At 37.3% G+C, this 72,089-nt stretch overlaps 2 protein-coding genes across 3 annotated transcripts in view; both read right to left on the minus strand.

Annotated features, from left to right (window-relative positions):
• Positions 1-1,304: 1,304 nt before the first annotated feature.
• apba1a (amyloid beta (A4) precursor protein-binding, family A, member 1a) lies at positions 1,305-59,269 on the minus strand. Of its 2 annotated transcripts, XM_056237385.1 has the most exons (14): positions 58,876-59,268; positions 40,512-40,690; positions 26,178-27,847; positions 20,032-20,142; positions 15,686-15,725; positions 15,428-15,573; positions 12,523-12,555; positions 11,681-11,767; positions 9,469-9,654; positions 8,537-8,716; positions 8,176-8,388; positions 7,913-8,032; positions 5,935-6,075; positions 1,305-2,114 (listed from the first exon to the last, which is right to left on the minus strand). In XM_056237385.1, the coding sequence occupies exons 3-14, from the start codon at positions 27,777-27,779 to the stop codon at positions 2,043-2,045; spliced, it is 2,931 nt and encodes a 976-aa protein (XP_056093360.1). In that variant the 5' UTR covers positions 27,780-27,847; positions 40,512-40,690; positions 58,876-59,268; the 3' UTR covers positions 1,305-2,042. The 2 variants fall into 2 exon arrangements, with proteins under 2 accessions (XP_056093360.1, XP_056093368.1); XM_056237393.1 differs by lacking the exon at positions 12,523-12,555 and having other exon boundaries at positions 58,876-59,269.
• A 5,601-nt stretch (positions 59,270-64,870) lies between these two features.
• ptar1 (protein prenyltransferase alpha subunit repeat containing 1) overlaps positions 64,871-72,089 on the minus strand; it is an 11,761-nt gene continuing 4,542 nt past the window's right edge. The window contains exons 6-7 of the mRNA XM_056237476.1: positions 69,213-69,502; positions 64,871-66,438 (exon numbers count right to left, since the gene is read on the minus strand). Coding sequence (XP_056093451.1) covers positions 66,093-66,438; positions 69,213-69,502 — 636 coding nt within the window. The 3' untranslated portion in view covers positions 64,871-66,092. The remainder of the gene's footprint in view (positions 66,439-69,212; positions 69,503-72,089) is intronic.

Consider the following 72,089-nt stretch of genomic DNA (forward strand, 5'->3'; position numbering starts at 1 on the left):
TATGGGGAGAGTGGTTAGAGTGGAGAGTGGGGAGAAAGGCTTCTTGTAAGACATTTTCTGCTTGTTTTTTCTTCAGACGCAAAATCAGATATAGTGATATTTGCCAGACTTCAGACAGTCTCTAATAAGAAATAGCATGCTGAGGTTCTTGCACAGATGGTACTATAATGTTTGTCTGAGAGGGCAAATCTCTGGAAACACAGTCAGTTTTCAATCGGTTCGTGTTGAGATGCTCTATACTAAAACAGTATACTGGATACTGAGTCATACACACTTGCAAATCCAGCTCAAATGTACCAGATTTAAGCTTTCTGAGAGCGAATACACTTAAGACACATTCTGTTCTTGAGTGAAAAAACAAACAAACCACTAAGTGGAAAAAGTAGCACACATGAATTAAACATTTAGTTCATAAAAAAAAAGACCGTAATGAAAAAAATCCATCCTGAAAATGTCAACACAAACTTTTTTTTCCAAGTATAAATGTTTAAAAGAAAATGCTACTAATATGGGCATATTTAATTTGCAATATTATTTCATTTACAGATGCTTAAGACAAAAAGGAAGGCTTTCTGTGCATAAAAATAAGGAATGGATTCATTTACAACAACAAAAAATATTGCACATCAATAAAAAAAAAAAAATAAAAAAAAATCCAGTAAAACACAATGGTTAATTTTTAGGACACTTTCCCCTGACTGTAATATATGTGTGTTTATTTAAAGAGGTTGTCCAAAACGTGTCCCATTCATACAACATCAACTATTCTCAAATCTCCAAAATGCACCTCCATGTATTTCCAAAACACTTTCTTTTCTTTTCTTTCTTTCAAAATATGGCATCATCATTCTGTAAGGCATTTCATCCACAATTTCTATGTGCTCTACTATATATATACTCCTAAGTATACTAGACATTCCTATAAAGCAAAAAGCTCATCGTCATTTTGATAGGAACTGTTTAAAAAAACCTTTTCACAGGACTCAATGGTTTGGTCCATTTTTAAGCAAACAGGATGCAGATTTGAATTTAAGCAAGTAAAATGTTAAGTTAAAGAAATGTAAGTGTATTTCGTGTTTCGGTATCAATTACCTATAAATATGATCAAAGATGCAACATATGAGCTGTTTTTAGAAGCATTAAATAATATTAACAATGTTTGAAATGTATATGTAATACACCATATCAAATAAATTAACTTTCATTTTATGAACCATAATTGAAAAACACTTCATTTCCCAGAATGCTCTAGTTTACTTACAATATTATCCAGTCAAAAGATGTCACTTTTAAAAAAAAAACTGTTGTCAAAGTACATTTTGTGGTTAATTCAAATTCAACAAAATTAAAATTTTGGTGGCTGTATTAATTGAAAATGTAATCAGTTAAGAAAAATACATTATACATATGAGGAAATATATAAACATAATTAGGCAAAGTTATTTTATGAGTTAATAACTGCTTAATGTCTTTGAAATTGCAATTCAGTATATGTATTTTCCTGTCGTTCCAATTCAAATTCAAATTCAACATCCTGTAAGTTGTGACCAATTCAATTCAAACTCCATTTCATGAATTAAAGTTACAGTTTGCTATTTCCACCATATTCCTCAGACATTCCTCAAAGTTGAATCTAAAACGCTTGATGACTGCCAAGCCCGAATAAATAACAGCAAAAAAGAATGGTAAGGCAAACTCCTTTTTGTCCACCTAACGCTCACATCACACAAGAGTCGGTATCTGGTTTCAATAGGACACCATTTCCTGTGATGGGGCTCTTTAAATATTTCTCACACTCTCTCTCTGCTTCGTTCCAGTGCACACAGAGAGGAACAACACAGCACAGCAATCTCACTCACAGCAACAGAAAAGAACAGATGAAGAGCTCAGGGGAGGCAGTGAAGTCATGGAGAGCCATGTTGAGCAGAGCTTCAGTGGATTCAATCACACAGTCACCAGTCCACAGGCCTGACACTTTCACATCAAGATTAAGGTTATATCTGGTGACAACGGGGCAGGAGGCTTGAGAAAGCGTTGTAGCTTTAGATGTAAACTGGTTGCTCCTGGGCTGTTAACAAGCGGTACATGGCAGCCGGCATAGTCTTCATGTGAATCTGTTCAGAGTGGGGCGAAACGTGAGAGTCAGGTTCAAGTGACCGCAAAAACCATTAGACACTCAAGACAAACGTAAAAATATATAAGTGTGAACTAGTGGTGGGCGATATGAAAACTTATTAACCTGTTAAGCTCACCCCCCTTTTTTTGAATAAACATGAAAATGCACATTTCGAACTTAAATGGTTGTAATTCAAGAATGTTTTGGAATATAGACGTAAGATTGGTCTCGTTTTAAAGAAGACATTTGGCAGATAAAAGTGAAATAAATTAAGAAAGAGAAACTGAAAGTTTATGAAAAGGTACAATGTAAAATATTTTATTATTCATATTTTATATAAAATATACACTCACCTAAAGGATTATTAGGAACACCATACTAATACTGTGTTTGACCCTCTTTCACCTTCATAACTGCCTTAATTCTACGTGGCATTGATTCAACAAGATGCTGAAAACATTCTTTAGAAATGTTGGCCCATATTGATAGGATAGCATCTTGCAGTTGATAGAGATTTGTGGGATGCACATCCAGGGCACGAAGCTCCCGTTCCACCACATCCCAAAGATGCTCTATTGGGTTGAGATCTGGTGGGTGTGGGGGCCATTTTAGTACAGTGAACGCATTGTCATGTACAAGAAACCAATTTGAAATGATTCGAGCATTGTGACATGGTGCATTATCCTGCTGGAAGTAGCCATCAGAGGATGGGTACATGGTGGCCATAAAGGGATGGACATGGTCAGAGACAATGCTCAGGTAGGCAGTGGCATTTAAACGATGCCCAATTGGCACTAAAGGGCCTAAAGTGTGCCAAGAAAACATCCCCCACACCATTACACCACCATCACCACCAGCCTGCACAGTGGTAACAAGGCATGATGGATCCATGTTCTCATTCTGTTTACGCCAAATTCTGACTCTACCATCTGAATGTCTCAACAGAAATCGAGACTCATCAGACCAGGCAACATTTTTCCAGTCTTCAACTGTCCAATTTTGGTGAGCTCTTGCAAATTGTAGCCTCTTTTTCCTATTTGTAGTGGAGATGAGTGGTACCCAGTGGGGTCTTCTGCTGTTGTAGCCCATCCGCCTCAAGGTTGTGCGTGTTGTGGCTTCACAAATGCTTTGCTGCATACCTCGGTTGTAACGAGTGGTTATTTCAGTCAAAGTTGCTCTTCTATCAGCTTGAATCAGTCGGCCCATTCTCCTCTGACCTCTAGCATCAACAAGGCATTTTCACCCACAGGACTGCCGCATACTGGATGTTTTTCCCTTTTCACACCATTCTTTGTAAACCCTAGAAATGGTTGTGCGTGAAAATCCCAGTAACTGAGCAGATTGTGAAATACTCAGACCGGCCCGTCTGGCACCAACAACCATGCCACGCTCAAAATTGCTTAAATCACCTTTCTTTCCCATTCTGACATTCAGTTTGGAGTTCAGGAGATTGTCTTGACCAGGACCACACCCCTAAATGCATTGAAGCAACTGCCATGTGATTGGTTGATTAGATAATTGCATTAATGAGAAATTGAACAGGTGTTCCTAATAATCCTTTAGGTGAGTGTATATTTTCAAAACCTGAGCGACTCTAAAACTGCAAAAAAAAAAAAATCAAAGCCAAAAATCTGAACAAGTTGTGATTCAAATTTTAGGTTGATATCTCAAAAAATGACCTTTCAGTAAGATTTTGTTTGGGCGCAGTACCAAACTTTTTCACTAGATGACAACCATCTGCCCATATAAGGGTGCCTCCATTTCCATATGTGTTTTGAGTGATATGAACCATTATTTCCACAATTTTCATACAATTTATGAAGTAGACATCCTATTCAGAAGTAATATGAGAAGTTTGGCAGATTTTGATATGAATTCAACCTCTAAGAAACACATAAAAATAACAAGTATGTGCGTTATAGCTTCCTGCCACATCACAAATGGTGAATCTATAATTTTTTTTATTTATATAAAAAAATAAAATTCAGACCTTTTTTTCTAAAATAATTGAATGGATGCTATCTTTTGAACTCTTAGCATGAAAACAAACTGAGGTTTCTACCCTTCTTTCATGATTTTTCATGTTGATCACTATTTCAAAATAAAGGTAGGAGTATGGAAACTAGAGATTGTAAGCTTTCAAATGATATATAGTGTGTCAAGATTAGTTTAGGTTTAGTATAGGATATTACTGTTTTAAAAATGTAATGGATTTGGGCCCACCGGTGGGTCGTGACATGAGAACATTTTTTTCACAATATATATATATATATATATATATATATATATATATATATATATATCACAGTATAGTAATTTTTGCTATTATACTTTTGTTTTTAAATGCCAAACAGTAAACTTTAAGTTTTCCATGTATTTTTGCATTTATTTGAAAGATTTCCAAGCACACTTTTAAAGATGTGCAATAGGGCTGCACGATCCTGGGAAAAAAATGACATTGCGATATTTTGTTTTCCTGCAATACTACAAATTGCGATATGAAAACACTTTCACTGGATGAATAGCTCTATTTGGAAAGAATTAATAATTCTAGAATGATTGGGGTGATTTTGTAGGTGAGTGAATCTGCATAGATTACAAGCATAGATAAATATAATAGAACAAAAATACAAATGAAATAAACAGTGCTTTATTTTTTCAGGCAAGTCCAGCAGTATTCAGGTACAGAAATTGAATAATCAAATGTAAAATAACTGCATAGTCTTTGCTGTATAAATTAAATATAATTAATCTTTGTTAAAGCTACAAAAGCGATTTTGGCTTTATATTTTAATACAAATTTTTTTTTTTTTACAAAATTGTAATTTTCTTGTTTGATTAATATTGATGACAGGTTTTTAGGCTGCTGTCACTTTAAGACCAAAATGCAGTGCACGGATGCAATATAATGGTATGTATATGTTTTCTTTCTCAATTGTTTACATTCATGTAGGCCATAAGGTACTTACACGAAGATACTCGCGAGATGGGCATTTTGAGAATATTGCACACATGCGCTCACTAAGCACAAATAGAAGAGAAAGAAAATGGGATTCAGTGTTTCTGTTGAGCTTAACTTGTACTGAACCTGGAACATTCCTTTAAGGGACTTTTTATTCATTCTGGACGTTCATTTACACGACAACTGCCGTTTGGGGGCCTGAAAACGCAAACTTTTGAACAGAGTTTTTGAAAACCAAATATGCGAATTTGTGAAAATGGTGACGTCATGCACATGAGTATTATGTGTTCAGTCTATTGGCGCGTAGTGTTTCTTTCCAAAGTGACATCGCCAACTACTGGCCTGGCATGAATAATATATCGATTTTGGTCATTTTCGCGGATCCGTGTGAACGGGGATCGTTTTGACCACGTTGTCGTCTGTATGTGAAAAATGCAAAAGAAAAACTTTTCAGTTTTTAGTACGTTGTTGTTGTAGGAGTGTACCCAAAGTATTTTGACCCTTTCTGGTTGTCAAACATTAGTGGATCATGATCATAGTTATCACGATGAACAACACCTGTGGTTACTCTGATAGGACACCTGTGTGAACTTGAGTGAATTGACTTCATACTAAAATCACACTGGCACTGGTTGATTAACAGTCATTGCAAAAATAACTTCTGAGAAAAGTGTCCAAAACCCTTTTTGGGCCGCTGTGATCTACATGAAACAGAGCTAAGCCAGGTGCCAAGTTTCCGTAGTTTCATGATCATAATTGAAATAAATAGGGTTATTACCTCATTGGAGAATTAGTGATGTGAAAAATATTATGTTGTTAGGCAGGTGTGGAGCTCGATCGTGCTCCCCAAACTTACCTCACCAACTGCATTAGACAGAATGTGTACAATCTTCTCATGAGGGGTGGCCACAACACTCTGGGTATTGATTTCAATGATCCTGTGGCCAACACGGACCCCGCCGCGCTCTGCTATCCCTCCTCTCATGAGACTGCAAATCTGGAGGATGCAAAATACATTCAAGTTGTACTTCAGACCAGATTATAGTAGCATTGAGATACTATTATAGTTTTTTTTTTGGTAATCTTTTGAATACATTTATATTTTTGTATTTTTCATTTTTCATTTTAATTTTAGTTAAAGTTTTAGTAAGCGTGCTTTTGTCTTTTTTTTCTTTTCGTTTTTGTGTTTATGATTTATTTTATTATTATTATGTTTATTTATTTTATTTTTACTTGTTTAAGCTAATCAAATTCTGAGAAAAAATGAGAAATGTTACTTTGGCAACTAGCTGAAAAAAAGTTGTTTATATTTTATTTTAGTTAACATTTATTTTATTTAAAGTAACCAAATGTTAGTTTTTTTATGGTTTTAGTTTTAGTTAACTATAATAACCCTGATTCACTATTGAAAAAACATTTGGTAATACTTTAGTTAATAATGAGAATTGGACCCTAAACTAGTTTCTTATTAGCACGCATATTACTAGGATATTGGCTGTTTATTAGTACTTGTATAAAGCACTTATTAATGCCGTATTCTGCATAACCATATTCTACATCCCTAAATCCTACCCAATACCTAAACTTAACAACTACTAACTATTAATAAGCCGTTATTAGGAGTTTATTGAGGCAAAAGTCATAGTTAATACTTAGTTAATAGTGAGATCTGGACCCAAAACTAAAGTGTGACCAAAAATTACAAACTACTACTACAACATTAAAGTATTAATAACAATAAAGGTCAATACAAATATTTTCATCTTAAAGGAACACTCCGACTTTTTGGGACTTTAGCCTATTCACCTTATGCCCCAGAGTTAGAAAAGTCCATACATACCTTTTTCATCTCCGTGCGTGCTATAAGTCTGTTTGACGCACCCACCACTAGCCTAGCTTAGCACAAAGACTGGATGTAAATGGTTGCAGCTAGCATACTAATCCAAATAAGTGACAAAATAACGCAAACATTTTTCTATTTACATGTTGTGATTTGTATAGTCACAGAGTGTACAAAAAACAAAGTCACATGAGACACAGACATATTTTAACCGTATAAATACTGGGAACTATATTCTCTAAAGGCGACTATATTCTCTGAAGGCGAAGCACTGCTACTTGGGCGGAGTGATAACCGCAGCACCTGAGACGAGCCGTGGTGAGGAGCAGAGAGCGCGTCTCAGGTGCTGCGGTTATCACTCCGCCCGAGTAGCAGTGCTTCGCCTTCAGAGAATATAGTTCCCAGTATTTATACGGTTAAAATATGTCTGTGTCTCATGTGACTTTGTTTTTTGTACACTCTGTGACTATACAAATCACAACATGTAAATAGGAAAATGTTTGCGCTATTTTGTCACTTATTTGGATTAGTATGCTAGCTGCAACCATTTACATCCAGTCTTTGTGCTAAGCTAGGCTAGCGGTGGGTGCGTCAGATAGAGTTATAGCACGCACGGAGATGAAAAAGGTATGTATGGACTTATCTAACTCTGGGGGATAAGGTGAATAGGCTAAAGTTTCAAAAAGTCGGAGTGTTCCTTTAAGGCTGATAAATGGCTGATGTTAAAATTCTTTACTCTTTTTTTTCTACATAAATTAAAAAATAAAAATCTAGTGTTTTATTTTTAATTTATGTAGAAAAAAAGAGTAAAGAATTTTAACATCAACTTTATGCATCATAACACTATAATATACAGTATGAAAAATGAATATTCATTTCAGATTTGCTACATATACATATGTATATGACATATAATGCACATACATATACAATATCAGTTTATACCAATAGACACAAAAAAAACTCATTTTTTTCAAAAATCCAAGATACCTACAATGCCATTCTGCACACTAAATCCCAGCTGATATCTCAGGTCTGGTCTTCTGATGAGGACAGTGGTCACAGGTGGGCATCTCACAATGTTAAGCTTTATTCTGGATTGGTTCTTCAATCCCTAGAAGCACAATATGTTTGACACAATACATTGAATGTAGAAGAATTGGCTAAAAGAATCAAATCAGTGAATCAGAAATAGAATTAAATCTTTGAAATTCACAATATTTTTGCACATAAAGTGTACTTAAAGTCCACTTGTACCTTGATAATACTCTGGCAGGTGGAGAGGGGTAATCCCACCAGGCTGGTGCCATTGATGGACATAATCTGGTCCCCAATGTTCAGCCTGCCTGACTTCTCTGCCGGGCCGCCGTGCATCATGTTTGCTATAATAACTGTGGGAAGGATGGAGCCCCAGCCCGACTCTACAATCACCAGCCCAAGAATCTCTCCCTTCTGCTTCTCTATGTAAACCTGTAGTGCACAGACACATACCCACCACTTTTATCACCGCTAAAACACGATTTAGTCAACATTACTGATAATTCTGACATTATCAAGGCAAATTCTCAAAATTTCACAGTAATCTTCTGTTTCCACAAGGCATGTGCTGTCCACTTACATCTTTGCAGTTCTCAGACTTGGAAAAGTGAATGAGGTCATCGTTGTACATGTCCTGCGTGTTAAGGAGGTCGCTATACTCTTTCTGGCTCAGATCCTCTGGGTTGATGCCATTGGCACGCAGGAACTCTTGGTACGCCACACTGAAAGCCTGGCCGATGGATTGAGCTATGAGCTGAGCCTGAGCACAAATAGAAATCAGGTAAAATGAACAACTAATATAATATGAAATAACTAAATTATTACATTGCATAAATACAATTTGATTTATTAAACTTTTTTAAAGGACAGCAGTTTAAAAAAAGATGACAGTTAAACACATGGGTCAAGAGACGACAAGGGCGGGATCCCTCAGGATAGTCGCATACACGCCGTTTGCCCTCATGTCACTGTTGTACACTGTGCTGAGACATACGCTCTGTGACATATACGGGCTCTTTGAATTCGAATAGCGTCTGCAGCCGAACAGAGAAAAGGTCACTTCCCGTCTACTGATTCAACCCACGCAGCAAGATGCCCAGGAACACCATCTGGATTAATGCTATTAGAGGTCACTACCACAATGGCCAAGTGACTGCAATACTGAACATGCTGGGGGAAAAAATGTGAGGAGACTGAGAAAAATTGGGCAATTTTGGATGATTAAATGTGGAAAAAGTGCAAAGGGTGAATATGGAAGGGAGTTGCTGTTGTGTGTTGTGGTTGACCTCCCCCTTAACTGTGGTAAAACCACTGTAATAAACAGCCTAGAGTGGCTTATTGCTTTCATCAACCGCAACAACAGCAGTATTATAAAATGAAGTGTGTAAATCCATTTTATAATATATCGTTTTATAATGCTAAAGCAATAAATTGAAACCGTCGCCCTGACAGCCTCCTTTAGCCGCCGGTTGATAAGGTCACACTGGCACATAGCTGGGATGAAGAACTCACATCTTCAGACTCAAACACGTGACAGATCATCTTGTATTGCCGCTTCTCGTCCTGGGCAGGGTCAGAGGCTTCCATGTTCTCCTGAGAGTCAGAGCGAGCCATTCTCCTTCTGGCCATCAACACCACGATGTTCCCAATATCAGCGATGTAAGAGATGGTCCTTAAAGGGTGGTCCATCATGGTCTCCTGTGAATCAGGAGAAGATTGTAATGGTAGGAACAATTCTCAAAGCTTAATCTATTTCTACACACACAATATATATATATATATTTTTTTTCAATCAATATTTTTATTCTATAAAACATTGAAGATAAAAATACTGGAAAAGAAAAACTGCCAAAAGTTCATTTAGGTTGTTTTAAGATTTTTAAAAAAAATAAGTTTAGTTTCCAAACCCCATTTGCAAATCTTTCTTCTTGTTTAAGCTTAAATCAAACCCACAATTTAGCCAGGTTTCAGCTAGTATACATTTTTTAGTACACTACAATTTAAAAGTTTGCTGTTTGGTAAAAAATATTTTATGTTTTTGAAAGAAGACTCTTTCACGAACCTGCATTTATGTGACCAAAATACAGTAAAACAGTAATTGACATGCTCAGACACAAGGAAGAATTGAGGATCTCAAAGCAGCATTCATTTTATTTAACAAAATAACACAGAATACAAAATTGCAAACTGAATGTACGATCAGGAATATGAAACAGCTTTATTAGCACTGAAAGACAATGACCGACAAGGAATAGAAACAAACTAGCAACAGAAATAAAAAGGAACAGGAACTAAGAATATGGAAAACAAGAACATATAAGTCCATGAAAATGAAAATGAAACTGAAACTCAGGCTGAACGTTACATTAATCCGGATTAAGGAGCCAGGAGGATGACAGACCGAGGTGGCGACGATGGGACGAGGGAACCCAGTGAAGTCACGCTGGAGCCGAGGGACCGAGGAGCCACAGTGGAGCAGATAAATTGATGGGCCGAGGCAGATTCTTAAGCCCGGAAGACCAAGGTGAAGCTGAGGACCAAGTAAGAGCTGGGAGCCGGGAAGCCCAAGGTGAAGCCAGGGAACTGGGTGGAACCAGCAGAGAAAGAGAGAAATCAGCAATGAAGAATGAGCCAGGAAGCTGAACGGAGCCAGTGATGAAGAAGGAGGTCGGCAGAGCCAGAGTAGATGAAGGAGCTGGGAAGCTGGGCACGACCAGCAGAGGAAGCGGATCGAGGAAACTGGGCGGAACAGGCAGGGCCAGGGAGCTGGATGAAACCAATGGACCAGGCAGTAGGGTGAGAAATGGTTCTGGTGACCACAAGTCCATCAAAACTCCCACAGGGATGGACATGCCATCTGGCTTTAGCTCCTGACCAGCCTGGGCGACTAGCTCGCGCTCCGGGAAGACATTGGAGGATCCTCTCCACCAATGGAGGGTTCATGGTTGGCGTGGGCTCTGGCTTTGGGTTTGTGGAGGGTGCAAGCTCTGGCTTTGGGTCTGTGGCGGGATTTAACTCAGGCTCTGGGTGTCAATGTTCTCCTCGACCTCCCCCACAGTTAGGGGGGAACCAACCAGGAACAATGCAAACTCTATGTATTGCTGCAGCGAGCAGCTGGAGTTCCCCATTGGAAGAGACTGTAAGAGATGGTCGTCTAGCCCACTCCAAAAAAAAAAAAACCTTTTAAAGTGTGTTCTTGTCCCAGGGTCAGTCATTCTGTCATGCTCAGACGTAAGGAAGAGTTGAGGCCAGATCTCAAAGCAGCATTAACTTTACTTAATAATATAACAAAGAATACAAATCGCAAAATTAATGTAGGAGCAGGAAACCTCAACAGCTTTTCAAGCACGTAAAGACAATAACCAACAGGTCACAGAATGAAATAAGGAATATATATATATATACACAGGGATAACAAGCTAAATTAACACGATGCAGATGATGATCATGGGTAACCATAGAAACAAACTAGCAATTGGATTAAAGGAAACAGGAACTAAGACAAAGTATTAATTCAATTTAAAATGAAGTCTTACTGACGCCAAACTTTTAAATGGTAATGTATATTTAAATTTTTTTTTAAGATCAAGAAAAATTCAGTTTCTCGTGATGAGACAAATAAGTATTCTGTACTTATACTAACTCATTGTGATGTCTGCTCTAGTATTTTGTTCACTTTTGGTAAAAAGGTGTGGAAACCAAAGTCGTGTAGGTGATGAAGTACCTGTGAGTCTGCATTGAGCACTTTGATTCTCTGAGTGGAGATGAAGAGATCCACCTCCGTCATGGGCTGAGCTTCACCTTCTGGAGCCTGAAGATGGAGAAAATCACACAATATCAGTCACTGAGAGAGACATTGACAGAGAGAAAGAGAGAGAGAGAGAGAGAGCTGACAAGGCCCAGAGATGCCATGAAGGAGCGTACAAACATCTCCCAACATTTGCCATCTTTAAGGCCAGATATTCAAATGATTTTAAACTATCTCCTTCATTGTGTAACTCTGATAACCTGTGCGTTTTTTTAAGCCAGCTAGTATTGCAAGTTGGCATGGGGTTAGTTTGGTTAGTTTTGTTCTTCATTTGAAGAAATTCAGTAAGTTAAGAGAAAGAGAGGGATACAGAGTTTTCAACCAAGTGCTGGACAGCTGAATAAAAAAAGAGAAACCAAGAGAAGTGCAAAACATGCTGTGCCAGATATACACCTTCAAAAACAGTCACAAACACAGCACAGTACCTCAGAAAGAAAAAGATCAGGTACGAAGAAGAAGAAAGTAAAGATCACTTGCATTTTCTGTATCCAGCAAACTAGACATTCCTGGCCTTAACTTATTCCACGGCTTCCCCATGTAAGATCTGGTGATAAAACTGAGGTAATGTTTGGTGTGGAATGAACAATGGCTAACAGACTGTGCGGACGGACACAGGTACATGACTCATTGCTGGATTCAGAAAAAAATGGCAGAGCGACAGAAATTATGAAAACACTGAAGTGCTGAAACCAGGCAAAAGAAGAAGACGAAGAACAAAAATAAAAACAAAACACCAAACCGATGACCAATTACTGCACCTTCTTCCTGTTTTTGGCTAATTTCTGGGCCGTCTGCTTAGCATGGAACAAACAGAGACAGGAACAGTGTTAGATAAAGCAGAGCTCAGCAAGACCAAATCACATTTGAGGTATCTCTCTGCTCAATAAGCTGCATCTGAAAAGTGACTGCATTTTTATCAGCTGTGGAACGGGTTCAGATGACACCAAGCCAAGATTATTAGACACCACCCTGCAACAATATGTTGCCTTTGGTTTCTTTTCATGGCAATTTGCACCATTATCCACCAGGTGGCCTATTTGTTCTTTTAATATCATATGTCTGTCTACTATTGGTGTTATATTACAGAACATCCTGTTCATAAAACATCAACTATACAAAGCAGGGATGAATTCTGCTGAAAATTAGATTAAGAGCAAGTTCAAACTTGCCAGCAGACTGTGATAATGGATCGAACTGGCCATCTAAGGAAGATCTACGTCATGGCAGCTGAGGCAGGGTGTATTGATTCAGATGTCTCTCCAAATGCATGCAATTTACACTTGTTTTATGTACCGCATTGAAACTGTCAATCTACTAAAACCCCCCATATTAACGATCCTCAAGGATGTCACTCATTTTGAGCTCATATTTGTGCATGGGAGAAGGTACGGTGTCTCACACATGCAGGTAATAAAACAAAGAACTCATAATAACCTATGCTCATTTTTCAATTGTCTTTAACAACGATAAATATAACTATATTCTGAAAGTGATTCCAACAATTTTGTTTCCGTGCCGTTATCGTTATAGCTGTGGTGTGAACTCTGCTATTTTTTAATATTGATAATGATTTTTAGAACTATATCTTTATCGTTATCGTCCTTGGTATCCTTAACCCATAAGCATTTACATATTGTCTTTTGAGGGTCAAGTGCATAAATCCGAAGATTTTACATCTATTTGGCCCACATTAAACATTTTCAATTCTAAGGAGCTCCGTTACAAGAGAAGTGGAAACTTTTCTTTAAGGTGATGTAAAATGTGACTCTTGGTCTTTTAAGCAAAACGGTTAAATCAGATAATCTACAAAAGGACAGCATATTGACTTATTCTGTAAATATTAAATTAGTGTCAAGGTTCCCTGTCAATATTTGACCAAAACTCATTTGAGGAACCCTTCAACCTTAACTGCTAAGAAGACCAGATCAGGTAATAGGGATGCATGATAACCATCAGTTTTGGGATGATTTAATTTATTTATTCATTTCAATCAATTTAGCTATTGGATATTTAATTGTGCTGCTCATTTTGAAAAAATGAATTACCATCATGAAACACAATTTAATAACACTGTTAAATGTATTTTTTTTTGTGGAAATCTCAAAATTAATATCGATTTTCTACTCTATAATATTGGGGTGCCTAATTTTACTTGTAGCATTTAATATGATTGATTTAGTTTTAAGTGTCTCCAGCATTGGATGTTGGTGTGCTGGTGTCATTATTATGCTGCTTATATATATATATATATATATATATATATATATATATATATATATATATATATATATATTCCCTAGTAATATCTAGAACTACTTTCCCAGCTAACAGGGAATGTTCTCAGAACTTTCTGGCAAAGTTCTCTAAGAAAGTTATGAACAATATTATAATATTTTACTATATTATTTTACATTTACTAATATTATAAAAACGTTAGCACAAAACATTTTATACATCGTTCATGGAATGTTTTTTTCTCTGAAACATTTCAGTTGGATGTTGATTAAACATTTTTTAAAAGTTACTACTTGTTTCAGAATGTTTATAGAACATTTGAAAGGAACGTTCCCAAAATGTTTGCAACATATATATGTATATATATATATATATATATATATATATATATATAGAGAGAGAGAGAGAGAGAGAGAGAGAGAGAGAGAGAGAGAGAGAGAGAGAGAGAGAGAGAGAGAGAGAGAGAGAGAGAGAGAGAGAGAGAGAGAGAGAGAGAGAGAAAAATGGAATGTTCTCTTAATGTTTGTATAACCAAGAAAAAAACATGGGCGTTTTGATAGTTCAGAGAACATTCAAAAAATAACATCTTCATAACTTAACACGAATGTTACAAAAATATGTTCTAAAAAACATTTTTCTTAGTAGGGTTGGTCAATTTGGTGAAAAGGTAAATGCTGGTCCATCAGCTAGACCAGCACCAATCTAATGCTAACCAGACATGAATTTCTTCACAGTTACCTTTTTAAATGACTTCATAATTATAATCATTAGCAATTATCCATTCCGATATTGTTGCCTGCAATTCCACACAGCAATCTGTAATTGAAAATTTTAACACAAAATGTACATACAAAGGGACATGCTGAAAGAACACTAAATGGCACAGGTGTTGGTCTCACTGCATTTTTTAAGGTGGAGGTAAAAAATGCTGAGTAATGCAGCTGACAGGGCGAATGGCTGATTTATGCTGCAGGAGGATGAACAGGAGGGAGGTGGTAAATGTCTCTGATCCTTAGGAACAAGAATCATGGGATAGGTCCCTGCATTTGACTATGGAATCATTACCGCAAGAGGACCACACACAAACACTCACTCTTAGTTTTACGATCATCTCTCTTCTTCTGCTGTGAACTGACATTTCAATTGGAACAACAAAATATGTCTGCAAAACGCAACTTCATCATGTTGTATCCGAGGAATAAAATGCTCGCGCAATAAATACACTATCCGTATATGACAAGTCAGAGTACAGCTCTGCATTCCTTATGAATTCCCATTCTTTTGTCCTAAAACTGTCACTTTTGGTTTCTTGGGACATTTATGCTGATCCTGAAGCAAGTATTTCTTAGGAAATTTCTTGAGATAGATTCATAGAAGCTCAGGTTTACATCTCTACAGCGGGGTAAAGACAGAACCCTTTCACCTCACCTTAATGCGACTCACAGCCTCCTGAGCCTGCATCATGCGCACATTTTTGGAGGGTGTCTTGTCTGAGAGCAGCTGGGTGGATCCCAGGTAGTTAGCAGCAAAGATAATACCATCAATGAGGTCCTCTGGGTCACATGGGCCTGGTACTAATAGAGAAGAGAGGAACATTTCAGATCTATTTTTCATCTTCAAAACATGCTTATGTGGCGGCTGAGGACCTGAAAATTGTAACAATTAGGAAATGACAGACAATCTTACCTTCCACATATGTCGGGAATGAAGCAAGACTTCTCCTTGACTGCACATACAACAACAAAGACACAAATGGCTCAATACAACATTCTTTAAAGGGATACTCCACTTTTTTGGAAATAGGCTCATTTTACAACTCCCCCAGAGTTAAACTGTTGAGTTTTACCGTTTTTGAATCCATTCAGCCGATCTCCGGTTCTGGCGGTACCACTTTTAGCATAGCTTAGCATACATCATTGAAGTGGACAAGACCATTAGCATTTCTAAAAAAAAAACATTACCAAAGTGTTTCGATATTTTTCCTATTTAAAACTTGACTCTTCTGTAGTTACATCGTGCACTAAGACCGACGGAAAATGTAAAGTTGCGATTTTCTAGGCTGATATGGCTAGGAACTATACTCTCATTCCTGCGTAATAATCAAGAAACTTTACTGCCGTACCATGAGTGCAGCAGGCGTAATGATATGACGCAGCGCCTGAAAATAGTCCCCAGCTCGGTAACTTCCAACGTGACCGGGACTAAGTGCCTGCGCCTGCTGCACTCATGGTACGGCAGTAAAGTTTCTTGATTATTACGCAGGAATGAGAGTATAGTTCCAAGCCATATCAGCCTAGAAAATCGCAACTTTACATTTTCCGTCGGTCTTAGTGCACGATGTAACTACAGAAGAGTCAAGTTTTAAATAGGAAAAATATCGAAACACTTTGGTAATTTTTTTTTTGAGAAATGCTAATGATCTTGTCCACTTCAATGATGTATGCTAAGCTATGCTAAAAGTGGTACCGCCAGAACCGGAGATCGGCTGAATGGATTCAAAAACGGTAAAACTCAACAGTTTAACTCTGGGGGAGTTGTAAAATAAGCCTATTTCCAAAAAAAGTGGAATATCCCTTTAAGCAGTTATTTTTAGGTATGGTGTGTCCCTTTCTATATTGCACAATATAATATAATAAAATATAATTTAATATATTATATTATATAATAGAAAATAATACAGCATACCATGATAATATAATATATAATAATATAATAAAACTGTAAGACTGGACAAAGGACCTTGCTGAAAATTAACATTTGAACTCCCCCTCGTGCACTATTGAGACGAAGGTCTCACCTCCCTCATCCTAATCTACATTCTTCACTCTTGCAGAGATTCCCCAAACTCAAACAAGAATCTAAATGGTTTTAATGTGAACAATTATCATACAGTTTTATACATGTTTGGTATCATTTGAAATGTCTCAGTGCGACTGGTACAAATGTCTCATTTCCAAATAAGTCAAACAAAAGGTAATAAGGTTTTTAAGAGTTTAGAGATAACATACACACAAAGGAGGGTGGATAGTTAAACCCTCCTGCTCTCAGAAGGTGTTAACTCGTTGCAAATTCCCACTGTTAGCAAATGGTTCCATGTAAATCAACTTCTGCCCTCAGTAAGTCTGGGACGGTGATTGAGGTGAATTTCCACTTCGAACTTATGTTTGCATATGAAATGGGGTCTGTCTATATAATGAAATGTAGCAGGGGGCTCGGGGCTCCTTTTCTGTATCTCAGATGAGCCCGTGAGGCCGAGACTCTCCGCTTCACGTATTTCTTAAATGTCGGATTCGCATTTCTTCTCTTTATTCCAGAGCATTTGATGTTTTGTATTGATTATCTTTGAACTGATTATGAAATTGGAATGATAAATTTACCTGACATAATAAATTCTTACATTTGGTTATTCTAACTTACTTTGATATTATTTCATTAGAGTTAAAAGAAATAGTCAAACTTTCGCTTATATTTAATGATGCACAGATATCTTTAAAAACCTTTTCATTTATGGAGTCAGATGATATAATGAGAGAATACATGAGACACGTATTGCATTTAATCAAAAATACTTTGCCACGAGAAAAGACAGTAACACGCAGAGACCTTCACCCGCTGATTGGATGCCTCCATTGGGCCGATCGAGCCGGGCTTTGCAGTAATATACTATAATATTCAATAATATAATATAATGAAAATATAGTATTTTGTATTAAATAATAGTAAGCAATACAGATGGATGGATAATGTATAGTAATATATTATGTTATATTATACATATCTATATATTATACAGTGAATTTCTCTGAGATCATAGATGCCGCTTTTTGGGATAATATTTGAGGGTTTGATGTTTTTTAGAAATGTTTTTTTTGGGTAACACTTAACAATAAGGTTTATTTGTTAACATTAGTTAACTACATTAGTTAACATGGACTAATAATGAACAGCACTTCTACAGCACTTATTAATCTTAGTTAATGTTATTTTCAACATTTACTAATACATTATTAAAATCAAAAGTTGTATTTATTAACATTAGTTAATGCACTGAGAACCAACAAGAACAAACATGTATAAATACTATAACAAACGTATTGCTCATTGTTAATGTTAGTTAATACATAAATGTTAACAAATGAGAACTTATTGTACAGTGTTACCGTTTTTCTTTAAAAATTACATTTTAAAACAATGTATTCTTGCCTATATATACAGTATATATATACACACTCACCTAAAAGGATTATTAGGAACACCTGTTCAATTTCTCATTAATGCAATTATCTAATCAACCAATCACATGGCACTTGCTTCAATGCATTTAGGGGTGTGGTCCTGGTCAAGACAATGTCCTGAACTCCAAACTGAATGTCAGAATGGGAAAGAAAGGTGATTTAAGCAATTTTGAGCGTGGCATGGTTGTTGGTGCCAGACGGGTCGGTCTGAGTATTTCACAATCTGCCCAGTTACTGGGATTTTCACGCACAACCATTTCCAAGGTTTACAAAGAATGGTGTGAAAAGGGAAAAATATCCAGTATGCGGCAGTCCTGTGGGCGAAAATACCTTGTTGATGCTAGAGGTCAGAGGAGAATGGGCCGACTGATTCAAGCTGATAGAAGAGCAACTTTGACTGAAATAACCACTCGTTACAACCGAGTTATGTAGCAAAGCATTTGTGAAGCCACAACACGCACAAGCTTGAGGCGGATGGGCTACAACAGCAGAAGACCCCACCGGGTACCACTCATCTCCACTACAAATAGGAAAAAGAGGCTACAATTTGCAAGAGCTCACCAAAATTGGACAGTTGAAGACTGGAAAAATGTTGCCTGGTCTGATGAGTCTCGATTTCTGTTGAGACATTCAGATGGTAGAGTCAGAATTTGGCGTAAACAGAATGAGAACATGGATCCATCATGCCTTGTTACCACTGTGCAGGCTGGTGGTGATGGTGGTGTAATGGTGTGGGGGATGTTTTGGTAAATGGTAAATGGACTGCATTTATATAGCGCTTTCACAGACCCAATGGCCACCAAAGCGCTTTACAATTTGCCTCACATTCACCCATTCACTCTCTCATTCATACACCGACGGGCGACGGCAGCCATGCAAGGCGCCATCCAGCTCGTCGGGAGCAGCTGGGGTTAGGTGTCTTGCTCATGGACACCTCGACACTTGGTCAGGTGGAACCGGGGATTGAACCACCAACCTTCCGGTTTGTAGACAACCTACATGAACCACTGAGCCACTGCCGCCATGTTTTCTTGGCACACTTTAGGCCCCTTAGTGCCAATTGGGCATCGTTTAAATGCCACGGCCTACCTGAGCATTGTTTCTGACCATGTCCATCCCTTTATGGCCACCATGTACCCATCCTCTGATGGCTACTTCCAGCAGGATAATGCACCATGTCACAAAGCTCGAATCAGTTTCTTGAACATGACAATGAGTTCACTGTACTAAAATGGCCCCCACAGTCACCAGATCTCAACCCAATAGAGCATCTTTGGGATGTGGTGGAACGGGAGCTTCGTGCCCTGGATGTGCATCCCACAAATCTCTATCAACTGCAAGATGCTATCCTATCAATATGGGCCAACATGTCTAAAGAATGCTTTCAGCACCTTGTTGAATCAATGCCACGTAGAATTAAGGCAGTTCTGAAGGCGAAAGGGGGTCAAACACAGTATTAGTATGGTGTTCCTAATAATCCTTTAGGTGAGTGTATATATATTTAAATAAATTAACTGAATTAATAAAACAAAATAGCAAAGCACGAATACATTATATATAGCCAAACCAGAAATACAGTTTTAAACTTGAATCTGCTCCAATTAATCTATTATAACGGTATCTTGAATAATTTATAATAACTTCTAAATCACACACAGTCAGGGCCCTAATACTGTGGCCAGTAATATGTGTCCAATTAAGATCCTAGAGCACCTTCTCAACATTATTACCAAGAATAATAATAAAAAAATCTTCAATTTTCAGCACAGTTTCAGAGGTCTATTCATAGGCTCCTACCTCTTTACTGGCTGGAGATGGAGACTCAAAGCTGTCGCTCCCCTCGTGTGGCGGCAGGGGACGGCTGGAAGACTCCGCCCCCTGTGGGGACGTGGAGCCTGAGCCTGGAGACTGGACAAAACAGACACATTCATTAATATTGCATGCTTTACAGTCTATCATTCTGGACAACTGAGTAATACAAAAACTACATTTAATCATGTACTGAGACTTTCAGTGACATTTAGAGTACATTATGTTAATACAAGTCTTCACAGTTTTTGAATAAATTAAATAAATGAATAAAAGAAATTGGTATCATTTAAATAGCAAAGCAATGAGGCAGATTCAAACCAAAGCGACTCGAGTGATAAAATAAAAAGACTAATGTGACAATTGAAAACTGTCGATGTACTGTTAAATGACTATTGTTGGCAGTAGGTTCAGTTCAGACAGTAGGTAAATAATTCCCAAAGAGAAGAACCCGAAAACAGTATTGCTGTCTCAAAACTACACCTCATTCCTCTGAAGAGGTCATATCTGAGTCCAACATGTGAAATACTAGAGAACAAATGACTCATACCCTGAATAACCAGAGCACATTACAAATGAAATATTTAAAAGATATTTCCTGTTCATCCTTTGTCATAACATATAAATACTGCAGTCAAGTCCCACAATGTATCTCCATTACAATAATATAATCAGATGTGTAGAATGGAAATGAACACTGTAAAACAAAAAGTTGCTGCCTTAAATGTAAGCACAATCAACTTGGATGTTTAAGTCATTTCATCTTAAATTACATTAAACTGACTTAAAAAATGGTTGAATCTTGTATAACAAAAAAAGTTGAAAGTTAACTTATTTTGATGAGTTAAAGCAACGCAAAAACATTACGTTGATACTAAAACATTTGAAGATAAATCCAAACCACATTTACGTAAAGCTCCTCACCTCATCACCATGGTGACGATCTACCTGATACATCCAGAAATTTTCCATATCAATGAACAGTGAAAAATGTTCTTCCTCAAAATACACTCAAATCAAGTGCTACAGCAGATGTTGCTCTTTGGACCAGAGTACAAGAGAGAAGAGCCTCTTCCTCTCTCATCAAACTCACGTTGATAACTCCACTTACAACAGAGGAGAACACGGCTCCTGTTACAGCCCGACCTGGGAAAACCGTTCCTGGAACAGCTTCGCTCAAGAGTGACATGGATCAGAGACCACCACACTATGCTACATCACTGCTATTCTGCAGGAAAAACTCAATTCTGCTAAATTCCCTGACAGGTTTACTGGTGGAATAAGCAGCACTAATGAAGTTAGCAGATACTAGAAGTCCCTATTATAGTTACTGACTTATTTTTTACTTTTCACACCCTGAAATATAAATTACCTATACACTGAATAAAAATAATAATAATAAAAATAAATAATACATTTTAAAGCATGTTAAGCATTAATGGAGGGCAGGGGAAGACGGCAGTTTTTCTTCTCTGGTGTTATATGAGCCTTGCTGAATTATTTACAGGCCGTCTCTTTCTGTGTCTCTTTGACTGCACTAAATAAATCATATTGTGAAGGGGGAAAATAACAGGCTTCTGATGAAATGTCAAATTCTGAGAACAGCACAGAATAGGAGTGGGCAGGACACCACCAAGTGTTCAGCGCAGCTTTAATGGGATTTAATTGTGGGATATGTGGAAGATGCATGACTGAAAGACATTCACTGAACGACCGTTGTTTACAGTTGAGAATCACTAACAAGTTTTAATTTTTAAACAAAGGAATGTTATAATACAAAATTAATATGAAATGTTTAGGATGGTGCACTATTTCTAGGGAATGAATCAAATGTAAGAATTTTCTAAATAGATATGAACTTTTGAAGAGGATTTTGGGATTTTTTACTCAGATTGTTAGCTGATAATATATTTCGTAATAAAAATATTGAATTGCAAAATAAAAGCTTTCACTGGTCTCAGACTGTGTATGGAAACGCCAGTGCCCCTGTCCCAGATAGAACCCTAAGCCCTCGCAATCTTCCTCTGAGTCCAACTCGTTTTGACTGTCAGGTATACACGTCTGCTGTGGAGACCCTTTTGAAACCTAAAATGACAAGTGGGACAACTTACGGTCTTGTGGACTTAACACAAACGAGCACGCGGAGGCCATTGTAAGACCACAAGACCCCACGTGCACATGAAGTGTGGCATTTGGAACAGGACCAAAGTGTTGTTATTGTTGATATAACAACAACTAGATGTTAAACTATTAAAGGGGTTATGACATGGGAAATCAAATTTTCCTTGATCTTTTGACATAAGCGCTCTTTGTACCATTAAAACATCCTACAAGTTTCACAGCTTAAACCATCCTCATTATAAACAAAACATTTATTTAATCAAGCTCCAAAAACGGTCCGTTTGGATATTGCGAGATCTGTGACGTCATTTGCATACGCCTGCCTCCAGAGCAAGACATCGACGAATAGTTGTACATCATCGCACCATCGGCCCCGCCCACTGGAGTTAAATCACGAAAGACTAACATTTGCCTACACTGGATGTGAGTGTCGCATAAAAAGCCAGATCAAAAAAAGTTCAGAAATAAAACGTAATCATATCACTCCAATACCTCTTCACTGGCTTCCTGTCTTTTTTAGAATTCAATAAAAATATTTGCTGATTGTTTTTAAAGCTCTTAATAGGCAAGCTCCATCTTACATTTCTCATCTTATTTATTTGAATTCAGCTCCTAAGTCCCTTAGGACTGCCAAAAAGCTCTCCTACACGTCCCACGGTCACGTGTTAAATCGAAAGGTGACAGAGCATTTGCAGTTGCTGCTCCTGCCATTAAGAGTGCTTCTTCTATTTCTGTTTTTAAATCTAGACTTTAGACACATCTTTCCTCTTTAGCCTTTCCTGATTATTAATTTATGGATTAGTAACTGTTATCTTGGGGAGGGGTGAAACTGAGAGTAAATAGGCTGATGGTCTCCCTGTTTCTGTATTGCTAACCTGTATACATGATGGACATCACTCTTTTCATAATCATGTGCAATTTAAATTTTAAATTTGTTATACCTGCCCAGGGACTACAGGTGGAAATTAGCAAATGTTGCTACAACCTGGCCCAAGACATATTCTCTTGTTTAACAAGTTTAATGTTTATTATGCATTGTCCCTGTTTCAAATAAATAATTTCCATTCCATTCCATTCCATCTTTGTTTATGTCACGGTGTGGGTTTGTCTTGTCATGTTTAGTGGTTCCCTGTCTGTCTATTAGTCTTCCCAGGTGTTTCCCATTAACCACGCCCCCTTGTTATCCTGTTTAGATCGTTTGCCCCTGTATTTAAGCCCTGTGTTTCAGTCCAGTCTTTGTGAGTTCTTGTATTGTTGTAATGCTGTATGCACGCTGTCCTGTTCCTGAGTCTGGTTACCAAGTCTGTTTAGTTTCTAGTTTATTTAAATAAAACACTGCTGCACGTGGATCCTGCTTTTGCCTCTGCTTCAGCTGCTTTGTAACAGTTAACTTAATACTGTATTTTATTTTATTGTATTTTATGATTGTTTGTACAGCACTTTGGTCAGTGTAAGCTGTAAATAAATAAAATTGACTTACTTACTAATAAATTAAGTTTTTTCTCCATACAGTATTTATTTGTTTTAGGTGCAAAAAACTATATTAACATTATAAGTGTACCTCAAGGAACATATTCAATTAATAATAAATTACATGACCCCTTTAGAAAACATTTTTGGTAATTGAAAAAAAAGCTAAATAAATAAAAGAAAAGAAAATATAAATCTAAGATGAAAAAGTAAAACAAAAATTGAATTAGCCTTGGCAACTAACTGAAATAATGTTTAAGTCAAAGTACTAAAACTACTAAAAATGAACTAAATCTAAACACAAATAAAAAATAAAACTTAAAAGAGTAAAACTTACACTAAAATGAAAATGAAAACTGAAAATGTAAAAATAAAAGCCAAATCAAAATATTAATAAATACTGAAATAGGATATAAATAATATTAAAATAACATGGGAACCCACAGAAACCTCCTCAATGATCTGAATAAAAGATGTTGTGGGATATGAGTGGAAAAATAATATGCTACAGATAAAACCTGAAAATTTATAATCATCACAATCATTTACAAAATCAACCATAATTGCAGTGGGTGGTGGCTGGTGTCTTCTTTAAACTCCCACTGGGAGATTTCAATTAAGTGCAATTCTTTCTATGTTCCCTCTCATCAGAGAGCCAAAAGCCCTCGATCCCATAGAACTGCTTCCAAATGAGGCCTTGTGCTCATGAATACTGTTCAGATAAACAATGGTGATTAATTAACACTGTCGAAATAGCTAACAGATGAGCTGGGCTTTGTGCTGTTTGTTTAGTGAGACTGTGTGTACTTATGTATACTGTATTTCTGTAATGTGTTGGTAATAGACAATGTGACTGATTCAGCTCTGATTGAGTAAAATTACGCAGCACAGAATCTATTAATTATGTAAATGTAAAACAAAAGAAAAGATTATCCAAAATCTCAAGCACACATCATGAGATGATATTATTAAGTTGATACTAACCGCGGGCGCACTTGAATGACATCCACTCATTATGTTAATAAAAAGGGTAATACTTATCTCAGATAATGAGAAAAAAAAAGAGGAGCGAGAGAGAAGAAAAGTAAAGACATTGTAATTTTGTTGCCTTTCTTATACCGAGAACTCATCTTTCTCTCTATGCTTTGTTCAGACAACGTCTGTTGTGGCTGAGGAGCAGGACAACTTAATTTGCACACGCTGGTCATGTGTAGTAGCACTCGCAGAATACAGATGAGCTCTCCAGGTCACGGATAAGGAGAGCCGTTCTATGAGTGCGAGCAGTCTTCATTTTCTAGCGACATGCAATTTGTCCGGCGCCGTGGCAGGCACCACTCATGAGACAGAGACTAGTGTGTGCCACCGTCCTCTCCAGAAATGAACAGTGATAGAGCGATGAAGTCACGACCAGAGGAATGATGTGATTCACCCAGTGAGGCTGTTGCAGCCAAGGAGAACAACAACGCAATTGTACACGCACTCCTTGAAAGAGTGTTTTTTTTTTGTCATTTGCTGCACCTGCTACAAATATTTAACATAAATTAGAGTACAGTGTTAAGGCAAATAGACCTATACATCTTATCACTCTAATCAAGTTAAAGCAGATGTGTTTTTTTTTCTTCTGAGTTGGACCTATAACTGGCCTCTGTGTTGAGCGCTTGCACTGAAAGAAAAGTGCAGGTGACGTATATTTAATCCCTCAAATATCTGACGAATTGTGTCATGTACACTTGGACCGGCAGATGAAGAATGTAGCATGATGTAAATGTGCTTTAGGGTTAGTACACCCAAAACTTTAAATTCTGTCATCATTTACTCAACCTCATTGTTTAAAATCTGTATATGATTTTGGTTAATCCATTTTTGTCCTTTTGTCCCTCCATTGAGAGACCAGGTAACCAAAACTTAGAAGATCTAAAAAAGGTCATAAAGGCATCACAAACTGAATACATGTGAATCGAGCGGTTTAATCGGAGACTAAGACAGATAATTAGACTTTTATTTACATCTAAACAATGAACAGCTTCACATATGGCACACCACGGAAACTCAAATGTGCGAGAACCAATGAGGTTTGCTCTAGCACATGACTCATGCACAAGCTTTTGTATTCCCATTACCGCATGTGATGGGCTCTATGTTTGTGTGTTTATATGTGAATAAAAGCCTAAAGTAATTCAGTTCATCATATAAAGCAATTGTATTTTTTGCACAAGACTTGGATTAAACCGCTCAGTTCATATTGATTCGTTTTACAATGCCTTTACAACATTTTTGGATCTTCTAAATTTTGGCTACCTGGACTTTCAATGGAGGAACAGAAAGTCTTGAGTTTGGAATGGCATGAGGATGAGTAAATGATGATGGAATTAAAAATTTTTGTGAGAAATAACACTTTAAGAGTGACTTTGTAAGCAAGAATATACCATAAAAATAAAACTGTGGAAACAACAGCAGTGATGATGCTACAAAGCATAAACTGCAGTGCAACAACAGAGTAGCAACGATAGCAGGACATTTTGCATAGTGCGGCTCATACTCACATCAGCCCCCAGAGACGGCTGCAGGTCAGATTCTGCTGTGGGACTCAGGTCCTGCCTCATTACCCAGATGGGTTCTTTGGGCTCGTCTGGCGTGTAGGGCGAGCGCACCGTCCTTGTCTTCACCTCCTCTATTGCCTCTTTGATGTCCTTAATAGCCAGTGAGATTGCATCTCTCTTTTCACGACTGCTCCTCACGACTGGAGCTGTCTCTTCTGAGGGACTTCTGGGGGGCTGCTCTCCCCCCTCTCCTTCAATTATTGGCTCCGGGGATTTGATTTCATCCATTTGACCATGGGACTCTGACTTGGTCCACTCTTCTTCATCGCCGTCCTTGTCCAGGCCCATGGCGACACGGTCCAGGCTCTGCGAGCTCAGACTCTCCTTCACCTCTGCCACAATCTGGTCAATGTCCTCATCCTGCTCGCAGCTGTCGACTCGGGGATACGGGGCAAACTCTGCTTCCTTTTCAGGGCTGTCCGACTCTCCGTCAGACCGCTCGTCGTAGTGGTGGAGCCTGGACCCAACTGCCTCCTGTTGCTCGTACAATTCACGCTCGAAGAGTCTGAACTCTGCCCTACGCTGTTGTGGAGTCTGTCCCTCAGCTTTGGTCGAGGGGCCGTCCGTGATCTCCTCGTAAACGTGCTCCTGAAGGGTGTATTCAGTGTAGGGCTCAGAGTATGGCTCTGGATCGTCTGTTGCTCCACCTTCACGGGCCTCTCCTTCTCCGTTGGGACTGCGGCACATGGGTTGAGTGTAAACATAATTGGAGTAGTTGGGGTTTAGCGTCTCTGCATCATGGGGCCTCTCGGCATTAGGCAGGGGCTCTCGAGGTAGGGGCGGTGGCTGAGGTGGGTATTGGGGTTGGAGGTAAGCTGGACCACCGTGCTGTTGCTCTGACTCTGCACTCTCGGTGTACTCCTCAGCTTCAGGGCGCAGTGGGATGCCGTATGTGCTTTCGTCTTCGGGCTCCGCTTCAAGAACCATGACTGCATCCCCCTCAGCCCGGTCCGTGTGGTTGTGGAAGCCACTCTCGGTGCTGGCGGATCGGGCCAAAGCGCTGCCACCATCTCCCTCGTCTTCCTCAGCTTCCTCTGGCTCTCTGGCGGGCGTCATGGCTTGCGTAGGGGAGATGAGATGCTGTTGATGATCCAGCCTGTGCTGTTCGGTTCTCTCGGCATCTCTCTGCTGCCTCTCCCGCTGTCGCTGTCTCTGTTGCTGTGCCCGAAGTCGGGCCTCGTTGTCTCCTTGTCTGCGGTAGCGTGTAACTGCAGGTCGTGGTATGGGCTGCTGAACAGGTTGCTGCTCGGTATCACCATCTTCCGCCGGCCTCCTCGTGGCACGTGTGCGGTTCGTCCCTCCGTTTGATCCCTCGTACCTTCGGTAGCGTGGGGCCCCCTGCTGTTGGGACTGGTAGTGGTTATTCTCCGTACCGTGGTTGCTGTGGTGGTTGCGGGAGCGACCGGAGCGGGAGCTGCCATCTCCGTTGTCGTGGCGTCTACGGTGGGATGAGGGGGGCTGTTGGCCCTCGGGGCCTCTACGCTCCAGGTCTGCCTCAGCCGCCTCTCTCAACTCCTGGCCGTGTGGCGCCTCCTGGTGGCTCATGATTGGAAGAGGGGAAGGTCTACACACAGAGCATTACTTCTCCCAGCAGGGCTCCACTCAAGCACGGCCTGCAGAAAAATGAACAAAAAACAGATATAAATCTTAAAACAGCAACAACTTAGTAAGAAAGATCATTGAAGAAGTGCACACAGTAGTTTTCCCTTAGGTACATATAAAGAAATTAATAATACTGTTGTATTTTTTTTTTTTCATTTAAAAAGAAAAAGCATAAAAAATATGAAATGATGACTAAATAAATATGTTAAAAACAAATTAAGGTACTTGTTAAACAAATTAAAAGTGTAATTTTGGCTGAATAATCTGTCTGTATGAAGGTGTACAGAAGGCTCCAGTCATATCAGATGCCAAATACAAAATGCCACTAAAGTATCAGTATGCTTGGCGTACATGCCTGGGCTTACATTCTATAATGTTTTCCAATAAGAATTAAGACCAATTCACCTCCAATCAAATTTCTGAACAATTACCAGGGGGGAAAATCCATCATTAGCCTTGTTGTAGCTGATGTTTTATTCATAGTGACATTTACTATACTGCCACATATCGAGATCAGCTCCCTCTGTATTTGATGTACAAAGATTATGATGGTTATATAATATTCACACATGCTTCAACCAGTAAAGGCCTAAATTTAGTAAAAATCTATGAAACTGAAGCAATTATGTATAGCAGTTGAAGCATCTCTGTCTGCGTTTACTGAGAGCTTTATCACCACGCAATAGCTAAATGCAAAGAGCAGTAGAAACCCCCCAAGCCTCCACTTTCGTACCTCTTATAACTCTCATCAACATCAGCTGAGTCGGGATGTACAACAAAACAAGCTGAATAACATAACACAATCATTTTAATGAGAGAACTTGCATTCAAACCCCTGTCAAGCTATCTGACCAGTCATGTTTACACATTAACCTCTTCACTTTTTTCAATGTCGGAATGAGCTCCTGAGGGCATTCTTGTGCATTTGGTACAAGTGAAAGACAGCACTATTAGACTCGACTACATGTGACCTACTTCTGCAGTTGATGCCAGGAAAGTGGGTGATGCACTGCCATGAACAAAAGAAGAGTTCTCAAAATAGGGATGGGCCAGGATGGTCGACTAGTCGTCCAACAACTGAAAAATATGTATTTTAATGTGCATCAGAGATGTATCTCTCGCCTGCATGTGCGGTGCAAGAAATTATTAAGAAATCTCACCATTTTGAATTTAAAACATGCTATCATTTATCGTGAATCGTGTAATTCATAACTGAATGTGACGAGACAAGAGACTTTTGCGTTTTTGACATATTACATATGCGAATAAGGGGGAATGTGTGCATATTTTAAAATATTATTTGCAAATAGTCTAAAATGATTAGGCTACTTAATAACTGCAAACAACATATTTTAACATTCTTATTTCTTTATTCCCTTGACCCCCTTTTAATCCTTTAATTATTTAATCCTTTTAAAAATAACAACAACCATGTTAGGTGTGCCCTCCCCCCAAGCACAAGAGTGAAACTCCACCTATGTTTTTGTCCAAATGTCTTCATTAAATACCAAACTTTTGACATTTTTGGAGCATCATGATGGGTGACATTTTGCAGCAGACTTCCATCTGGAAAGAGACAAGGCTGAAAAGAAGCTGTGATCTTATATTATACTACAGGGCTGTTGAATGCTTGATTCTGATTGGTTGAGAACGTTCTAAGGTGTGCAATTATTTTCAGGGAAACGCACGGCTAAAGTAGTTCCAGGCAGGTTTAACCGCATTACAGCTCCATATCACTGCGCGTAGTTAACTGTAATAACGGAAAATAGGATACAATTCATAACAAGAAAAAAACATGCAGCCCCATGCGCTTGATCTGCAATTTTCGATGTCTAACTTCAAAATCAATGGACACATACAGTTTAATTTTAATAAATAAAGTATGTAGTCCTATCTATAGGCTAAATAGAAAATTTAATTGAATAGGCTAGGCTATATAAATAAATTGATAGTCCTGCTGGGTTTTCGTAATTATTCCAGATAATATAACAAATAAATAATTAATGATAGGCCTACTTGTTAAAAGGGCTTTGTGTGTTTCATTTATTGGGTTATTTGTCAATTATAGAAAACAAGAATGAACGAATTAATTAAAACAAATTTAATTAATAAATAAATAATAATATTGACGCACATGCTTTTCTGTCTCATTATTGCAACATCTCTCTCTCTCTCTCTTTCTCTCTAATAACGGCATTAATAACTGCATAAAGCCGGGACACACTGACTAAGGACAGACTCCGCTATGACTCCGCTTCGCGTCGTGACCGCATTACCACCTCGGGTGTGCATTATTTTTCTAATAATTCAATGGCCTGTCGTCAATTATTCCTTACTTAATCAACACAACAATTAGCCACACTTTCATTTGTTTCCTGACAGCTTACTTGAATGAACAACAGTGTCTCTAAACCTTAGACCGATGGGGAGAAGAGAGAGTGATAGAAATATGCAGCAGCATACGGCCTACTAAAACATGAGTCACCGCTGCAAACATGACATCTGTTTCCATGCATGACGGTGTACGGCATGTTGTTAGAGATATCATGTCAGAAAGAAGTCATGGTACTCATGTTCCTGTATAAGGTGTGATCAAAAGTGATGGTGCGCATACCGAACCCGTCAGAAAGCAGCAGTAATTGGTGTAGACTTTAGAAGGTGATGGAATGCCAGAGGAAATAAAATGACAGTGAGCCTCCTCCTGACTTCAGTTCAAAACATGTACAAAATCCTGAGGGCAAACCACATTGATGATCTGAGTCAGAGGACCAAAAAAAAAAACCCAAAACATCTGTACATGCAAATGTATTCACAATAGGGTAAGATTTTCATTTGATATATTAATTATTAATATTTATCTGAAAACAAGTCTTATTATCGTACACAATTTTGATTCTCCTATAAATAAATCGTTTTAAATATTTTTTTGTTCTTTTTTTTTTTACTGGAAAATAATAATGTGTGAGACAAATATATATTTAAATGATTTAAATTAATTAAAACATTTATAATATATGAAAGTATTTTTTACAGCAATGTGCTTCTTTACATTGTTTTAAAGATATATAGATTGACTTTGATAAACTGAATTAATTTTAAGTATATTTTCTGAAGTGATTTGCATTGATTTGCTTCTAAAGTAAATGTACTTAACTGGAAAACCGGACATAGAACACAACAGAAAATAACAATCTGCCAATGGTTTGAGAAAAAATTAAGTAAATTTATACTGTTCTAAATAGTTTTTTTTTTTACAGGAAAACCAGACATTAATACTGTTTCAGGAAATGACAATTTGCCAATAAAGTTAGAAAAATAAATGTATAATTTTGATTAATTTAGTTTAAAATATATTTTCTGAAATATACAGTACATACACAATTGTACTTGTCAAATAACTGCATGTTGTTTTGAGGAAGTTAAATTTTTTGTTAAATGAAAATAAGATTATTTTTGGCAGTACGCAGAGGAAGCAGCAGCTCCAGTTGCTGAGGTGAATCCCCCTCCCCAGCCCGATTAAGATGGTATGTTTAAAGACTTCCAACTCCTACCCTCTCTAAGCAACTGAGTCACCCAGAATCCTTCATGGAGACATCCCAATATGAGAAATTCTTGGCATGGGTGAGTCAGGCATATCAATCAACATTGGACTGACAGATCCCAAAGGGATGATTGTTTACCATTATTGATTTTGCACACACAACATCTCAGAGTCACAGGTTAACTCCTTCCTTTGCAGTAGCCCACAGCAGATGGGCTCCATTGAATTGCCAGAGCATCTATAGAACTTTAGTCTGAAACTAAATGCTTGCATTTTGCAACCTTTTTTCCTTCCAGTGCGATCAAATTTTATTAGAGGCTGCACTGGTGCTACAACCAATTTGACTAACTGATAAGCTCTGCCATATCTGTTGCATATGAGAAACATTAAATGCGCCAAAAGCGGAATGAAACAGCGCTACTTGTTTGACCGCGCCGCATAGACCATTTTATCAGCCTGGCCCAAAACACAGCGCAGCGCGAACTAGAGCAAATGCGTTTACGCGTTGACCGATCTCAATCACACAACCACTAAACAGCGCTGTGAGATCCAGTTAAAAGTATTTGAGTTTAGCACGGAGTTCTCTGATACAAACCACAAATGTCTTTGTGATTTAAACTAAAGCCAGATAAAGCTGCGATGACATTCTCAAAAGCACTGATGCGGAAAACAGGAGAAAGACTATGCCAAAATAATCCAGTTAGAAGGCTTTTAAATCCACTAATCACCAACATTTACCATAGATTTACTGTAATAATAACACTATCTGTAACCATGATATTGTGGCAGAAATGTGAGATATATAAATTATATCAAATTTGATTATATTATTAATAATGTAGACAACATGTATTGAGTAATGGAGACCTGCCACCCCGGTTCTACCAAATCAGGTTCCACTACTCTCAAATGTTAGACAGGAGCCATTGATCTATAATGACTGGATTGCTCTTTGCGTTCTAAACTGCCAGGAGTGCCGGCGGAAGTGTTTGAGGGGCCATCTTATGATTCCCTTCAGACAGAGGGCAATATTGACTTGCAGCCAAAACCTTGACCTAAAATCACCTGTCAGTCGCACAATAATCGTTTTTAAGATACAGTATACTGTATGCATGTACATTAATTGATACTTTGAACGTTATCTGTAATGTTTATGGTCTTTTTCGGGCAGGATACGCGTTATATAGAAATTGTTAAGAAGCACACTGTGTCTACATCACACTTCAGACAAAGGTAACTGAACTAACACAAAATAGATTTCTTTATGTAGCCTACGTAATTATGCAGGAAATATTAAGCATGACCATATATCTGGGATTATTCACTTAACCAAAGTTAAAGTGGTTATCTTTACTGCTTCGAAATACATACTGTCATACATATTATATAACACAACATTATTACATAACCACAGTGAATAACTGTATTAAGTTGTAAGCGCATGCCTTACAAAGCTTAAATCTGTATTCAGATTTCAGAGGAATCTTTTTGATAATAAATTTGTAATAAATACTGAGGTGTCTCTTCCGTCAGCTGATCTGATATTCTGTAATGAAGATAAACGTAACTTTTAAATAAGTAGGGGAAATTTCTGACTTCAGACAAATAACCATTTAGGAGATTTGCATTGCAAGAATGTACAGGGAGTCTTTTGATATAAAAACACAGACTCGTTAGGTAATGTTTTCTCATAAAAATCAGAGGATTTCCTATTAATTCAATAGAATGTGAGGGATTATCAAAATGGCGTGGTAGGGTGGCTTCACTTTTTAAGTCATGACTCCATGAACAATCCAGTCATTTATATACAGAGTCAACATTTGAAGGGGAACAAAACCTTTCATCAAAGTTATACATGAATTTTGAACAATACCCGTTTTTGTCTTAGGACAACTTTGATTATACTTATATATGTTATATGTTATATAACAATAGCTCCAATGAATGAAAAAGCTGTGAAAAACAGCTGCAGGCTCTACAACTACTCTACTCATTCATTCCTGTTGAGGAAAGAGCAAAATGCCCACATATCTCCATCAAAAAACCAACATACAGAGCTTTACAGAGCTAACACGTGCTTGCCAAAACTTCTAGATATTATGCAAATTAATATTTGAAAATAACCCTGAGAAGGTAATATCAGCCGTACAAGCAGCGTGGGGCTGAAACCAGCATGACTGTGAAAGCTCACCTGAGCTACAAAGAGACAAGGAGAAGACAGCCTAAAATGTGCTGAAGGTCACTGATGAAAGTAGAGGAGCTGGCTAAAGCTCGGCCAGCTGACAAAAAGGACTGCTGATACGGAGGAACACCATGCCATTTTCAACCATCGCTCTCTCTCTCTCACTCACACACACATGGGTTCTAACACATCGAGTCTATGTGTAAGGAGCAGGTTTAATCAGGGGTTGTTCACAGCTCTCTCTCCCACACAGTTCCCAGTGGAGGTCTCACTCAGTGGCTTACCCACAAGGACAAATCAGCATGGAGTCTACTGCTGCTCTCAGAAAACACGATGAGATGAGATGAGATGATGAACCATGTGTTAAGATTTCAGAAAATCGCATTCTTAATTAGTGTCGTTGTTTTGTGTACCAGTCTAAACATCCTTATAAGAAGAGAAAAGAGAAGATATTCACCATAAAATCAAGCTTGTTATGGAATGTGTTAATTATAAGTTATCTATGCACAATCTGCACATCATTATAATTTTTTTTAAATCATGTGCCCTTGTAATCTTTAATCAAAATAATTTCCCCCTCGCAATAGCAACTCTTCTCTTCTCTGATGACATGTTCACCGGTGCAAGGCTGAGACAATAAACCCTCCAGCAGCCTGTCACTCACATGAGACTGCAGCAATTAGCAAACAACAACGATCCAATCAATTTCCGACAAAAACAAGTTTCCCCCTAAATTTTTCTGGTTAAAGAAAAAGTTTCACTCAAATATGTCACAATAGGGAAGAAAAGACAAAATCGCAATTTCCTTTTCATGAAGACTTTAAAGCCTATTTTCAGAGAGTGCACTGTGAAGTGTTTTTGTCTTGTTGCATTGGCACATTTTTTCTACTTGTTTTGAAAGGATAGTTAAAGAAATGTTGTTCTAAATCAGTGGTTCTCAATCTCAACCCTGTCCTGGCGTACCCCCAACACTACACGTTTTCCTTGTCTCCCTAATCAAACACACCTGATTCAACTCATCAGCTATGAGTTGAATCAGGTGTGTTTGATTAGGGAGACAAGGAAAACGTGTAGTGTTGGGGGTACGCCAGGACAGGGTTGAGAACCACTGTTCTAAATAGTCGTCACGGTACTAAAATTTCAGTAGTCGGTACCAATACCAGACAGATTTTATGGTTAAAATTTCCGTATTATTGAAAAATAATCTAATTTATAATAAAAGTAATGCTGCGTCCCAATTCGCATACTATCCGTCCTAAATAGTATTCGAAAATAGAATTAGTAAATTAGTTGAAATGAGTGTCCCAAAGAGACCCGGATGGTCTACTATATCCGGTCAGAATCTGAAGTGCAGATCGTTGCACACTCTAACGGCTGATATTGCCCACAACCCATCGCGCGTTGGACGAGGATTCGGTTAGAACTACAAAAACGAGTGAAAAGTGTTAAAAAAACTACAGACATGGAGGACGCGCGAGTCCCGCTGTTATGTAGAGAGGTTTAGATAAATGGGGTTTGAGTGATTAATTATCAGTATCTAACCTGACGAAAATGTTTTTATTCAATGTTGTCCACATTATATTGCATCTGCAGCAGCATTGTGAACTTTTGCAAAGATACGTTTAGCCATTAACTTTTAAATGCATTAGGCCTATATTCAAATTCCAAACACATGAGGAGAGTCTCGGCATGAAAGACCCATGACTGGCAGATGAAAGTGCGACAATATTTCTCTCTGAAATGGTAAGAAGTTATATTAGATTGAATGGAGGATTTTAACTGTGACGAGATGATTGACAGGGCAGTTTACGGTGACAGGATGCACGCAACCGATATGTCCGTTAAAGATGACGAAGTAGTATGTCCCAAAGCTTGCCTACTCTTTTGCTACACACTCAAAAGTATGTACTTTTTCTTCACAAAAAGAGTACATACTTTTAGGGCGTAGTATAAGTAGGCAAATTGGGACGCAGCATAAGTTTTGGTTTGGTTCTGTTCTTTTCCTGTTTGACTGTGTTCCCGATCCTAGTTTGTTTCCACGGTTACTGATTGTGTTAAAGCACCTGTCTCTAGTTCTGTTGATTAGCTATCCTGTGTACATCAGGCCCTCAAGTTTGTTCAGTTATTTGTCTTGTGTTGTTTTTACTGCCATGTGTTTCTCCTGTGATCACATTCATTGTGGATTACGTTCTTTGTTTTTGTTTATACATAAAGTGCTTTAATTGGATCCCCTTCTCCTCGTTTTGCCTGACCTGCTGTGACAGAACACAAGACCAACTGAAATTATGGATCTAGCAACTGCCTTCATTAATCTTACCCAGGAAGGACTCCATCTGTGGGAATATTCTATCCACTTTTATGAGTTGGCTAAAAGTTTGATGACACCAGTTTGAAGACCATTGCCAGAGATGGGTAATCTCACTTGGAGAGAGTACGTCCTCACCTGTTTTGAGTCTGCCTAGTCGGTGGTGATGGGTTCAATTGACCCAAAGCCAATAACATTCAAGGACCCATAGCCCATCCATCCATCCATCTTCATACAAAAAAGTTATGAAACACAATTTAACTTTTTTTAATATATCTTGTTTTAAGAATATTTAGCTATTAATAAAACTAGACAAAGATACTGATTAAGTACAAAAGAAAAATGTTTTAAGTGGCTTGTGTAACAATACTGCAGAATGTGTGTTTTTCCTCCAGACGATATCTCTGTGTAACAAATGAGGAAGTGGAAACTGATGAGTTAAGACCTTCACCACCCTCAGCACTGAAAAGATTTATGGTTGCAGACCTATCTAAGGGGGGTTAGACAAACTCAGCAGACACGCTCACTCACACACTCCCACAGTGGAGTGGATCCCCTCCTGTCTGTAAAGCTGGCAAGGGAGTGTGGGTTAGGCAGCCTGTGAATAAAGACACGCTGCTGTTTGGCTGCAAACAAACACTACAATTCATTAGTGCCTGCAGCGGAAAGGGCAGGGAATGAACCATTGCCTCAAGATCACTGACATGACTCACCAGCTCATAGACAAATCCTACTATCAAACCTGGTCAAAACTCGATAAAGACCAGTTTTAAGATAAGATAAGTTTTTTTTTAAGAAAGGTAGAGTACGTTAATATGGGACTATATGGAAGATAATACAAGCAAGGATTAAAAATAATTGAATTCATAACTATGTACAGTAAATAATTATAAAGTTACTTAAATATAAATTGTATTTTTATATAAATATAAACCACTCTGACTGACGCCATTTGTATTCTTTCAACCAACTGCCAAAATATGAGAATTGTGGTATATCATAGGCAGCAATAGATACACCTATATATGGAGGCATCCTAAATTTTGAGGTTCTAGGCAGCATTTTATGCGTTTCAGACACAGTCATGAAGCATGTGAATCTAAGACTTTACAATGAGTCACAGCTGCAGCAGTCTCCTCTATAGACACAAAGACTGTGACTCAAACAGCAGCTCAATGACAACCGTCAAAACAGTCTCTGTGTGGTTCCTCAAAGCTGGAAGTGAATTAGCAGTGTAATTCAAACGAACACAAAACGAGTGTGACTCTGATTCAGCTTGATGTATTATCATACACACAATGAGCTCATGTCAACACCAACACAAAATGAACCAGTGCAATTATTTCCGTCGGTTGTTTCTGATCGAGGAGTCTCTTCCAAATCCCTGATTGCACACACATGAAAACAGTAAAAAAAATAAAATACACACACTGTGGCATAGCCAGTTTGAGCGAATCCTTCTTCTAACAAGATTATGCACTGCCAGATTTAACTGCCAGGACAGTGACAGACGTAGTAAAGGGGCGGTGGTTCGATCGAGAGAGAGAGAGAGAGAGACGCACAATAGCCTTCTAAGTGCTCCTGTCAATGACGGACTGTGTTTGGGTGGGACATTCCATTAAGGGTCAAACAAGACCATTAAAACCAGTCAAACTCCACCCACTGATTTACTGGTTCAGGCTTATTAAAGCACACTCCACTGGACACATTGACAGATGGTGTCACGCTATGACAGAAAGCAGACTCAGCTGAACAGAATCCACTGTAATATCGCTGCGACAGCTACAAGAGGCCATACAAAACAATGTCACATGATTATCCGTGATATACTTTATAAATCACAATTACAGTACACTGTTAAAAATTCAAAGTGGTGAATAAAATAAAGATTAATGAAGAACGTTTTACAAGAAAAAAAACTATTTCAATCTTTCTACAGTACCTCAAAATTGGATGTATAATTGAATGTGTTTCTTGGTAAATATTTATTAAATTTACAAGCAATTTCTGAGTGAAAATTCTTTCAGAGTAAATCCTAAACCTTTTGTTCAGTGTAAGTCAACTGTACTTCATTCCACCCGGATTTACCAGGAAATCTAGCAATGAAACGATGGTTTCAGACTGACTTCTAAGGCAGCATAACGTCACATCTGATGATCTAGGACAAATTCAAGGTTTAGAGACATCCATGTCAATATTTAATGACTAGAATGTTTATTTCTTGGTATAAAGTTGAAAACAAAAAAACAACAACAACAGCATTTATAAATTAATCTTCTCTGACAGATGCCATTTTATATTTTCCTAACAACAGCTGAACTGCATGTACTGTTGTGTATTATTCCACCCTGGTTTCCCTCAAGGACGGTTTATTAAAATGACACGGTTCTCCTTCATTTCAAACGGTGTCTTGGGAAGCTTTGAGAAAAGACCTAAATGAAGACACATTAGCATACCTCTCTAATATGGCCAATCAATGGTATGGATCTACCCTCCCCCTACCCACTGACATCTGCCTTCGGCAAATCAAGTCTGACCTGTGACTCACTGTAACTGGATCAGCCAATAAAAACACTCGTAGCAACTGAAATAATTATATTTGTCAGAATAATGAGGAACGATGTTACAGTCACTCAGTAGGTCAAGGACATTCAGTCCAGCCGTGACGATTCCTACAGAACTGCTGCAGAATTTAAACCGGATACTAACAACAGTATTTAAAATATTCCATTCCACCAATACACCATTCCTAATATCGTTGAATTTACTGGCTTAATCAGTGACCAGAAGAAGTGATTTATAAGAGGTTTAAAGAATTTCTCTGTACTCCACAAGAACATGCCTTGCTCATTAGTTTAACTTTTGATGAGCTACATGGTAAAGCCTTGTTAATCCAGCCTTCACTATAAAATTGGTCTCTATAGCAAAATATAGCCTCCAGGACATTATGGGAATGAAATCAGTACTGTTATTCTCTTTCAACAGGAACTATTGCAAGACTGGAAGGTGATTTTGTATTCATCTTCCTCCAGCCTGACTGCTGTCCTCATGTGTTTGTGCCATTCTGTTCATTATTTACACACCACTTCCACTACACCCTTCTTCAGGACACATTGTATTTCAAACAGAACATGACTCCTAAGATATCAAGGGCAGATCCATCTGATGTAAAAGGTGAACAAACTCTTAGATGATGTAATAGTATCATATCGACTGACATGCAAGAGGAAGATTACAGCATCTTTGAGAAAGAACGCCACTAATGAAAACGTCACACTTACCAGTGTAGTTTTGCATGTGCAGATGAATTTCACAATACTAGTCCAACACAGTGGTGACCGAAAATAGTTCACTTTTCAATGCTTTTTCATTGTCTCTCCTTGCCCACTTAATGCAGTGGAATCTCAGATGACTCCAGTTATCTAATTTAATGTCAAACCTCAGACTCCACCAAACAGGCCTTGTAGAAGTGAATGTTATTCACATATTTACCATCTTAAGATTAGATACCAAAAAAAATGTTTGCAGTGAAACACACACACTTTGAAAAATGTGCCGGTCGCTCTTTTCCAAGCGATTCCAATGAATGGGAACTGAAGCTTTCAAGTTTAAAAAATGATGCAAAAATATCATAAAAATAGTCCAATTTACTCTTTGCACTATATTCAAAAAGACGTCTGAAACCACCATATCTCATAAGTTTATATATTATAATATATGTTTAGAATTTAAAAAAAAAATGTTTCACTGAAGCAGCAAAAGTCAAATAGGTTTTTGAACATGAAGGTGAGTAAATGATGACCGAATTTATATTTTTGGGTGAATTAAACATTTCCACCTTTTATTTAATAAATAAGCTATAAAATACTCAAATAAGTATTTGAAAATCCAGCCTTTGAAGAATTCTATCAAAGTTAAATCAACAACATGCCCTCCTTAAAATGTTCATTTCCCACTTGAGAATTAAGGAAACATTTCACATTAAGGAAAAAACAAACAAATAAACGAACAAACAAACAAACCATGAATCAATGGCACAAAAGCCTGAAGTAAAGAGCTATTGGATTGCCCCATGAGAGCTGATGTAAGGGTTTTATATAGTGACAACAACAACAACCCCATTATGACAATGGTGTGATCCATGCCTACTGCTTCTTCCTCTTTTCATTATTTATAATACACAAAGCACAGCTGTTGCAATGACAACAAATATTACCCAACCTTTTGCGCTTGAAGCAGAATGAATATCACAAGGATTGCCGGAAGATAAGAGACAAATCCAGCTGCAATCTGATAGAGCAGATTAATTTAAGGCTGCAAGAAATATTTCAATGAAAAAGTTTAAAAGCATGTCTGTGCTGAAATCATTCACAGCCTGGCTCTTTAACAGCTGCATGTATTACGGTTCAAACCATGTATATACAAAATGAATATGCCTGTGTTGGAATTTAAGAAAGTATTCCCATAAAAGGTGTATAAAGATATTCAACAGTACATTTCAGTCAATCACTTTTGAGTATATTTTGAGTGAGATACGAGAAAGTCCAAAGGGTGTGATAGAAAGAGCAACTCAAAGATCTTGAGGGAGAGAAAGAGAGATTGAGATATTGGAGTTTTGTCAAATATATGACAAAATGAGACACTCACCTCCCAGGCTCATCGATCTTCTATGGGCGAAGCAAAGAGGGACGTCGAGGTTGACGAGTTAGGGGCCTTGCAGTCGATCCTAATAATCAGGGTCGGAGCTCGGGATCAGGATGCTGGAGATGGGGAAAAAACGGCTCAGCTCCAGACGGGTGCAGAGTCAGACAGTGCCAAACATTTCACTGCAAATACAGAAACAGAGGAAAAATGATAAATACAGATATCTATATGTTTTTTCCTTCGCTTTACTAGTCATATATGTAACCCATTTTGGTAACACTTTACTTGAAGGGGTGTACATAAGACTGACATGACACCTTCATAACCATGACATGACATATGTCATGAATATGAAGTAGGGTTTATGCATGTTTATGACAACTGTCATTAAGTGTCTTTCGCTCAATAATGACATTTTGAATGCAAATATGACATTGTTTAAGATGTCTTTGTTATGACACCTTGACATAAACCATAACATCATAACCTGTCAGTGTCTTTGTCATGACAACTTGACATTAAATTAAGTTAAACTGTCATGTGGTTGGTTTTGACATTGGCTGTCATAAGGCCATTATAACTGTGTCATGAATATTTTTCGTGACCTCAACTACAGTGGTACAAATTGAATTTGTCATTAAACAGTTATAATGGCTTCATGACAGCCAATGTCAAAACCAACCACCTGACAGTTTAATGTAATGTTAACCAATAAAGCTAAGTGGTTTCTTAAGTTTGATAATTAATCTGCTATGTCACGTTTATGACAGGTTGTGTTGTCTTAGTAATGTCAAGTTGTCATGACAAAGACACTGACAGGCTATGATGTATTGGTTTATGTCAAGGTGTCATAACAAAGACATCTCAAACAATGTCATATTTGCATTAAAAATGTCATAATTGAGCGAATGACACTTAATGACAGTTGTCACAAACATGCATAAAACTTCCTTCATATTCATAACATGTGTCATGTCATGATTATGAAGGTGTCATGTTAGTCTTATGCACACCCCTTCAGGTAAAGTGTTACCCACATTTTTAGCATAAACCGCACAAAATTTCATTGTAGTTAAAATATGAACTTAATTAAAGATATATTCTCTGAAAAAAGCCTCACCTTACACAATTTAGCTTCTCAAATAATATTTATATTAAATATTTGCTTACTAGACAAAATAAAATACAGATGCAGTTTAATTTTCATAAGAACTTTTATGCCCGGTTTCACAGACAAGGCTTAAGGCTAGTCCGTCTAAAATGTATGTTTGAGCTGTTTTAACTGAAAGCAACTTGTAAAGACATATCTTAAAATATGTCAGTGCTACTGTTTTGTCTCAGGATGCAGACCATTAATGTTTTTTTCGAAGGCACATTTAAACAAAAAACTACTTAAAGGTCCTATTTTAGCTAATGCCTACTCCTGGCTTAATCGAAGCCATGTCTGTGAAACCAGGCCTCAAACAATTTTGCATCAATCAGGATGAGAGAAAAAAGATGGTGTGTGATGCTTGCTGCCAGGATACTAGGGCATTCTGGGTGGTTGCCAGGGAGTGGCTATGTGGTTGGTGTCATGGTGGCAAATTTTTCATGTGTAGCTAGCATGTTTTGAGTGATTGGTAGGCAGTTATTTTACATTTAGTCATTTAGCAGATGCAGTTTATTTATTAACCCTTGTCAAAAGAGTCCACTCACAAGACCCTATATTTGGCTTGGGTCAGTCAATTGGATTGTATCATCTGTCTGGTGTCTGATCTTTCAGATTAGCAATACAATTCAAGCAATTATTCATGCCTGTTACACAAACGGTGCAGGACTGTTGGGTTAGGAGTTTTAAAAAACATGAGCATTAGCAATTGATGCTTGCTTTAGCTCAACACTCAAAGCCCTCAATATAGCAAAGCAAATTTGCACTGCAACTCCTCCTTTATTAATGATGCATAAGGTGGTCACAAAGTAAAACTGAAAAACATTTTAAATTTAGTATCAGCTGCAAATCTCGGTCATGAAAACTGCTAAGCTGAACGGACGGGACGAATCTACATTTAAACCCACAGCCACACCAAACTGTCAAGGCAATTAAGAATACTGGAGATATAGGAGGAATCCTTCAGACAGCTGTTTGACACAATGCAAGATTCACTGACCATAAATCTTGCTTTAGCTTATTGTACTTTAAGAAAGGTCACCACATGATCGAAAAGATAAATAAGGTTTTTAAAACTATTTTTAATGTGTGTATAAATCGGCATTTCATTGTGGATTTAAAAAAAGAAAGAAATTGCAGTAGTAAACAACATAAGAAAGCAGTCACTTTGAAAGGTTGACCAATGTTTGTTTTATGATATTCATACTTTTACCCAATCAAGTCTATCAATACATACACCCAATCAATGCCAAAATCGTATCTAATCTAATCTAATAAAAAATATGTTTAAAGCTGCAGTCCGTAGCTTTTTTTGGGTTAAAAATTATCCAAAATACATATTTGAGAAAATACATAACCAGCCAGTGTTCAAAACTCTCTGCTTGCCTTAGCTCGATTCAAAGCGGTAAGCTTGTAATAATGTTTTTAATTCCAGTGGTACTGGTGGATTTCCGCGGGAGATTCGAGCATGTCTTTGCGTCATTACGTCACATCTGTACACATAAAGAAGGAGTCTCGGCTAGTATAAGCTATATTGCGTGTGAGGATGTTTGAAGTGGAGATTTATAGCCTTTTCTCACAGCACTTGATATAATTAAACTTATCAATTTGATGGCGGATCCAGAAAGGTTCAAACGACAATCACCAGTGACAACAGATTCACCCGCTGTAAAATGCAAAAGACTTCGTTCGGACTTCGGAGTGGCTACAGAAAAAAAGAGACTGCAACCGGACCCATGCGAAAACAAGGATACATATCGGAATCGAAAGGACATTACATGTAGTCACGCAATGCTGACGGTGTTAACATTAACAATTTGAGAACAAAGTATAATTTGCACGGTTTTGCGTGATATGATAAGTGATTGTTAGATTTAATCAGCGTGATTTACTGCAATGTCATGTACTAATTCAGATGACATTTTTCGGTGAAAATTATTATGTTGGTCTTACTTCCAAAAAGAATAATCTGTGATTCTGAATGCCAGTATCCACACATAAAGTTGATAATTCCGCGAATAACTGCAATTGCAGATTTCGAACAGAGATGGTGACAAAGAGGAAAAACTGCGGACTGCAGCTTTAAGTATCTATCAATACATACACCCCTCAATGCCTTAATATGATATAATATAATATATTATAATAATATAATATAATGAATAATATAATAAAACATATTATAAAACATAAAAAAAATTGCTCTATACTGATCATCCCACTGTTTACAAAAACACTACTGCTAATCCTATTATTATTTTCACTGTGGGGTCATGTAGGGGGTAAAATGGCATGGCTCGTGATTGTTTGAGCCCCGCAAGGAAGTATCCATGAGCAATCATCACTGAGGCCTTGAGGAAGCCACTTCACCCCAGGCTGCTTTAAGGGGTTTTGTCCCTGTAACAAGAGCACTGGAAGTCGCTTTGGATTAAAGCATCTCATAAATGACAACATGCTGGTTAAGTGGACACAATAAAACATGGCATATATTCTGACTAGAGTCAACTGACTATAAAGACAATGACTTTCAAAATTAAACCCACCCTAGGAAATGTTCACTGGCGTAAAAATATACATCCGGGCATATGTTTTATATTACAAACACACTCGCATATAGCCTTTCTGCTGCTGAATGTTACACACATTCATCCAGCATATAGTCCTCCTTCTAGGCTACTGCCAGTATCTAGGCCACAGGCTCCATCATATCTGTCCTAAGCTGACAGTGGCAGTTAAATTTGTGTTATGTGAAAGCCTCTCCCAGGCCTTTTTCATTCACCAGTACAGCACTTCTTCTACCCCGGGGCGTGCGATGCGTGCGTGCACGTATGTGTGCGTATGAATGATGGACGCGTTTATGCTCCCTTTCACTATCTGTTCATGTCCAGCACTGTGATTTTGGGAATTGTGCCCCATCACTTCACTCAGCCACCAGGCAGTCTCTTTACAGCAAAAAAAAAAAAAAAAAGAAGAAGAAATCCTAGAGATAATGACACATTCAGGATGGAAAATGTTTTCTTCTCATTTTATCTACTGAACAAGACAGCAGTAATTTAATGTATGACTAAAGGAGGCTCCATCCCACATATATGCTCATGATAAAAAGCTACTGTCTTCATGTATAAATGCTACTATTTGTAATGAGCTGTGATTTAGAAGAGCTGATATTTTCGCTAGGAGCACTATCACCTCTGCGACTTGTGAACAGACTGTATTTCCACATTTTAATTGACTAGAGAGCATTTCATCTACAGGAGCATCATCTAGAAGGTTTTAGGTCAGCCACTTTGTAAAGAGAGACACTCTACATTCTCTACAATCAATTCAGTTTACTAATAAAGCATACTGTATATAGGCTATTATATAAATTCTTAGTTGAATAGTGATGTGCATGTTTCTTTGCAGCCATAGTATGCTCTATGAATTTGTCTAGCATAACAATGTACTTAACTATATAGCAAAAGGTCTAAAAATAGTTTTATGTGCCATTTAGTAGCAAGTGATACCACAATAATAGACAAGCTTAAGAAATATTTAAACAGAACAGAACAGAAAACACAAAGTGTGTATAGAATCTGTGTCAGAATTTCTGCCCATCTATAAGTAATAAGCACTGACTATTTAACAGACATAATTCCGAACATATATTTCTGCTCGTGGATGTTTAGTTTACTTGTTTCTTTGTTTCCAGGCGGACTGATAATTTTTTTTTTTTAGCCAATAAGATTAGAGCAGATCAAGAAAGCACTTTCCAGTTTTTAGTGAAAATGCATCAGATGGTCAGTGAATGCACTGTGGGCGATCCGTGGGCATGTCGTCTCGGACTGAAAATATCTATGAATAGGTCTTGCAGTAGGCAGAGTGAGAAAGTCAGACCGTCAGACATCTTTTCTCTTGCTCACTCAACCGTGTCAGATTGAGAGGAGGAGCAAACACTATCTTTAACCCATATTCAACAATATCTAGAAAGGCCTTTGCAATTTCTATTTTTTTAATATCCTTACTCTTCCCAACAACACAAGCTGACAGAAATTGACACCTATATAATCGCTTTGAGACAAGGCTGCATACAGTCGGCATTATCTTGTTGGCTTTCTGAGGTTTAAAGCAACAGAGTAGCTTTACTGAACTCCAGATCAACCTGATTATGCCACTTTTGTGAGATTACATGCGATTAGTCACTAACAGTACCATCAGATGATGTTAAAGAAATGAAAACATCTTCTTTTATGTTCCACAGATGAAAGAAAGTCATACAGGTTTGAGGAGGGCGAGGCAAGTAAATGATGACAAAGAATTTTCACTTTTGGCTGAACTATCAGAAAACACTCTTGCATATGAAAGAAATTTGGCCAATTGATTTGAAAGACAGAGCAATGATACTACAGAGTCTCAGAGTATTTCTCCTGCAAAACAGAGTGAGGGAAGTTTTTGGTATGATTTAAAAATTGTTGGAATAAAAACGGATAAAACGAGGGCAGGGACCCATGTGTCTCAGCTGAGCATGTATTTTGAGAGAGAGAGAGAGAGAGAGAGAGAGAGAGAGAGGGGGGCGATAGACTAGACAGACGTGGGTGGTCACATCGGTCTGTAATTACTCCCTCTGGATCTCCAGGTGAAGAGAGATGACCTTTCCACAAGCTAAAAGCACAGCGCGCACAAATCACCTGACAACACGTGCAGGAGTCTTGGCTATCACGTGAACTTTCTAACAATGAACAACAGATGACATCAAAATACTCAGCCTGTAGCACAATACATGTAAGTTTCAGATTAAGTGACAATTCAATGCTAAAATCAAATCAACATCATACCTTGTTTACACTAAGGCCAATTACATGATGCTGCTTTTGTTGTCCTATTAATTTATTAAAAAATGCATTCAATTCATACAATCACTTGAATATACTGTGATGAGCATGCTTTTAATTTATGAAATAAAATTAATGTTATTTTAATTTATGTATTATACAATGGGGCTTGACTTTTTATTATACAACAGTTGAATGCTTGAATCTGATTGGTTGACAAACTTTTTTAAGGCGTGCAATTATTTTCAGGGAAACGCACGGCTAAAGTAGTTCCAGGCAGGAACGATGATTTCAGTATTTTAAAAGTCCTTACAGACTACAACAGCAAAAGAACCAAACCCCACAATGACACTGCCCAAGCAAATAAATATAGGCTAGTAAACAATTGGATAAAAACTACAAATTATGTCCAGGTTTTATGCTACAAAATTAAGTTTTATTATACGGAAAGCACCCCAGATAGCACAATTACGCCTGTGCTAAAGATCTGTTAATTTGGAAAGCATCTGCTGTGTAAAAACATCTGATAAACGTCAGAAAAGGCAGTTTTACATATATTCTAAGTCTAAAACATCTTAAAGACATCTTCTAAATGTCTATATGACATCCAACAGGAAATGCCGAGACGTATTGCAGATGTCCAAACACTTAAAAAAATTCATCTTGAAGTTGTAAATGCAGACATCAAATAGACGTCTCTGAGATGTACTTGTGCTATCAGGGACATACTCTCTTTGTCCCGCTCTCTCTCACACTCAAACGCACACACACACACACAGTACGGACACACGCTCGCATATAAATGTGTTGTCAGCGCTGCTCTGATGATTTTATAAGTATAATAGCTTAACAACTTAAAAGCTACATCATTTTTTCACTAGCGAGGTACATAAACTTACATTCGCAATTAGATAGAGATACTGCTACCGAAACGCTTCGAGTCATCATTACTAACTCGGGTGTGCATTATTTTTCAAATAATTTAACGGCCCGTCGTCAATTATTCCTTACTTAAAATAACATAAATACAAAGAGTACGTTTGCCACATGTGTTTTAAACTTTTAAAAGATTTTTCCTTTGCATGGCCCACCTTTCACTCAAACATTAAATACTCTTTGCAGGATTTTCCTGGAATGAAGCTATACAGAACATGTTTGTTTTGTTTGAAGCGGTAGGGGTTATCGTCTCAAGGCTCCCGGCATTAATCTAGCTTACATTACGCTGGGCTAATCTCTGCCAAAGGCTGGTTTAACCACCGCACATCCCCAAAAATCTACCGAGCATGGTCTCTGAATCCCAGGCAGAGCAGCTCTCATGTGGAGCGACCTTCAAGCGCTCATGAATTAACACAGCAGGCTTTATACACAAACTGATACACACACCATAGCCGTAGCTCCACGCTCGACGCTGAGACAATGAATTGTGGATCGTGAGAACTTGGAGAGGCCGTGCAGCATCACAACAAAGAAAAGCCCCATCTTTTGTGTAATTCGTACAATCCAACACTGTTAATCTCAAGGCTTTGTAGGTCTTGGACAAAACATATAAAACAATGTGCCTGTCAGCTGGCCTAAACTGAAATCAGTTTGCCAAACATCAGAGTAATTCTCTCATGAGATGTGAATGACAACCAGAAAATGTGCCAAATGTACAATCACAGTGAACAGCAACTAGATCATTCACACAGCGCCTTGTCACTGACTGCTCTCTCCCCATCAGCCATGAGCTGACAAAGAAACAGAGAAAGTGAAGCAGAGAAAGAGATTTTTTTTCTCCTTCTGGAATAATCCAGGACACCTGCCCTCCCCCAGGGTTTATAGCTTTATAATCTGCAGTGTGAATGCTGCACTGCTAATAATGCAGTAATATGACTGTCAGACAGCTTGATCATCGCTGCGATCTATCATTCGCATCCTTTCTTAGTAAAGCACGACACACTGATTAAAGCAGAAGACATCAAATAAATTCAGAAGTTAATTAAACAGTTGAGTCAAAACACTGAAATTAAGAAAAACAAATTAGCATTGCAAATGAGAACAATATTGTTGTTATTCTACAAGTACTACAAGATTGAATATTTAGAATGCATCAGAATATGCAAGAGTGGAGCAAGTTTTCACATGTGGAAAGTCTGTTTCAGTAAATTACTTAATGCTTGTTTTCTCACAGTGGTTTTCCATGTTGGCTTCAAAGATCTAAATGAAAATGCGAATTTTTCTCCAAACAAAAATGACCATATATCATCCTATTTTCAGAACAGCTTTAAGGTGAACAAAAATGAATACAATGAAACCACAATAAGATACATTCCAAAAATATATCAAACTGTGTAATGATACGTCACGATTCGATACATACCACGACGATACTGAACTCACGATACACGATATTATTGCGATACTCCAAGACATATGGTGAAAGGTTAACAAAAAATGTACAGTTGATTAAAATGGTAAATTTTGTATAATATTGGGGTGGAAATTAATAGGCTTGGACTTGGTGCTGGTAACCCAATGCACAGGACAATGGTGACACCAGAATAAAAATATTCATGATTCTGAAGCTGAAAACAGAATTATTTTAGACGAATATGCTTGCACTCTGTCACTGACTATATATGTAAAAAAAAAAATAGGCCACTTTTTACTGGTAACATAATTGGCATTATCAGGACCCACGAATATTCCCCCATTACATTAATATACATAGTAGTTTAATGTAGTACTGACACTAAAACTCTGTAAACTTGAATTTTTTCCTCACAGACATTTTCATTTTGGGTGAACTATACACAGCACAGATTGTCACGATACACATTGTTGCATTTTTGTATTGCAATATATTGTGACACGAAATATTGTTACACCCCTAATATAAACTATATAATGAAGGTAGATATGAACTACTAGATAAATAACCAGCTATTATACATCTCACATGTGTTGTGGAAAATCTTTTCTTCTTCTTTAAGCAGCAAGTGTGACAACCTACTCCATAGAGTTTGACAATAATGTCCTATTCGGGATCCCAAAATAAATGTGTTAAATGAAACAATCCATTTCAAAAATCTCCCCGCCCTCGACCTGAGAAATCTTCTACTAGCCCCAGTAGAACAAAATAATCCAACAAAATCAACATCACAACACCAGCTTTGCTGAGTTTATGGAGTAGATTATGATATTAATGATTATTAATGAAGTCATTTAGAAAAGCCTATTATGCATGGTCAAAGTCTCTGTTGTCAGTTGTCCCTGTATTAATATTCTGTCAGCTTTGCTTTCTTCAGCAACGCAGCTCAGAGGATTATGTCTATTAAAATGTATTCATTCTAGAAACATGACCTAGTCTTTCCTTCCTGCAGATTCCTAAAAATCAATTACAACTTCTTAAAATTTTGCCAAGCCTAAAAAAACAAGTCTAGATTGTTAAACCAACCCATAATTAAGCACTTCTCTTTTAGTCTGATTCTTTCTATTAATTTTTGCTGCAGTGCCATACAGGACATTCATTATAATTCTATGCAAGTAAATATGAATCTAATTATGGCCAAACCTCTTTTACAGCAGCCTCCATAAGTTAATGACTCCCTGATAAACAACAAAGGGAACAAACAAACCAATGCCAGATGGTGCAAAACAAGCGTAAAGAATGTTTTGGCTTGATAAAAGAAACCTTTTATCTTTTGCAATTAAAGGAATCACAAGACGGGAAAACTGAAAACTTCCATTCCAGGCCATTACCATTCGACAGTCCATAACAGACTGAATCTTCCTTACTCTAAAAGGGATAGGTCACACAAAAATGAAAATTCTGCCATAATTTACTCAACCTCATGTTGCTGTATGACTTTCATATCGTGGAACATAAAAAATAATAATATTTTGAACAATGTTTAAAAAGTTATTTTTTTTCTGTATTATGGGGTGTACGGAAGCGTATTGCATTCACTTGAAGAAAAAAAATCTACTCTGTTTTTCTGAATTAATGAGTTAATTATCTCAGAATTACGAGATAATTTTTCATGGAAAAAAAGTTTCTGCTCTGTTTTTCTGAATTAACGAGTTAATTATCTCAGAATTACGAGATAATTTTTCATGGAAAAAAAGTTTTTGCTCTGTTTTTCTGAATTTCTGAGTTTTTGAGATAATCAAGTCATTAATTCAGAAAAACAGAGCAAAAAAATGTTTCCCTGAAAAATTATCTTGTAATTCTGAGATAATCAAGTCATTAATTCAGAAAAACAGAGCAAAAAAAAAATTTCCTGAAAAATTATCTTGTAATTCTGAGATAATTAACTCGTTAATTCAGAAAAACAGAGCAAAAAAAAAATTTCCTGAAAAATTATCTTGTAATTCTGAGATAATCAAGTCATTAATTCAGAAAAACAGAGCAAAAAAATGTTTCCCTGAAAAATTATCTTGTAATTCTGAGATAATTAACTCGTTCATTCAGAAAAACAGAGCAAAAAAAAAAAATCCCGAAAAATTATCTTGTAATTCTGAGATAATTAACTCGTTAATTCAGAAAAACAGAGCAAAAAAAAAAAATCCCCAAAAATTATCTTGTAATTCTGAGATAATTAACTCGTTAATTCAGAAAAACAGAGCAAAAAAAATTTTTCCATGAAAAATTATCTTGTAATTCTGAGATAATTAACTCGTTAATTCAGAAAAACAGAGTAGATTTTTTTCTTCAAGTGAATGCAATACGCTTCCGTAAAATCCTAATCTAGTCATGACAAACTATATATCGTTGGAAAGGTCTAAGACTCAAGAATACATATTTGTTGATGATTTTGCAGAAAAAAATATATTTTGGAAGAGTAATGGATTAATATATGAAGGGAGTGTGCATCAAAAAATCTGTATCATTACGAGTTTTCACCATTGTAACAAAAAGTCAACAACCACACTTTTAATCATTCAAACTTTGATTTGCATGCTAAAAGTTCACAATAAAACCTATATAATCTTGTATTTGTCAATAAAAAAATACAAAATAATATTATCCTCTAAAAAGTATATTATCTTATCCTCTAAAATATATTATATTTTTTATCACCTTTTTTTATTACATCACATATTTTAGTAGTTATCATAAATTAGGTATCATTTGAAAGCTTACAAACTCAGAATTCATCCTGTGAAAACCATTTTGAAATTGAATGTTGCGTTACCATAGAAACGGTACTCTAAATTATTTTATCAGACTCCGCCCCTTTTGGGCATCATCATGTTTCATAATTTATGATCAACACCTTTTCTAATCATGACAAAACACATATTGTCAGAAAGGTCAGAGTCTCAAGGTTCCATATTTTGTGACAGAAGTGATATTTGGACAGAAATGTATTAATATGTTATGGCAGAATGCACACAATTAAATTCAATGTCACCCGGTGGGTATTTTTGGTATTACGCCTAAATAAAATCTCATGGGAACTTCAGTGTTTGGGATATCAACTTCAAATTTGGAACACAACTTGGTTAGATATATGGCTTTGACTTTCTGTCATTTTTAGGCTGAAACCTATATTAATTTATATATATTTTTAATAAAAGAAAAATATATATTTTATTATATTTTCATAACAATAAACTTAAACTTCAATAACTTTTATATAATTTAATTCTATGAATTTATTCCACTTCAGCCATAATCCGCCAAGTGTCTTCTTTTAAAAGAGATCAACCGTAAGTCTTTAGTCCAAAGGGTTCATGAATTACAACCGTTTAAGTTTGGGTAGTGCATTTTCACGTCAACGCTCAAAAAGGGGGGTGACAGTTAAGGGGTTTAAACTAGTTTTGAAAGGTTTACGTATTATTTATATTAGCTAAAGACTAATCTTTTTGATTAAGGAAAAATTCTCAAATATCCGTAAAACCAATTATCGTTCGATCTCTATAGCATATACATCAAATATGGCACAAACCTTAAACGTCAACTCACGTCAAACCTCATTGGTTCTCGCAAACACATTTTTGGTTTAACATTTCTTAAAATTTTTTAAAAAGGGTTCTCACATCAGTTGCAAAGGTTGCATCTTGCTTCATGACAGCCTGCCCACTGCTCTGCCCTTCTCATGCATTTTACAGTCTCAGCTAACCTACTTTTACACTGACATTTAAATCACGTCAAAGCATTTAATTAGTTGTAACGTTGCTGCTGTGCTCCTCTAAATCACCAAATCACTTTCAAAGCTGTCATGTAAATGAATAGCCGTCATTAAGTTCCACTCAGTGGCGGTCTGAATATGACTATAGATAATTTTACTAAAAGGTGTGTGAAAACATTTGCTGTGTTGACACAAGTACATGACGTCCGGTAGCCTAATATAAGTGTGAATGCTTACAGGGTTTAAATGAACAAAACTCTGATAAAAAGCTTTGAATGGAAATGAATGGATAAACTATTTCATGATCTTCATCATAACCACAGTCATTATTCTGTCCTCATTCAGACCGCATTTATTTAAAACTATTTGAACTCTACCTTGGAACAGAGTTCCTCTGTGTTGGCCCTGAGAATACTGATGGAAAATCTTTTAAATAAAAACTGACTGTGAAAGCTGTTTAATCATTTTCTCTGACTGTAGTGACAGAATTTTGCTGACTTGAAAGACCACACAAGACAAATAATACATGAGGAAAACTGGCCCAAGGCCACATCGGACTCAGAGTATTTGCAAAGTGCAGCTGCTTCGCTTTTAAGATTTCATATGAGGCCACCAAACAACACTCAACTCAACACGCAACACAATCCCAAACCCTGCGCCGGCTACTCCCAGGAGAGTCTCAGGCAGCTCATTAAATATTCTGTTTAAAAACAGGTAAGATCATTTCCTTTTTTTTACCTAATAACCTGACTGTACAAAATGTGCTAATTGTTTATATGGATAAATAAATATGTGAATGATTTATTATTAATATGCATTAAATAAAACTACTACAATATATATTATATATCTAGTGTAGAAAAACACATGCACATACCGTATGATTTTCCAATGTTTTATTCTCACCAAGGCTGCATTTATTTGATCAAACATATACAAACAGTATCGTGAAATATTATTTGAATAATTGAATGTACTTTAAAATGTAATTTATTTCTGTGATGGCAAAGCTGTATTTTCAGCATCATTTGATTCATTTCTCCAGTCTTCAGTGTCACATGATCCTTCAGAAATCATTCTAATACGCTGATTTGATGTTCAAGTCAAGAAACATTTCTTACTATTATTATAATGTTGAAAACTGTTAATATATTTTTTGCAGCATTCTTTGATAAATAGAAAGTGTAGAAATAAAACATTTATTTGAAACAGAAATATTTTTTTAAATTACAAATGTCTGTACTATCACTTTTGACCAATGTAACATCTTTGCGGAATAAAAGAATTTCTTTAAAAAATATCTTACTTTGTATACTTATTAAATACACAATATTTTGAATGGTTGAGTATGCACCGTTTAAAAATGTCTTTAATCCAATTTCAATCATCTTTTTCTCACAAGAATAGCTTGAATTTGAACTTTGACATTTGTGTATAAAAATACTAGAATGTCAATAGAAATAAAAGAAAAATCCTGTAATCCCATAAGCTTCAAGTCTGTATCGAAACTAAACAGTTTAAATTAAATATCCAATTTTGGAGTAGCCGCTGGTTCCTTCGAGATTTTACAATGGGTTTTTATTTTTTATTTATATGTAAAATAAAGCCTGTGGTGAACATAAGTTGACTATTTTGACGTTTTGTTCTACAACACACACCCATAGCGAAAACGCAATTTCTGTTCATTTTTGAAAACATACGTTTTTAATAAGTAATAAGACAGATTGGGGTGAGTGTGTGCGGTGTACATTCATTGTAGAGCAAAACGTCAAAGTATAGTCAAGTTATGCTTATCACAGACTTTATTTTACTCATAAATAAAAATAAAAACATAATAAAACCCTATAGGAAAATCTGGGAACCAGCGGCGAATTAGATTTCCGGGTTCGGACATCATCCCTGCACCACTCTATTTGACCAAATATTTATATCATCTCCTACTCATGGGCAAAATGCCATCCAACAAAGACTTCTCTATAATGTGAATATCCTATTCAAAATACCACCATGCAACAGCAATTGGCAAATATGCTTAATATCCTAAATAAACCATTTCTATATGTCCTGCCCCAATTTTCATTTTTCGGAAATACATTTGTTTGTGAAGTACATATAACATACAGGAAAACCCCCTAAGGGTGCCGACTATAAGAGCGTGATGTCCATACGAAGAGAGCATTAATCAGAGTAAAGCCATAATATACTGCAGGTCAAAGAGCCCTTCTGGGAGGGACATTTCCTATTTCGGCTTTTCCACTCATTTGCCTAGAAAGACCTACAACTGGGACCGGAGGCTTCACTCCACTCACAAACAAGAGCTTATTTAAAACATGGGCAGCAACAGCCAGAAAAATACTAGAAAAAAAAACAAAAAAACTGGGTGCCTCTAGGGAAATTCAGTTTAGGATCACCTTTGATCTCTTCTCTCAGTGTGCGGTGACAAATATCCATGTGTGCAATAGCAAATAACCTCTAAAATGTCTGTCTTCTAAAAACAGTCACCGTGATCTTGCTATTGACATCTTATACTGCACGATAGCATTGCAGCACTGAAGAGGCGCACAGACTGACAGGAACACATCTCAATCAGGTACATCCCTTCTTAGTCTCGTCGAAATTGTCTCTATACTGTTTGAAGTTGAGACATTAACCACACCCTTCCTTCGATTATGGCTACATAAAAACATGCATGCGTTTCTCCCATTTTGACGGTGCTGCTGGATCAATGTGTGCAAAGCTAGGCCGACAACTGACACAAAACAGCTGTCTGTTATTCCCCTAGATCCAAAGAAGTACATAAAAAAGCATCTTTGATAATAATATATCTGGAGGCGTTTTTTTAAGAAATACATATTTTTGTGCATCCTATTCTTTTAATTATTCTTCAAATGCTACAGCACAGTCTGTGCTTGCACTGTCTTTAGCTGAGATAAATGACCATTGCACTTTAGATCCATTTAACCATTTTCTAGATCAATTAATTGATTCAGGTTTGGCCGTGGATTTAAGTGAAACTCTAATTCTGCATACAGAGCAGTTTGCTGTGAATATGTTTAAAATCTAAATCTATACACATAAGTACCTACCTAATAATCTATAACTGTGAAATTGTAATGTGCAAATCTGTAAATAATCTATATTGCAAATAACCTCTACATGGAAGTATTTGATTTGAATCAGATTAACAAGTGCAACTGATCAGTCCTTGACACACTGAGGGACTCTTCCCATTACCGTATGAACTGGGCCGCCAACTAAGGTCTTTTTTCTCCAATACTGTCGCACCTAATGGAGTTTTGGTTCTTTGTCACTGTCGTCTTTGGCTTGCTCAGTTGGGGCTTAAAAGACAACTAATATTCAGAGAATGTTATTGATCTGACACTATCAGATGAGAAAGCAAAAACTAAACTGAATCGAGCTGGAAAATGACAATGTTGTATTCTGTAAGTCTTTTCATAACTGATGAACTTTGCAACATTGCCACTGTTATTGAACTGAAGTGATTCAACACTGAATCTGACTAGTGCAGTACTGCCCTCTGTAGATCTGCTTTGTTGTTTTTAAATGAAATTTGTTTGATAATTGATGAATTTTTGCAAACATTGACACTGTTACTGAAATGGAATTGAAACAACACTGAACTATATTGAGCTGAATATTGACACTATTGTCTTCAGTTGCTCTACAGCTGAAATTTATGTTGTTTCATAACTGATTCGTTTTGGAACTGTTATTTTATTATCTGTTTATGACCGTGACTCTGCTTTCAAAATCTGTTTGTATAAAGCACTATATAAATCAATGATCAGTACATGAGCTATTTTTAGAGCAGGAACAATTCTGTAGATACCCAGTAGTTGTGACAGGTATTAAAAATATCATAAGTAAGATACAACGGGGCTAAAGGCGCACCGGGGTAAAAGGCACCTTTGATTTTATTTTCCTCTAAACCACTAGATGGCTAGCCTGGGAAAACCCAGACAACTTCCGGCAAATTTAGATTTGCTCTGAAAGTTAGTCTGGCAAAGAGCTCATTCAAGCTCATTTCCAATCCACCGAAATCGCGGCACCAATCAGAAACGTTGGGGCGGGCTTTACACGATGACGACAGCGCTGGGATTTTGAAGCAGATTTTGTAGCCTAAATTACAAAGATGGATGCCGCCGTCGAACATCACTCGTTCGAATCAGCTATCGCGTCTGTTTTAAGCGATTTGAACGTTTCCTTTTTGTTAAAAACCGAGCAAAGAACAATCGGAGATGTTTCTCCACCGCTCTGCATACGTCATCTCCTTCATCGCTCTGATTGGTTTTAGGTCTATCCGCGACGTCCGTTGGTGACGCCCCTCTGGAAATGATTTGTCTATAACGCCTTGCCAGACCATAACTCAGTTACAACTGAGAATGGTCTGGTTTTAACCAGGCTACTAGATGGCACAAAAACTTGCCGCAGCACTTTCCAAAACATCCTTTTTAAGGATTACACATGGAAATTTGCCTGATCCTTGACACGATCAGCAGTGCAAAGTGCATTCTGTGCTAATTTGATCTAATATTTGATTGATGTTTTTTTTTTTACCATTTTGTAGCAATAGATTTAAGTAGCAAATGAGATTATTATTATAATTGAATATATTTTGAACGATTTTCAGTTTTGCTCAAGGAAACTGCAACGGTTTTTCAATAACGGAAAAATATGTAAAAAATATGATAGCCTATTTGGGGTAAAAGGCCCCCCTCGGGTGCGAAAGGCACAATAATTAACATGATAATAAACAACCGGCTGACTTTTCCATTTGTCGACCTAACATGGTTAGATTCAGATGGTAAATATCACATATTAAGTTGGGTGTCCAGTCCACCTCATATAATAAATCATATAATAAAATACAATTTATTGTTACTACTGTAAATCTATATTAAATTATTATGGGATCTCATTAAATGCTTTCAGAATCTTTACTTAAAAAAAAAAAAAATTTTGTTTCTGTATTTTTAAAAATTAACATTTTTATGACAGTATATTTACTGAACAAAAATGAATTCATTTATTTATCAAAATAAAAAGAAAATAGTACAAACTTTGCTAAAGTGATTATTAAAATTATTAACTTAGACATTAAAAACATTATTTTACCAAAACTATTTCGTATTTGTATAAATAATGTGTATTTTCCCCCATGCTGGAGAGCCTTTTACCATGTGTGGGGGGTAACCTTGTCACCTTATAAGATTTTTAAACAAAACAAACCACTTTTATGATTTATTCTCACACAAAATCTGTTGCTCCATCAATGTTCAATATATATATATATATATATATATATATATATATATATATATATATATATATATATATATATATATATATATATATATATATATATATATATATATATATATATATATAAATATATGTGTGTGTGTGTGTGTTTCAGCAATCATACAACATGGGAGAAGTGAAAAGCACATTTGTCTTCAGGTGTGTTAATAAACCACAGTTGATAAACTGTGTATAATGGTACTGAAGTGTACTGAAATATTTACATAATGTTCTTGGATGAAATTTGGAGTATCGTGGTACTTGTCCAGAAATATGGCAGTACCACAGTACTTTGTTATAATGTGATATTTATTATACTTTAAAGTACTTATTAAAAAATAAATAAATAAATAAATAAACATGATAGCAACATATAATGTACAAAGAAACGCTCATAAGTACTTTGTGTGCAAGTGTAAATACCCCAGGAGAGCAGTGCTCAGCAAATTTTAATGTCCAGAACATAATCACACAGATAATCAATGTTATATCACACAACAACAATAGCCATTTTTCACCTAACCAATATGGTTTACAGCTGAGAAAAACACAGATGTCAGATCCTCTGGTGTTATTGCTGTTATTTGCTCAGTCATGGCTTGATACGTGAGAGGGCTTTAAGAGTCTTCTGAGAACACTCCCATATCCACAGCTCCTCAAAACGAAGCATTTACACACATTCCCCTTTGTCACTGAGCAACACTTATTGACTTTATGCATAATTCGCTATTATATGTTTGCAAAGGGCGGGTCATTATACTGTTACCTACTCCATGCTCACTGACGTCCTTAAAAGCAGCGTACTGCGACATAAACCACGACAGTTTTTTTTTTTTCATTAAAGGCATTAAAAGTAAACTAATCTGTCACAACTCATAAGACTCAAGCATTTAAAAAGTTTAATTAAAAAATACTCCCTACCAATCAAAACATCAATGCAATGCGTAAACTACACGTTTTCGCATCCCTACCTGCATAGACAGCAGCAGCATCAGCATCACTCGGTGAGAGTAAAGGTGTGATATTGCGGATGGATGGAGATGGTTAGTATTGGATGGATGTGGCACATAACTTGAATATGTGCAGCGACGACTAACGGAGGGTTTTCTTTATCAAGCCTGTGCAAGCCCTGTCCTTGTCATTTCGCCTTCTTCTCAGTCAGTTTTCACGCGAGTGTTTGGCTCTCCCACCTGCACAGTATCCGACGCCGCGCAGTGAGTCTGCATCTAGGGCATGTATTTGGCAGGAAAGCAGGTTGGTAATGCCTACAGCGCAAGCGTATTCCGAGTACGCCATTCACCAGCAGAGCACTATTTTGCAAAAACGCTGAACCTCTGTGGACCACAGAGATTGAAGGGAGTGCGTTTACAATCACAACGAGAGAGAGAGAGAGAGAGAGAGAGAGAGAGAGTGAGAGAGAGAGAGAGAGAGAGAGAGAGAGAGAGAGAGAGAGAGAGAGAGAGAGAGAGAGACTAGCCTATAGTGAGTCATCAGTTGTGGCACTTTAACGTCTGTAACGGAGATTATACGTGAAATCTGTGTAAGGGAGTGAGTGAGGCTGAATCATTTTCAAACTCCTCCTACACAAACACTCTCAGTGGTGTGCCGTTCGTAAACTGGTGTTTTTGATCTATTAAAGACACATGGATCAAAACGCACAATTCCTATTTTTTATGGAATTTCCAGTAGGCTATTTTAATTAATGTGCCCTCGAAATCACAATAAAGTCCACTGTCTCTGTCTCTTGTCATTTCTCCGATTACTGGTGCGAGGGAGGGACAATATAAGTTTTCCAAGTGTGCCGCACAAATCCTGGAAAGTGAACCCAAAGCATTTCGATCGCCCCTTGGTGGCTGGCTCCAGTAAACCCCGCCCTCTCCATGTAATCGAATGGGACGCGAACCAAACTAAAAAATCTTCATTAGCCACACCTCTTTCTTTTATTTATTTTATTTTAGCTAGTTCTCATCACACAGACGTATCAAGAGTTTGTTTGTAAGTTATTATTTGATGCTATAAAAATGGGGTGTATGTTTGTCAGCTGTGCTTGCGATTGAGTCTGTCTGCAGGAGTGGGAGTAGGCCCGTACAGTTTCTGTTCAATGCGAATACATGTACCGTTCCAACCATATTCTACAATGTACAAAAAAGTACATGCATATTACAGAAAACACCGATGACTGTTTTAAGGGGAACAGGAATTAAGTTGTGCAGCTATGGCTTTTTAATAGACAGATAGTCTAGCATCATCCCAGAAAGCAAACGTACGTCTGCAAGATGTCTGTTAAAGATCACTTCATCTGGAAAGCATCTGCTGTATACTAACATCTGATAGACATCTTTAAGATGTCAGTTTAACATACATTCTAAATCATTACATCTTAAATACATCTTCTAAACGTCTATTTGACATCTGTCAGGAAACGTCCTAGACGTATTGCAGATGAGCAAACACTCTAAAAAATACGTCTTCCAGATGTAAACACACATCAAATAGACGTCTCTGTGATGTACATGTGCTATCAGGGATGCTACATAGGCTACATTCGCTATGATGACTACTTTTCCATTGATTGCACTTGAGCAAACGTCACCAACCCTCGACAAACTGATTGTACACCTCCAGTGATTTCCAGGCTCGGAATTGGATCCAATACGGATCCACACCATTTATGACTGAAATTTTCGCATTGTACCTCTCTCTGTCTTGTGTTAATACAGTCTCTTTATAATCTCTGTCACTTTGTCTCTTCATGATTTTCGTAACATTATAAACAAAGAAATATTCGAAATTTGCTTGTAAAACTTTGTAAACAGAGCAGCTTATGCCCTCAAAGATGGCGTCTCCGGGGAGGTCACGTGACATTAATTGGCCTGTGGGAACTATGTATAGGCGGGACCTTGATGCCGACATTGCCGAGCACCAGGATCACTACTGCGCAGACTCTTGCTCTGAATGACGTAAATCGCCAATGACTTACCTTTTTTTTTTAGTCTATGGTTTTTGCTACTTAGTCTAAACGAGAGTTGACATCCCAACAAACACTGAACATTCCCCAAACGATATATTCCCATTTGGTTATTTATGGGAACCAAAAATAAGGAGCTTCTCTGTTCTATTCCATTTTAGTTGCTTCCCTGATATCTTAGCACACAAACATCTTAGAGACGTCGATTTGATGTCTGCATTTACATCTGCAAGATGTGTTTTTTAAAGTGTTTGCTCATCTGCAATATGTCTCAGTTGTCTCCTGTCAGATGTTATAGACATTTAGAAGATGTCTTTAGGTGTTTATGGTTTAGAATGTAGCCTATGTAAAACTGCTCTAAGATGTTTATCAAATGGATTTATTAACATTTACACTGCAGATGTTTTCCAGATCTCCAGCAGATCTTACAGATGTGCCTGTGCCATCTCAGAATCGAGGGCACAAGATTGTGGGGGTAAGCGAGTATTGTGGTGGGACTGGGAGTACAGGCTGCCTTCAAATATCGATCAGATGAATGTATCTCAAAAGCAGGATATGTGTCACAATCATTGGATTTAGACATAATGTTGCCTTAATTCCTATGCTGCCTGTGCCTGGAGACAACTTTTTTCAGTATCGGAGGCAGCCGTTGTTTTGAATTGAATCGACTGAATCGAAATGTTTAAACAAATGAGTCAATGACTGGTGATTCACTAATAGCACGCTCACTTGTTGCCACCTGGTGTAATGATACTAGCCTATATCTTTTTGGTGACTATTTTTTTCACTAGATTCACAATTTTCAGAGTCACCGGGATGAATCAAAACGATTCATCCCGGTGAAACAGCACTCAGTCAAGCGCATCGATGCTGACCCACAAGCACAAGTTAGGGACTGGATTGAAGGCATTATTCTTTTCGGTAATGGGGATGAGATTGGCAATATCGATTTCGTATTGAAAAACTATACAGAACTTCACAGTTTAGGCCCTCGCATTTCTTTTGTATTGTAGATTTGGTAACTGGGTGTAATGCAGTGCTTTCCCTCAATGAATCCTCCCTATAGTGTAAACAAGTTCAACCTGTCATCAGCAGCAAGCGACATCGCAACAGGCACTGAACCTCATTGAAGTACAATGATTTTTTTCATGGTTATTGTTTTACTTAATAAAAAAAAAACACTCACACACACCTTCCGCGATAAACAATGATTAATTCATAGCGCGCAAAATGATCCTCGAGTCTCTCACCTGTGCGTTGACTGTGGTTTCCAGCGATCTAACGGTCCTCCCGTTATGTGTCTGACTCTGGATCCACCATCTTCATCGCCTGCCTGCCTTTCACTCAGTCTGTGGGCAAGCCCGACTCCTCCCATCAGAGACCTGCTAATCAAACACTGCCTAATTTATCAATGAACGAGCTGCAGATCTCGGCAAAACATCAGGGCAAGAGGCATGTAATGCTGCAGTCTTCATGGTTAGAAAACATAAAGAACCAAATCGGTATGAAAGCCCCTTCAATGGTATGAAATGAAACAAGTACACTGGTTATAAAATGCCTGTCCAGCCCTCCCACTCAAGAAAGCTATAATAGAGAATAAAAACAGGAAGCAACATTAGTATATTTAGCCACTACGTTTTTTTGTTGTTTTACTTATCATTGCTGTCAATTAAAACACAATACAGTTCAAAAGTTTGAGGTCAGTAGCCGATTTATTTTATTTTTCTTAAAAGTGAAAAAAAAAGAAAAAATGTGGTATTTGGTATAAACATTGGAGGGTTTTTTCTTTTCATAAAAAAATCCTGGAAAACAAATATTATGGTTTACACAAATATATTAAGCAGCACACCTGTTATTAACATTCATATTAATAAGAAATGTTTCCACCAAATCAGCATATTTAAATGATTTCTTAAGGATCGTGTGCCACTGAAGACTGGAGTAATGATGCTGAAAATTCAGTTTAACATCACATGAAAAAATTACATTGTAAAATACATTCAAATAGAAAACAGTTCTTTTAAATGGTAATACTATTTCTCAATATTATCCTACTGTTTTTACTTTATTGTGATTAATTAAATGCCTTGGCAAGCATAAGTCTTCTTTCAAAAACATTTTTTTTTTTTTAAACATACATGTCCTAGAAGGTATTTGTTTAGACCCCATGACAGGTTCCCCCTTTATTTCCCAAATCCTGTGTAGTCGACTAAACGCATGAAATGATTTTGATAAAATAACTTAACAAAATGGTCATGAATTCAAAATAATAGGAAATAAAAATGTTTGATGGACCTTTTCAGAGTAGCTTTATTTAATGTGGTAGGCAACTGACAAAACAACTCAATACGTTCAATACATTTTTTAATACAAATAAATATAAAATACATAATGGATGAGATGCTAGAAATGTTGGTTATCGTGGCTGTAAAAACCTACAGTACCTTATCAGCTTATCAGACAACACACAAAGAAAATACAAAACTTTAGGCTACATTTTTTCTTTCTAAAGCTAATTGAACTCTGTGATGCGTCTGCATATATGTACCAGTAATTTAAGATCTTGGTTTATGCAAATGATATTGTACAACAATGGAAATTGATATAACACAACTGGAAATGCTATGTGCGTCCTCAATGTAATCCACATTAATGTACACATCTTTAAAACCTCTAAGGCTACTTAGGACCATTTCTGAAACTGCCTAGGAAAAGAAACATGTCAGGTGGGAAGCCCTGAACAGATATAAAGACATAAATATTATTATCAACAATATAATTGGTAAGACTGTCTATTAAGGGTTTAAGATAGTAGGCAATACATTCGAAAATCACTAATAGCCTTATTACAAATAGCGAGATCTTAATTGCTGCGGGAGCCAAAAATCTTTTCCCTCTCTGCAACTATGGGCAATCAAAGTAAAAGTTATAATAATAAAATGTAATCATACAACATGATCCCAGTACAACAGTACACTCATAATGTGCATGCAAAAAGATAACCACAGATCAGCATGACTCAATGACTATGGTTCAGGTAATGGCATTACCAAATAATTGTATCTATAAAGTATGCAAACCTATAGCAAAGTGACCAAAAGATCTTACAGAGCAAATATGACGGCATTGGTTGATTCAAAATGTAGATCATTTTCATTTTAGACTGTACTTCCATATATGACTTTATTAGGAGTTTGGCTTACACTTTATTTTAAGGAGACTTTGTTACACTGTCATTATACATTTAAGTACTGAGTAATATGTATTAACTACATGTACTTACTATAGGGTTAGGATTAGGGTTTTTTGCATGTAATTATGCATAATTTATAGTTATTACTACAGTAACTACATGTAACCGCAACACTGTAAAATAAAGTGTTACCAGAGTTTGTTGAACAGCAGATGTAGGGAAGGGGGGGAAAGTGATGCTAAAACCGTAATATCTAAAACAAACACCTGTGCCACACCTGTACTATACACGATCAAAAGCTGTCAGTGTAGTTATACAGAGGAACGGTGTGGAGGAAAAGCTGGTTTTATTCTTGAGGTGACAGATATCCGGCAATTTTGCTGCTGCAGCTCAAAAATCTCAACAAAAAAAAGTGTCAGGGTCCAAGACATGCAGGAACAGAGAAAACCACTCTGAAATGGTCCTGGAGATTCAGTCTAGAAATGATATAACTCAAATACTTTCAGAATTCTAGCTCTTGTGCAACTGTGCAGAAAAAAGAAGAAGAGGAAAAAGAACAGGAATAGATTTTTATGAAGTGAATCTGAAGATCGAACTCTACAAGTCTTTTATAGATATGCTGAAAAACATGGTTTTGTAAAAGCTTTGCTAGAATGCTAAAAATGAATCGCCTAACAAGAATAGTTTTGTACATGATAGGAAAAGGCATTGTCCTGATTTAAAAGCGATATATTATAAAGTCTATTCAGAGTTTCACAACCTACTATAAGCTGTGAACGAATTAAGTTGTCAATGCAAGACTGAGCCCGTGAAACTTCAAAGTTTATTACAAGTTTAATAATTACGGAGTAACAGTGAGTCAACCATAAGTGTCTAATAGCTTATTAGCTTTCATAATAAATCATTACGTAAGTGAAGCTCACAACATTTCACTTTTCATATTTGCATAAATATCCTTTATGTTCAAAATAGTGTTAAACAAAAAGCAGCATTTGTAAACCCAGGCCCTTCTCCCCAGTGCAGAGAATAAGCACCAATCTGCACCAAATGGGCTTGAACATGGCATCGTGTTGTTGTTTTTGCAGCCACGTTTGGGCCAAGCTGAGAAAGACTATTCCTACTTCTGCAATTCCCTTTCATCATGAAAACCCATGCATCTGCGAGACCAGCTGGATGAACTATAACCCAAAACTTGTGCTTAAATGCTGAGACTAGTCCAACGTGGCCTTTGCTATTCTAATGAGTGAAGATGACGTGCTTCAGGAGCATTAATTAACATCCAAGAATCATCACACTGAACTTGCAATAGATATGTCATATAATACAAACTCCCCTGAATGAGGACAGCAGCTATAAATTCTGTCAATTTCATGTGCATTAATCTGTTTTTATTGATTTATGAAAATGTCTGTCTTTAGCGCTAATATTTTATACCAAATGGCTCCAAGAATCTTTAAATTCAATGATTGTGCTCACATTACTTATTGTAGCAAAACGTCAAGATATTGACTGAAATGTTCATGCTACAGTACAAAAGCTCAGGGACGAGCAGTAGACAGGATTCAGAGCCAGTCTGCCCCCAATTAAACAAAAGAGGGAAACTGGGTCAGAATCACTTTGGGCTCTAAGTGTTCTTTTCAAGTCTGCACCACAGTGTGCGTTTAAGACTCCCGACAGGAATCATAAAACTGCAGATAGGATGATGAGAGCATACTGTAATTGATTTGTGGTGGAAGACTTTAAACAACGTAAGACCAACAAAACTATATGAAAAAAAAAAAGATTCTGAAAACAGACCTGAGATATCCAGTACCTGAACTTAAGCAGCTGAAACAGACCATGCTTACACTGTTGAGACGGGTCATGGGTTTTCATCATGAGTGGGAATTTGCTCCGGCAGAGCATCTCTGCCAAACCGGCCAAGGAGTCCAGTCGTTTTTTAGAGAACCGGTGTGGGCGGCTGGAGCCAGAAATACATTGACCTATCGCAGCTCTCCCACACTGTGGTGGGCGGAGTGTTTCTCACGCTACTGACCTATAACAGAGTCCAGCCACTTTCTGTAGGAAATGGCAAAGCTGCTTTGCTCGGGGCTCCTGCAGCCTGTGAGGATTCTAGAGACAAACGAGTGCTCGGAGGGAAGTCCGGGGTGGGGGAGCAGGGGTCCCCGCTTTAGCCGCTTGGTGTCCTGCGTGTAGCTTCCATGTTTGCTCCCATCCAGAACACAGTCAACGTCCATGGCCTGGGAGGCGCTGCCGTCGTCACAGGGTTCCTCGCTGAGGAGGACATCGGTGTGGGTGAGAGGTGGAGACTGCGATCCTGCCCCCTGGACGTGTTCCCTCCGCCACTGGTGCCATAGGTAAAAGACATGCCGCCTGTTGGAGAAGCCTGGTTTTGAGTTTGTTCAAAAACCACATACCCGTTTACTATACAACAAAATGCTCTTTACGTTATAGGTATGGTGGGTCACAGGCTTGTCACACAGAAAATGCAATGCTCAATGTTAGAATAGCAAAATAAATAGGCTTATCAACTTTTAAAAAGGAGGAAAAAACATTTATTTTGTTCCTGATGTCAAATTATGACATGCCCTCGTCTTTAAAAACCACAAAAAAAAACAATCCAAAGTAAAAGAAAATACATCCCAGACTACATTACAGTTTGTGCAACAGAGATGAACATTGTGGCAACTCATATCTCATTGATGCGTGAATGCACTTAATGGCTGTTCTGATAACCACTACTTTTCCTTGTGGAACAAGAAAACTTTGGTGTGATTTTTTTACAACTATTTTCACTTTTAAAAAAATCTATAAAATAGAACAAAAAAAAATTTGTCACAGGCCATCATATGCTATCCAGACTTGTAATTTAGTGCATGGGATATATGGACAGCTTTAATGATAGTGCTTTTTAGAGCTGCTCCCTAATTTTCAACTAATCAGTAGTCGACCAAAATTGTTATTTATGGAAGCTTGTTTCCGCCACTGAATAAAAAAAATATATATAATAATTGCGACTTTTTATCTCACAATTGCGAGATATGAAGTCAGAATTGTGAGAAATAAAGTCGCAATTGCGAGATATAAAGTCGCAATTCTGAGAAATAAAGTCGCAATTGCGAGATATAAAGTCGCAATTATGAGAAATAGTCGCAATTGCGAGAAAAAAAGACAGAATTGCGACTTTTTATCTCACAATTCTGACTTTTTTTCTCACAATTGCGAGTTTACATCTCGCAATTCTGATTTAACACATAATTGCGAGTTTATATCTCGAAATTCTGACATCTTTTCTCAGAATTGTGAGATATAAACTCGCAATTGCGAGTTATCAGGCCAATTCTAAGGGGGAAAAAAGACTAACTTTTTCCCCCTCAGAATAGTTTATATCTCACAATTCTGATTTTACAACACGCAATTTTGACTTTATATCACGCAATTCTGACTTTATAACACGCAATTCTGACTTTATATCTCGCAATTCTGACTTTATATCTCGCAATTCTGACTTTATAACACGCAATTGCGATTTTATATCACGCAATTCTGACTTTACATTTTGCAATTCTGACTTTGTATCACGCAATTCTGACTTCACATCTCGTAAAGATGTAAACTCGCAATTGTGAGAAAAAAAGTCAGAATTGTGAGATAAAAAGTCGCAATTACCTTTTTTATTTTTCATTCAGTGGCGGAAACAAGCTTCCATAGTTATTAGTCGGTTAGTCGCAGAAAAAAAACTTGTGGCAAGTCACGCAGTCCGTGAGGGACAAATCGTTATCGGCGGTTCCTTATGGTAATTACAGTATGTCGGTCAGGAAATCCAAACGTTCACCTTTCCATCCATCGACCTCAAATTTGGCTTAGGCCTATCATTTGAAACACCTAAATAAATGTGCGCTATTATTAGGCGCATATCCAAGTGTTATTGAGAGAATGTGGAAGCTAAAGAATAGCGCACTTACGCCGGCGCGATCACAAGATTTTTTCCTGATAACAGCAGAAACAACTTAAAATACTCTGTCATTTTTGGTCATACAGATTAGAGTGAAACATCATTTAAAAAAAGTTTTATTTGTGTAAACTCACAATAACAAGAAAACATAGTGCCTTTGTAAAAAAAACAAAAACAAACAGGATGCGCTTTCTGCCGTCTTGGTCTTTGTGAACTGGAGCACGTCAACAAATAAACCAAAACTCAGTGTATAGTTTCCTCACAGACGTGAGAAATATATCTATAGAAAGCTTGAAATGTCAAGCGATTGCAAACCAATTCAAGTGGAAAATAAATATTTTCAGATTATGTCATTTGTATGAAACATGCATACAGGCGCATCCACTACTGTGGATATGATGAGTCAGCATTGTCCGAAAATACAGAAAACATTATCAATAAATTATTAAAATGTTTAGACAGTCTGTTGTTTTTTTCACGACACATTCATAATCATTACTTGTGCCGGTGTACTGTGGCAAGCTTTATGCGTGCGCTTGAGCGCTGATTAGGCTATGTATTATATATAGGCAATTAAAGGATCTTTATTATAATTTCTATGGCTTATTAATATACACGTGCAATTAGTCGAATAATCTCTTAAATGAACGACAACTAGTCGACTAGAAAAATCTTTTATAGTTTTATATTAATTCCTCATGTTTCATAATGTTTAAGCATTAAGAAGTGTGAAATGTTGGACAAACAATAATCTCACCTCTTCAAACAGCAAACCTGAAAATTAAATATATCTGTTGCTATGATGCACTTTAGGAGGAAAAACACAAGCTAAAGGTATATAAACACCATTCACTGAGCAGCTGCTCCTTGCATCAGACACGAGGGACGAGGCTGGGAAGGGGAAAAACTAAAAGAGCTAGAAACAGAGATCTAGCAAACTGCTTGCCTCTCCCTCTGTGAGCTTCAAATCTGCAGCAAAAGACCATCCATCATTTTATAACAGTAAGCCATAAACACATCAGGCCAGACCAGCTGAGGGCCAAGGACAGACTTCTGGCAAGCAAAGTCACTGTATTCACAGTGAGACTTGTGGAAGCACAGTCTGATGTTGCCTGACTCCGCGACTACTATCGGCGCAGCAAGACCTGGAGATCTGTTACTGGCTTCAAACACCTTGTCTGATCACTCTCACCTGTGGCACCACAGCGTCTCGTGGCCTGGATATGACTCGATGAGATCAGTGCAGAGCTCCATCTCCTGATGGAAGAGCTGAGGGATGACGTCATTCCGGTGGTTGTCATCAGACGCTCCCGCCGTGCTCTCTCCATTCGGCTGCTGGGTGGGGTGGAGGTCCCTCTCTCCAGCCTGCCTCAGCTCTCTGGACAGAGCTTTGAGCAGGTGCTGACGGTAGTGGAAGCCGCTGTGATCTGACACGTGCACGGACACCCAGAGTCGGGTGGAGGACAGCTCATCATGCAGAACCTGGAGTACAAAGTCACAGAGTATTATCTTTATTTAACGTAATCATTTGTTACAGCAGAATTTTACGTTATTGTTCAGTTGCCAAGTTGTCAAGTCACCTTCATTTATATAGCGCTTTAAACAAGATTGTTTCAAAGCAGCTTTACAGTGATAATAGGAAATTAAAGTAACAGAGATTGTTTTAGCTTTACAGCAGCTCTAGAAAAGAGTTATGGTCCAGCTAAAGTTATTTTGATTGATTCGCTTCCGTCGCAACGATCATTAGTTATTAATTTAGGGGCCGCTAACACGACATTATTTTAACTAAAACCAGAAAACTTTGTTCTGGCCACTCATTTGCACGACAACAGTGCTTGGTGGCTCGAGAACGCAAACTTTGAAATAGGTTCCAAGGTGCAAGTTTTGAAACATTTTGAAAAACGTTATCTTCTCAGTGTTAACTTCAAAAACATTAATCTGTGAAAACGATGACGCCGTGCACATGCATATTATGTGTTTAGTCTATAGGTATGCGCATTTGAATATATATGTGGGCAGGCACGTAGTCTTTAAGTGGTAAGATCTATGGATGTCAACATATCAATCAATTAATTCAAAAACCTAAAAAATGTTATGCAAAAATACAGTATGCATATTAATTACTGCACATCGTTAAAGCTGCAGTCCACAGTTTTTCTTCTTTGTCGCCATCTCTGTTCGAAATCTGCAATTGCCGTTATTCGCGGAATTATCAACTTTACGTGAGTTGTGCCTCGACACGGCACAGCGCGAATGAACACAATGTTTGAGGAGAATGTGAAGCTGTCAGTCGCCGCGCCGGTGTGGATACTGGCATTCAGAATCACAGATTATTCTTTTTGGAAGTAAGACCAACATAATAATTTTCACTGGAAAATGTCATCTTAACAAGTAAGAAACATCCACTGGTGTTCTGACATTGCAGTAAATCGCGCTGATTATATCTAACAATCACTTATCATATCACGCAAAACCGTGCAAATTATACTTTGTTCTCAAATTGTTAATGTTAACACCGTCAGCATTGTGTGACTACATGTAATGTCCTTTCGATTCCGATATGTATCCTTGTTTTCGCATGGGTCCGGTTGCAGTCTCTTTTTTTCTGTAGCCACTCCGAAGTCCGAACGAAGTCTTTTGCATTTTACAGCGGGCGAATCTGTTGTCACTGGTGATTGTCGTTTGAACCTTTCTGGATCCGCCATCAAATTGATAAGTTTAATTATATCAAGTGCTGTGAGAAAAGGCTATAAATCTCCACCTCCAACATCCTCACACGCAATATAGCTTATACTAGCCGAGACTCCTTCTTTATGTGTACAGATGTGACGTAATGACACAAAGACATGCTCGAATCTCCCGCGGAAATCCACCAGTACCACTGGAGTTAAAAACATTATTACAAGCTTACCGCTTTGAATCGAGCTAAGGCAAGCCAATAGTTTTGAACACTGGCTGGTTATGTATTTTCTCAAATATGTATTTATTTTGGATCATTTTTAACCCCAAAAAAAAGCTACGGACTGCAGCTTTAAAATGTGTAAAAATTCTAAAAGGCAAAAGTGTGTAATTTCTGTAGCACTGCAAAAATTGAGGATGTACCGATATTACATTTCTGTCCAGCAACAAACCAATTATTTTAAGTTACAACAAATAACTGATAAATGGCTGATATAAATATACAATTTTGTCTAAATAAATAAATAAAAATTAAACACTAAAACTGATTCAATCATTTTAAATGCTACAAGGGAATTTATGCACAAGATTGAGATTGGCTAAAGGTTACATTTAAGTGATGTTAAACCTTTTATGCTAATAAAGATGAGCTTTAAGTGAGTGTTAGATGACAGAAAGGGTGATCTAAAAATAAAAATAAAGGACCCGAGCAAGCATGCATAAATTAAATATCCAATATAAGCTGATAACAGAGAAAGTATTTTAATATCACAGACGTTATTTCACCATGATTTAAGTTAGATTGTAAACTCAGTAAAGAACATACTACAGAGATCTAGGATGGAAATTCAGACTAAGGAAAATAGTACCAAACAAGACATGCAGAAATGTAAGATGACAGCCGCATAACCCAATTATCCTGAAATAGCCTATGAACGGCTCAGACTGGTTCAAGTATGTTTAGTCCTGGATCATTAAATCTACAGGCTCATCCTTTTTATACCAGGGCCTTTTGCTGGGATTGAGCCCCATAACATTTGCCTAATTTCGTATCCAATTAAGAATAAGCACACATCAAAGGTCTGGCACTTAGTGACCCCCTAAGAGCCAATAAGCTGGCCTGACTAACATCACTCAGCTCTTTCTGGAAAAAATAAACAAAGCTAAAAAGACAGAAAACGGATTCTGTAATCAGGTCTCTTCCCAAGTTAACTCAAGTGGAGAAGAAATGTATCAAGATCATCAAAGGCTCAGGTAGATTTATCAACCTCATAAATAACCATGTCATGTTGCCTTCCTTGTAACACAACTGATGATGTGCCAGTGTGATCCATCATTCCTTAAAGTAATCCAAAACAAACCTAATCTTTGAGACGTACGCAAACAAAGC

This window comes from Rhinichthys klamathensis, unplaced genomic scaffold, assembly GCF_029890125.1.
Source record: "Rhinichthys klamathensis goyatoka isolate OS25496 unplaced genomic scaffold, OSU_Roscu_1.1 h1tg000019l_1, whole genome shotgun sequence".
Taxonomy (NCBI): domain Eukaryota; kingdom Metazoa; phylum Chordata; class Actinopteri; order Cypriniformes; family Leuciscidae; genus Rhinichthys; species Rhinichthys klamathensis.

Coding starts and splice junctions, on each gene's coding strand:
- apba1a (XM_056237385.1), bottom strand. CDS start 27,779: ATGAGCCACCAGGAGGCGCCACACGGCCAGGAGTTGAGAGAGGCGGCT. Junction 15,726..20,031: donor CATCTCCAGCCAGTAAAGAG/GTAGGAGCCTAT, acceptor TTGTATGTGCAG/TCAAGGAGAAGTCTTGCTTC. Junction 8,389..8,536: donor AGTCTGAGAACTGCAAAGAT/GTAAGTGGACAG, acceptor TGTGCACTACAG/GTTTACATAGAGAAGCAGAA.